This window comes from Sylvia atricapilla, chromosome 7 (genome assembly GCF_009819655.1).
Source record: "Sylvia atricapilla isolate bSylAtr1 chromosome 7, bSylAtr1.pri, whole genome shotgun sequence".
Classification (NCBI taxonomy): Eukaryota; Metazoa; Chordata; class Aves; order Passeriformes; family Sylviidae; genus Sylvia; species Sylvia atricapilla.
In genome coordinates, this window is record NC_089146.1 from 27,228,171 (window position 1) to 27,299,580 (window position 71,410).

The 71,410-nt window shown below is 42.4% G+C and overlaps 2 protein-coding genes across 2 annotated transcripts; one reads left to right on the plus strand and one right to left on the minus strand.

The window, feature by feature from the left end:
• Positions 1-873: 873 nt before the first annotated feature.
• On the minus strand, positions 874-20,240 carry IQCB1 (IQ motif containing B1). The gene is made up of 14 exons (XM_066323066.1): positions 19,948-20,240; positions 19,571-19,800; positions 18,575-18,737; positions 16,769-16,898; positions 14,000-14,093; positions 12,836-12,935; positions 12,280-12,452; positions 9,581-9,693; positions 8,378-8,487; positions 4,147-4,289; positions 3,570-3,718; positions 2,984-3,112; positions 2,450-2,606; positions 874-1,363 (listed from the first exon to the last, which is right to left on the minus strand). Exons 2-14 carry the CDS (start codon positions 19,662-19,664, stop codon positions 1,134-1,136), a joined length of 1,785 nt encoding a protein of 594 aa, XP_066179163.1. The 5' UTR covers positions 19,665-19,800; positions 19,948-20,240; the 3' UTR covers positions 874-1,133.
• Positions 20,241-20,432: 192 nt separating this feature from the next.
• Positions 20,433-33,554, plus strand: EAF2 (ELL associated factor 2). Its single transcript, XM_066323067.1, has 6 exons — positions 20,433-20,608; positions 22,911-23,005; positions 23,682-23,818; positions 24,595-24,740; positions 27,959-28,225; positions 32,720-33,554. Exons 1-6 carry the CDS (start codon positions 20,506-20,508, stop codon positions 32,764-32,766), a joined length of 795 nt encoding a protein of 264 aa, XP_066179164.1. The 5' UTR covers positions 20,433-20,505; the 3' UTR covers positions 32,767-33,554.
• The last annotated feature ends 37,856 nt before the right edge of the window (positions 33,555-71,410 follow it).

A 71,410-nucleotide genomic window follows, 5' to 3' on the forward strand; every position in this document is an offset into this window, starting at 1 on the left:
GCACTGGCTGAGAGTTTATAGGTCAGGATTAAAGGGAGGGCAGGGACTGGTGACATTATAGTAGGGGTCTGCTTCAGACTGCCCAAACAGGAAGATTAAGCTGATAACATCCTCTACAGACAGATAAGAACAGCCGCCCATTCAGAAGTCCTGGTCCTCGTGGCAGACTTCAACAACCCCAATACCTGTTAGAGGGCCAACACAGAGGGGACAGGACAAGCAATCCAGGGAGTTCCCAGAATGCATTGCTGATTACTTCCTTCTCCAAGACATAGAGGAGCCAACAAGGAGAGGTGCAAAGCTGGACCGTGTACTTATCCACAAGGAGGGGGTGGTGGGGAATCCAAAGTCCAGAGGCAGCCTTGGCTGCAGTAACCATGAAATGGTAGAGTTCCAGGGTGGCAAGGAGGGTGCACAGCAAGCTCACTGCCCTGGACTTCAGGAGACCAGACTAGCTTCTTCAGGGACCTGCTTGGTGGAGTACACTGGCATAAAGCCCTGGAGGGCTCAAGAAAGCTGATTAATATGCAAGAATCACCTTCTCCAAGCTCAGGAGCATTGCATCTTAACAAAAAGGATGTCAGGCAAAAAACACCAGGAAGTCTTCATGGATGAAAAAAGATCTCCTGGACAAACTCAAACAAAAGGAAACCTACAGAGGGTGGAAGCAAGGACAGGTAGTTTGGGAGGAATACAGAGAAAGCATTTGACCTTCCTTATGTTTGCATGCTTTTCTATTGGTTTCTTGGTTTGTTCTGGACACATCTGTATTTCAAACCACATCACCTGATAAAATCTTTTGCTATAAAATATCAGGCTTTTACAACGGCCAGATTCTTTATGCATATCAGTGTGAATAAGAAATGAAAAGCCAAAGGATATGAACTTACTTTTAAAGTGATACAAACCACAAAATACCTTCATTTACAATTACAGTATTTACATCCTATTTGCAACAGCACAATCAATAGGATCCAACTGTTGATGTACAGGAAAGGATTCTTACTAAGAAAAATGCACTAAGATAAGGCCTTGGTCTTTTTCAAATGTTTTCCTTCCTTAAAAACAAACACAAGTGAGCGCATAGTGCTAGATATGAGCCTGGTTGAATATGAAGTTCTTCTGCTTGTTACCTAAAAGGATTTCCTTCCTCCAATAAAGAGAGTTTCCAATTCTGTGTTTATGGCACCATCAGGAATTACATCATCCTCCATAAACTCATCTCCAAGCTTCTTCCACCATGGCCAACGAGTGTATTTTAGCATAGTGTTGTGGCTTTGTCTTGCCTTGGTAGCTATAGGGATTGATCGACTCATAAAGGCACCAACATCTTTTTCTGTGATCTCTGCCAAACTTGGAGCATCTGCAAGAACAAGGAGAAGAATTTTCTGTATTTTGCTTGCGGTTTTATGCATATTAAAAACAAAACCAAAACCAACCAAACAAAAAACCCACTACCCTCCCACTTCCCACTGTCCTAGGTCACTCCTTTCCCCATGCTGGCATTGCAATTTTATGACTACAAGATAAATCATAAATCTGACTGGAGAGGCAATCGAAATAAAAGCTAGTCTGAAAAATAAATACATAATGGGATAGAAAGGGGAAAGATGGACTACTTCTTTCAGGTGCAGTGATGGCATCCACCAATATGACTCCTTGTGGAAGTATAACCTCAGAGGATCTCCTGGTCACTACTGTAGATCAGCACTCCTGGTGCAAGATGACATCAGCACAGTGTTCTCACTGCTCTGGTGCAGCAGGACTGGGGTTCCCCTGCTTGGGGGACCCAGCACAGTGTGTGTGTTGCTGATTTGCCTGCTTAGGGAGTGATGAGCTGCAGTGACACAGCATGTGACACACTAAATAATAGCATTCAGTAACTTGCTGAATTCTGCCCAGCTTGGGTGCTCTCTGGTGGCTGCAGTTTGCTACTCTTGCTCTTTCATGCAGCCACTTGTCTGGAGTTAAGATAAGCACAGCAGTGAATTCTGTTTCACTTAAAGCCAGGCCAGAGAAAATGAAAACATGGAATTTGCAGCTCAAAGATTTCCCTCTTTATCTGGAAGGGGTGAGAGTGTTTTAACCATCAGGTTACTTACAACACAAGAAAACAAATCAAAGTGAAACAGATGCGAGTGAATTGGTTGTGTGAGACTCCATTTTAAGAAATTCTAATGCCTATTACAGGGCCATTGCTTTTCTTGTGAACATATCAGAGAGAGGGTTTTAGCAGAAGAATAGATGCTCCTTGAAAAACAGGTGTTTATCCTAAACCTACAGCAGCACTTGGATAATCTCTAACAAAGCCTGGATCTCAAGGCATATGGCAAAGGAAGAAAGATACTTCAGTTTTGAAATAAGGCTTTACCACGGCTCACTCTAATTTTCCCTCTAAATTGGTTTAATCCAAATGCTAATCAAAGCCATGAGCAGAGCAGTCACATACTCATTAGCAGCTCCACATCGGTGTTGACCTGAGCCAGTAAAGCCTCTCTGCGCTGCGCTGCTCTCTGATCCAGCCTGCTCCGCAACAGGAACTGTGCCAGCTTTGCCTGAGCCTGCATATGCAATTCTTTACTCATTTCTTCTGACATTTGGGAAGCCTGGAGGAAAATAAGTTTGTAACCATTAGGAGCTGGTTATTTTAAAATTTCTGGGGGCAGAATAATGCCTAAACAAGGAATGCAAATGCTGTTTGTAATTGTTAACTTCATAATTTTGCTTCCTCTGCAACTCTCTTCATAATTATCCATCATCATGTATATAAATTTTCCAATTACAGTTTGCTTTGACACTTCTTATTAGATTAATGGTTAAAATCCTCAATATCCTAGTGCTTGCTGTCAAACAAGCAGAGTTAATACATACATACCTCAAATGGCTTATCTTGATCATAATTTATGAAGCTGAATATATTTCATCCCCACAGTATTTTATGTTGCATCATTAATGCAAATTATGAAATGACTAAGAAACAGACCGGATGCAATTTGATGTAGTCATCCACCTTCTGCTGCAAAGCTAGTCTCTGCTCATCAGTCAGTCCCTTGGGTTCTTTCCAAGGAGAGGGAGGTCTCCTCCTTCTTCGTTTCTCCAAGAATTTACAAGCCTTTGTAAGGAACATATGAGAATATGACAATCACAGAAAGGAAGTTTGTCTTCCCACTTTGTTTGTAAACAATCAGTGAAAGTGTTTCTGTACTGCATCGGTTAAAGCCTAAATGCAGCTATAATGTTGAAAAGACAACATACAAGGTCAGCATGAACACTAAATAGTAAGTAACAACACTCATAATAAGTTACTGACTCATCTGTACCATGGTGACATTCTAATCCTGGGTTTCAAAGAAGCAGCTTTTATATTTTACTTACAGGACTGTATTAGGCTTTGTAGCCTATACAAGATTTAATCCTTTAAAGTAACTTGTAGCTCTAGACTATCACCTCTGAGTAATTTTTTTAATAAATTATGGCTACATTGACAGTAAGAGAATAAACAGTTTTATGAGGCTTCACAATAGTCTACTCAGTCCTATCTACTGTTAGAACAAAGTATGAATACTTACTGCTCTCTGAATGATGATAGCTGCCTTAAACTCCTTCAGAGATTGTTTTTGCTGATGAAAAATTTTTCTTGCTCTATACCCTTGCCAGAATCTCTGGATAGTTAATGCTGATTTCTCCTCCATTTCCTGCATGTATTTATTCATCTGACCTACAAAGGTAAGAAAAACCCACAGTTATGAGACTGTGGGTTAGGTTCTCTTAACAATTTACATTGTTAATCCTCAAACTAGATAGTACCAAAAAACTTTGGGTGCTCTTAGTTAAAAGCCCCTCTTCCCCCAAGGTCTCCTAGCTGTGGGTCAGGTTTTGCATATCCTAGCTGCAATGGAGCTCCATAACACAAGAAAACTGTCTCTCCATTTCTCCTGCGCCATTTTGAAGGCAGCAGATCTTGATCAGTAGTTACTGAGCCCTGGGGGAATTAGCACATTCTCTTTCAGATAACTGGGTCAGGAGAAGAGACAGTAAGACTACTGTACATATAGACATGCAAGATTGGAAAACAGATTTGGGGAAATTGTTCTTAAGGACACCCAGACACTTTAATCTTCTGCTATATTTTAATATAAATCATACTGGCATGGACAACTTCCAGTAAGGCCAGCTGTCGTTGATGGAAGAGTCTCATGGCCCTCTGTCTCTGAAGTTGCGTTTGCAGTTTTAGAGCTTCATCTTCCTTCTGTTTTGTTAAATGCTGCAGCTCCTGTTCCCGTTTAGCTCTGCGATACACAAATACATTAACAATTACCTTAAGTTCTATATTTCTTTAAACTATCTCTCTTTTTCTTTGTGTTAAAAATTATCTGCTGTGCCAGCAGTTGTTTGCAGAATGACATCAAGCAATGAGAAGTCTCCTGCAAACTATCAAATTACCACACTATCTATAGCCACAAATGGCCCTGAACTACTCTATGAAATCAAAGTTTAAATCTTAGGATAAAGTTCTAAGGACTCTGAAGGGAATGATGCTTCATGTGAGACATTCACAGCCAGAATGAACTGGAACAACAGTTTTGATTCCATCATCTGCTGAAGCAGTAAAGCAACATTAGCCATCTGCTCCAGTATGAATCTTTTCCAGTTCATCCATCAGCGTGCATGGCACCTGTTTCCCACAATACATATAATTATTTTTGTACTGACTTCAAGAGTTGTTCAGAACGTTGGCTGTCAAACCTCACTTCTTAATTTTGTAGAGGTTTTTTTTGTCCACAGACTAGAATTTACGTCCAGCAATTCTGCTATTGCTGCATGGCACATATCTTTAGACTCACAGTACTATTAAGCTATTTGTGTTTCCCACCACTAGTATAAATTGACCTATAATTTTTCCACCAACCATATTTTAGTCTTTAAAACTGGTTTGTGAGAGATTGGGATGGAAACTGTTGTGTAAAAGAGAGGGTCTGGATTTAAAGATCTGACCTCAACAGAGAAAAAAAGCCTCCACCACAATCTGACAGACCATAATCCTTTTACAACTGTAACACAGACTTGAGGTGTGCCCACACACCTACCTACAGAGACAACTCATGATACATGTGATTATATCAGAATGGTTTCAAGGAAACAAAAGGTTTTCAACCCACACATTTCTGCAAATTAGAGCTGTAAATTTTTACAATTTTAATTCAGGCAATTAACATTTAAATCCAAATATTATATTTCTAAGGCAAACGCAATCACAGGATCAAACAAGACTTTTGATCACATTTTCTTGATAAAACTATTAATATTTTGCCCATCAATTTTTATCAGCTTCACTAAGTTGAAAACGACAAAAATGTTTCACGAACTTCTTAGACACACATCTGTGAAACCAAGAGTGTCTGTCAGATATTTAAATGACTCTTTAATACTGATTCTTTCCTATGTAGTCTGCAAAACACATTCATCTTCTGTTTCTCCTAATGATAAGATATATTTGCTTGCACAAGACTATACTCTGACAGGGAATTGCCTCTGAATTAAAGTAAAACATACGCAGAGTAAGATCCAAGTTTCCTTCTGCAGTTCATGGCACAGAGCAGCCTCCCTCTGGTCATCTCTTTAGAAATGTAAAATTGTTTCATTTTTGATGCATTATTAATAAAAATTATTGCCATTTTAAACGTCCTGCAATTAGCTATGTAATAGTGAACTAGCTTCAAGGAGAGACTACAGGCTTTAACATTCATTGAAGAGACATTTCTGAAACCACAGCTTCAAAAGTTTAAAACTTGCAGTTACATCCTCCTCTGCAGCTGCAGGTGAGCAAAGTTTGGAGTTTCAATCTGGGCAGTATTTAACCACACTTGTTCTAAAATACATCTGTGAATATAACCAGAACCTGACTGCAAAAAAATAAGAAGTCCCCTTGAAAGATCTTCTAACATCATGTTTACAGTATTCCACACACTATTTTCCAGTGTAGTGCTTTGACAGAAGAAAGCCAACACTGGCACTGTACAGTTACTGTATTTGCTCAGCATACTGGGACTGAGTGAACCATGAACACACACAACTGTAAGGATATTAATAAGTTTCCATTCCTTTCAATATTAAACAAACACTTTCAAAAGTCCATTTGAATGACTGGAGAACTACTTAAAAGGCACACACTAATGCTTACAATATTGAAAATATGACAAAAGGGAGTCAAGCAGCTTGGTGATTGCTGATAGTCTCACCATCCTTTCCCTACTGCTCTTCCATGTTACATCTTAGCCCATCTTTCAAATTTTCTGGGCTATAAGTTTGGCTTGCAGGCTTGCAAGGTGCCTCATGAGGGAAGGAATATTGGCTTCAAGTATATGATGGAGTAAAAAGGAGTGACAAGGATGCCTGACTGCAGCACGAAACTGCAGTGACCAGTGGCCCTCAACAGACACACTGCTTGCACCTGCAAATCTTTCAGAATTTAAAGATTACATCTTAGATAGTCCAATAGCCTCTTAAAGCCAGACAATAAAGCACAGTTGTTTGCTTTGTATTACTTTGGTCACAATGCAATATGATTTGACAGTGATTTGTAAGATCTACTTTTGACACAGTAATGATCAGTGTGCAAATGAAGTTTGAAAAAACTTCCTGTGGAGTCTGCAGTTGATTTAGATCTCTAAACCTAAGTTAAATTCAAACTAAATTTCTCAAAACAGTTAGCCTAACATGTGCTAACATTACTGCTGCAATCTAATTCAAGTGAGACAAGCATTATTTACATAGCTTCCTTCTTCTCTGCTGCTCCAAGGCAGTGGATACTATTTCTAGGTCACTGAAGTAACTCTACTTCTGAGAGCCAAAGATTAAAAAATTAATGAAGAACAAGGTCTTTCAAGTACTACACTCAGCAAGCACTATGGGCCTTGGTTTCTGCAGCTCTCTGGCATGTGAAAGCTCCACAACAGCTCCAATGGAATTTACAGAGCAATTTTGTGGCACGTAAACTGTGCACCAGTTAACTATCCTACCACCAGTACATCAACTTCTAGTGCTATTTAGTACAATCCCATGCCACACTTGCAGTTTTCCATATGCCACAAATTTTTACAGAAAATATGAAAGCACCACAGAAGTAAGTTTTTTCATGGAGAAGTCTGGCAGCTGGGAAAGGGACAATTGGAGCTTTTGGCACCAGAAGTGGCAGTTTGGCACTGCTGAAAAAACACATTGTTTGGATGTTTTTTCTAAAAAATCTGTAGTGAAAGGCTCACCTTGGCATTACATTACCTTTATATTTGAGAAGTAACAGCTGACTGGAAAAAGGCACCTTCAAGATGAAGGGACACTTGGTCAGCCCAAACTTAGGGACTGGGACATGAGAATAAATTCTCAGGGAAGCTACACCCAGGAAAGACAGGAAGGTGAATGGGAATAGCCAGCATAGATTCATCACAGGCAAATCACATTTGACCAGCTTGATTGCATTCTGTGATGACTGGCTCTGTGGCTGAGGGGAAGGCAGTGGATGTCATTTTCATTGACCTTACCAAGGCTGTCATCACAGTCTCAGCTGGGCAGGGCTGACACTCAGAGAAACTTCCACAAACACAAAAAGTGGTTCAATTAAAACCACATGAAGTTCAAATGGGAAATTGTGTAGCTGGTACTAAATAACCTCATGAACCAGCACAGGCTGGGAACCAATTACCCAGACAGCAACTCCAATGAAAAGAGGGGACAGGCTGGATATGAGGTTGGACAGGCCAGTAGAGAGCCCTTGGAGGAATAAAGGCTACAGCATAGTGGGGAGATTATTTGGCTTTACTTGGCACAACTGGAGCATTAGTCACACTCTACTGGGACCCCCAATGGAAGAGCAGTGCTGACAAACAGAAGGGATAGAGACTGTCCAAACAGAGACAATTAGGCCCATGGAATGTAGATATGTAAGGACATAGATATGTAAGGTAAGGTGTGTTTAGCCTAAAGGAAGGCAAATCTGTCTCTCACTACCTAAAGGACTGTTATAGAGCAGACACAGCCAGACTCACGGGGGTGCTCAGAAAAAGGACAAGAGGCAGTGACAGAGTGCAACAAGGAAATTCCCACTGCTTGTAATGGAAGAATTCTTCACAAGGCAAATCATCCAGCACAAGGAAAGGGATCAAGTGAGATGATAGGATCTCCACTCTTGGAGACCTCTAAAGCTGGATGAGGCCCTCAGCATGAAAATCCCATTCTGAGGCAGGGCCTACTTCAAACAGGACATTAAATTAGATGATCTGAATTTTTCATCCTCCTTTGTGACTTGAGAAAACCCAGCCCAACCCAAACCTTCATACTAGATCCTAACCTTTACTGTTTTTCACAAAGTCATACTGTTTACCTGAAGCTTCTCTGTAAAGTGATCACTGCTTGGGGTAGCTTTTTCAGCCTTTTCCTTGTCTGAAATCCCCGCCACGCTGCCTGGATTATACAAGCTGCTTGATGCTGCTTCTGAAATTAACAAAACAGTTGGTAGAATATTTTCTATGCATATAAAACCATGTTATTACTGCTGCATAATTGGAAAATCTCAACATTTGGCCAAACCCCATCAGTTTTCAAATGCATCACATTGGGGAATTTAAGGTCTTACAAGACAGTCATTATCATGAACTCCATACTTGCCCCAAAAGCAGCTAATCTGATCACCTGTATTGATGCTCTCTGTGGTAAACAAATTAATCTACAGCACAAATATATATATATATATATATAAAAATAATATCAGTATTAGAAATTTGTATTTAAAACACCTTCAGCATTTGATATTTCAAATGGTGATTCAATCAAAATACCTACACTAGAGAGGACAGAAAGACAAGTTTGGAGAAAGAGCAACAGGAAAAATGTTACATTTTCAGTATGATCACAAGTCATTGAAATGCAAACATGAAAAAAAATCAATTCTGTTCTTAAATGGTTTAAAAAAAACAAAACCACAAACTGAATCACAAAACACCCTGTTGTGTTGAAGATGAAAGCAGTTCTCTGCAAACATTACTGATTTTCATTGAAGTATTGTCTCTGAGAAACCTGTATGTAAATTTTTTTAAGATGCTCATGAAACACACATTGTCTCTTTTATTTGGAACACAGTCCAGGTGGTGTTCTTACTGCACATTTTCTGTGTATGACTTAGTTTTATGTAAATGCTGCCTAGAATTCAGAGATCTAAATTTGTAACACTGATGTGAGAAAAGCAGATACGGTTATTTTAATTTTATAGTTAGCAAAAAATTAATTATTTCCCCCCTATGATTATGTTGAAATCTATGATGAATCTGGACAGAAAGTCAATCTCTTAAGTCACAGTCCCATGTCTTAATGACTGAGCAATTTCTTGATACTTAAAAAAACCCACAATAAAATAAATTCAAAAAGGCAATTATAAAAATAATTTACACAGAGAAATAATAACATAGGTTTTGAAAAGTGTCTACAAAGTGATAAAGTAAATCCAGTCTAAACATACACTAATCACATGTAAATAGGATTTCACATCTAAATAGGATTTCACATCTGAAGTCACATTAAACTTCATCACCTGCATTTCTCCTTTTCCACCAGATTGTTCCAAATACAGCAGATCCAAGAGCTGATTGACCTCCCTGTCAAATCCTTTGCCAATCCACTGGTTACTTAAAAGCCCTTTTAATCCTAAGAGAAAGAGAAGAAACTAATTCAATAACATGAATTTTTCTTTTCAAACTTTCAACGAAACAAACTGCGAATCAACAAATCAAATCTGATTGATAATGTGTAAAGGAGCATGAGAGTTGAAGACCATCAGCCATCTTGGAGTGTCATGTATAATCTTTTATCAAACAATAGCTGCTGCTCCAAATATGACAGAGAAGTATTACCCAGTACTTTTGTATGTCCCAGTCAGTATTGTGTTTACATCACTGACAGTCAGATTACCAATGTACTTTCAGTGTCTTATCAGTAAGTCACTGTAAGGTGCTAAAACGAATTCAAAGCACCACACAAGTGGTGTGGGTGTTGTTAACACTCTTTTCATATTATTAAATAAATAAAATTGGTTTATTTTTAACTAGAATTGTTTGATATCCTATCTGCACAGCATAGTTTAACTGAGAGTGCATGTGCATCCAATCCATGAGACAAAAGAGCTTTTTAGGTTTACAGTAGCTAAAAACCATCCTTGTGCTCCTCCCACAACACACAAACACACTCCCTACACGAGAAGACAATAACGTGTTAAAATTTTTGTATCAGACAAATCCCAGAGCCTAAGGGCTCTGCAGGGAGTTGGAGGGAAGAGGAAGGTGGGCAGGAAGTATGTGTGTGTTTGTCTCTTGAAGAACTGCAGATTCAAGTAATTTTTCCACCTTCAAATCATTGTCCATAAGCATATTCATTCACAGGGCAATTCCAACACTCAGATGTACTTTGTTGTTGTTTACAGGATCTGGAGTACACAGAAATGGCACCTCTGTGGCACCATGTGCACCATTTTAGAAAAACAATGACAGTTAAACACTTCAGGAGAGAGACCAGAAGGACTCCAAATGGAGTCAGCGGGTGCCCCAATGCTCCATGAGCCCTGCAAAAGCAGAGAGCCAAGCTACAGAAGAGAGCTCCCTCACAGAAGTGCTGTGGGTCTGACACAACCACTTGCCAGTCTCTGTACAGACTACACAGCCATATGCACCTTTTGCCTACTGACAAGGAGTACCTGCAATGTACCTCACAGATGTGTCAACCCATGCAGGACAAAAGGCCAGGCCCACCAGGAAGCCTGACACAGAGACTGTGCTGGTCCTGGAGATCCCTCACCTCCACCAGGCTGCCTTCACTGACAAAGCTCTCACCAAAGCACCTCACACTGCCAGCAGCTCTGAGCCACTGTGAAGCCAAGGGACTTCAGTGAGATGGCCAGATGGTGGAAATGCTATAATGCTTTCTTTGCTGCTTTTATTCCTCAAAGTCTCTAAAGGATTCCAAAGCCTGAGTTAAAACTAACAGGACTCTAACTTAAAAAAAGGTAGAGGATAAAAGCAATTTTGTTTTTTCTTTTCTTAGTGGAAAGAGGAAACATATACAGGAGAGAGATGAAGAGTTTCTAAATGACTGTGGTATACTGTGATTCTAGAGCAAAATGAAGCATCCTTTGATGGAGATCTGCACCTTTTCAGACAAGCCAGCATTCTACAGCTGCTATGACCAGATCATCATGGCAGCTTCCCAGGAATCCACAATGTGATACCAGCCTTAGGCACATTATACTTAATTCTATACTACAAGGAATCCCTCCTCTCAATTCTGTAGGCAAAAGGGTGGCAAAGCTGTTCATCTGGTACAGAAATTTATCTGGCTGGTACTGTATAATAAGTAGTCAGCACAAGTGCAAAAAATGGGAATTGGACATTTTTGCCTTGCATTCTCTCTTTTAACTGTCCTTGACCTCAAAGGACTGCGGCTGCTCACAAGCAGTTCTGACCAACAATAACATCCAGAACATGAAAGACATGGCAAACGTCATGCCTGTTCCTTAGTCTCCATGGGCATGATAAAGTACAAAGGGGTTCTGGAGCTCCCTGCTAGGCTAGAGACAGAAACATTAAATGGGACACCTTGTTAAAGAATGAATAACACAGAACAAGTTATACACATACTCAGCCTCATCATCTGAAGGCATCAAGACAAAACGATAAACTAATTTCATTGATTCTTGGAAAGAGTTCATTCCAATTATGTGGATATCAAAATAGAGTCAGCTCCAGGATAACTAATCAGCCCTCTATCAGATGACCAGACCTGCAACAGCCACGGTCAGCAGTTCACTCTAAGTAAAACTTTGATGCTCTGGATTAGTGAGCCTTAGCACTGTGGCAGATGTGACACAGGACTCTCTGACTGTAGCAGTACAGGCACCCTGCCAGTGGATCCCTCAATAACCAACCTGCACAGGGAAACAGAAAGAAGTAGAAGCCCATCAGGCTGGAAGTGACAAACAACAGCTTTAAAAGACAAGTTGCCACATGCAGAATCCTCACTACACAGAAGAAAATAAATCTAGGAAACAGAAAGAGGTGCAGTACCTTAACCTGCAATGAAAACGAATAGAAGGAAAATAAAAACCAAACCCACAAAGCAACATGGCACTGCCATCTCCACATAACTGGAGTTATCGAACCACAGTGGGAAACCTCTGTCTTTTCATTTTCACAGGGAATGTAAGAGGAGGCTCAGTGATCAATCCCGTGCATGTTTACAAACCTTTGTAGCGAGCTGTGAATAACTGCACAAGCTGTTTGCAAAATTTTGCCACTAACAGCAGCAGTTTTGTGGCAGCACTTCCTACAGCAGGATTGGTGGTAGACGAAAGCTTATAAACAAGTTCATCCAAAACAGAGTGAAGAGTCTCTTCTTCAACTTGGAGCAAGACAGAACTTTTAAAAGAATAAAGAAAAAAAAGAGGGGTGAGACAGAACAGAAGTGTTAGTTGAAAAAACATGAGCTTTTTAACAGTGACTTATTTTTAGCTCTGTCAGACTACATACAGCAAACCAAGATGCCCAACTAGCTGGACCAGGAATCTGATCCAGACAGTATTACTGTTTCAATCAACCAATTACCACTCCTTCAATTTAAGAAGATTAAAACTCCAGCTTTTTAATGTTTTCAATTTCTACTACAAAGACTGGGGGGAAAAAAACCCAAACAATAAAACAGAACAATGCTTGCATAAGAAAAGATTTTATTTTACCAAGCAGCAATGAACTACCATTTATATTTATTATAAACAAAAAATAATAATATGAAAACAACTAACCTATTGATCCTCAAAATATTGTGTAACACAGACATCATTATAATTGCTGTTTCAACATCATCTGTTATTAACAACTGCAGGAAGCGATCATTTTGTAGTACTGCAAAGAAAACCAAAAAACAAGCAAACAAGAAATCATGCAATCAGAACCAGACTTGAAAATACCATAAACCAAATAAACTTCATCATAAGCCATAGCAAGTAAAACCAGACACTCTTTCTGGAACAAACTCCCTCATTTATAATTCTTACACTGAAACTTACTGAGATAACTAAACTACTTCAACCTCAAAAAACCATGCTGGATCCTGTTTTTTCTGCCTTTGGACATCCCTCAGGCACTGATGTTGCAAGGGAAGGAAAGCTTTAAGCCCCTTTATGTTACAATAGTACCTTTTCCTTACAACAATAGTGGAATTAACACTGGGGCAACAATATCTAAAGAAGTTAAGGATGTCAACCGTGACAATTTGTTACCCCAGATTATTTAATACAAGTTCACTGATGTTATTAAAGCAACTTCTTTTTTATCACAGTGTATCACTGGCAACGTATTCAGTAATTTTTCTGACCATCTGTGGTTTTAGTTACACATCTTATGATTCTTAAGTTTTTTTGTCCAGTACTAGAAACAAAACCAATTCTGCTTTTCAGAATCAGAGTGATTAACATCACTTAAATGATGCTTAAATGAAAACTTACTTTGGTCAGAAATATACAGTGAAATTTGTTAGATATTTGTAAAATTTCCTGTCATGGAAGAAACTTCAGAAATCTGACTCCAGTTCTATCTACTCATGAAGGCTAGCAATGTACTCTGGTCGAATTTCTGCATATTTTAATCACACAAAGGAAAAGATCGATTGTCTCTTATTGGAAAAAAAACCCTGATTTTAAAAATGTATAGACTTATAAAGAGAAATGACAGGATGACACTTCAAATATTTATCTCTGGAAGTCTAGAAGGGGGAACACTTGGGTATTCCCCTTTAGTGGATGTTTATCATTTTAGAGATTGCAGTTGAGCTGGCTACTTAAAGATGCTGATTTACCACCCACTCCAATTTACAAGACTAGGTGCAGATTAGTTTAAGAGTGAATTTTGATACTTGTAGTTGTCATAAATAAATGTTCAGGTGCTCTGTGGGTTGACATTTTCCTTACCACATGCTGCTAGTTGAATATGCCCACCGAACAGCCAGCAGATGGCATCAGTTACTATTCGGAACCAGTGTAAAAAGTCTTGTTTTTCTTTATCCTAAACGGAAGAGAAGTAGGTAAAAATACGTGTATGATCTTCACTAAGGACTTCATCTTGATGTCATGGGGAGGTTTGTATGCCTCAGGAATTTGGAGAACAAATTCCACCAAATTTCCAAATGAGGTTGGTGAAACAGCAGGAACTAGTAAAAAAAAAAAAAAAAAAACAAAACCCTGGCTGGTGAGACCTTTGAGGTCAGAGATTAATCAAGAAGATTTGAACATACTAAAAATATAAAAGCATCCGACTTGGAGAAAAAATCAAAACAAGGAGAGAGAAATCTTGTTTACTCCTTAAAAATATTTGATAGCATAAGAGGGATAAGACAAATAATAGCTCAGCAAATATGCATCACAGATTTAATGCACTAAATGGGAAATATATTACTTTAAATAAGAGGGGGGAAATTAAAAAAGGTACAAAGTGGCCAAGGACACAGTCAAAATGAAAAAGGTTCCTGATAACTGGTATGGTGAAGCTTCAGAAGCACCTCCTAGTTGGAGGTCTGGGAGCAAACACCAAACCAGTATAAAGATGAAATTTGATCTGTTTGCCAAACAGACTACATCATGTGCTTGCCTGTGATAGCACTGGACTGGAAAAAAACATAGAATCAATCATAGAATGGTAGGGTTGGAAAGGACCTAAAGTCCATCTTATTCCAACCCCACTGCCATGGGCTGGGAAACCTTCCAGCAGACCACATTTCTCAGAGCTTCATGGAGCCTGGCCTTGAATGCTTCCACAGATGGAGCATCCACAGCTTCTCTAGACATTCTATCCCAGTATTTTACTACCCTAACAGCACAGAATTTCTTCCCAGTACCTAATTTAGACCTCCATCTTTCAGTGTAAAGCCATCACCACTTATCCTGTCACTACATGCCCTTGTAAAAAGTCCTTCTTCAGCTTTCTTGTAGCCCCTTCAGGTTCTGGGGGGTGACACAAGTTCTCCTCAGAGACTTCTCTTCTTCATGCCGAACAACCCCATCTCTCTCAGCCTTTTTTTACAGCAGAGGTGCTCCAGTGCCCCTCTATGACCAGTAGGAATTCAGGTTTTAACATGTGAATACACATACAGATGCACATTCCAGTCTGTATTCCAAATGTGAGACACAGACTACTATAAATCTGGAATCTGAGTGTGTGGAGCAGCAAAAAGCGTTTTTGACAGTACCACACCATTGACAAATGTTGTTACAAATCACATGGACATATACCCCACATTAACTGAGCCTTAACAAATGAAACCCTGGGAAGCCTATTCCTAGATCCCTGCCGGAGCCCCAGCCCTCAGCCAAGGTTTAACTTTGTATTTGGTCCATACTGACAAGGAAAGATACAAAATAACAGTAATATGTTAAACTGTAATATTATCTGCTCTGTGTTTTGGCAGCTTGTGGGTCTCTGAAAAATATTTCACTACTTCCCTTGACTTCAAAAACTTGTACAAAAAGCAAAATAGAGCAGAATAAACTTCAAATCTCTACGGGAAGAGTGGGATTTCCAAAATTCCCCTCAGCATGCATCAAGTCTGGGTGCCAGTCACCTCTGAGACCACAAAGTTTAAAAGCCAAAGTACTAATTATAATGTAGACTGCATTTACATTCAAAAGAAATCTTTCCCCACAAGCATGACTCAAGTAGCATGTAGGCTGAGACATAATAAGAAAGTACTGGGGAAATTACATATTGTGGATAAGAGTCTCCTGGGATGTCATTTAGGAAGCTTCCTTCTTAAGCACTAAATGCACTTCTCAAGTACTGAACTAACAGAAACTATGTTATTGCACTGATGCTTTCTGAGTATTGTGGTGTCTATCATAATACTTTGCAGGAAAACTTTGGCTAAGTTTTTGACAAGAAGCCAGTGAGCCAAGAAATGAGACAGTAAGGAGAAACAGGGATATTAAAAGAAACTGTCAGAATCCATGAAGTTGGTTATTTAAATTACTCGTGGGTTTTTGTTTGTTGGGGGTATTTTTCCTTCTGATTCTAGAACTCAGAATACTCCAGAAACATGAGGCAATCTTGCTAAGCAAAACCCTTCTTTACTGCAAAAAGAGGTGGGAAATGTGAGAAAGTGTTTAAATCTATAAATTCATGAAGTCTGCCTTTGGCATTCTCTATGTGAAAGTTCAGAAGCACTGAGCATTCTTGGAATTTTTTTGCCAATTATGCAGTAGAAATTGAATAACAAAACAAACTTCAACAAATCTGATTTAAAATCTTAAGACTTCCTAAACTATTTTTTGTAAAGCTGAATAAAATTAGTGAGAATTAATTCATTACAAAGGCTGAACTAATGATATACAAAGTTAAGACACCATGACTGGGATGCTGTCTTTTGTAGGGCTTTTTTCCCCCCTCTTATGCTGCTCTAATTCTTCAATCCTTCCTATAATTGCACTTCATCCCTCTACCTTTAAAACTTGTGAAACTATCTAAACAGGCCTATGGTAACAGAGTGGCTTTGCACAAGTCACAGAACAAATGCTGCACAATGACAGATTTCAGCTTCAGAGCTCAGAGGCATAAGAAAAACTACTGCAATTTCTGGAGAATAAATTTTCATAATACCACATCCCTAGAACAATATCCTACTTATCCAATATGTGTCCTCAGAAAGTTTGCAAGTGTTCTGTGCACTTTTAACTATGAAACTTAAATACCTTGATTGCCCGGATAAATCGTGCTTGCAAGCGTTTTCCCAAAACCAGCAGGGTGTCTATGGCTGAAGGAAGAAACTTCTTGTAAAATTCCTCAGGATCCTCTTTCACCTCTAGCCCTACACAACAATGACTGAAATGGAGTTTAAAAAAAAAAAAAAAAAAAAAAAAAAAGGAAAAAAGGGGAAAAAGGGGAAAAAATCAACCTGAATAGTCAAAGGCCTGTTTGAACAACTTTGAATGAATGTCACGTCATCAGAGAAATGCTTCAGTGGCATGGGACAATTCCCCCTGAACAACAGCTCACTGCTGTGACTGGCTCCAAGGTGGCTGCCTCCAAGGAAGAGCAACCACTTGCAGGTTAGAGACCATTTTACTACTTATTATGGCATTTCTCAGTTAAAAACATATCCAAGGCACTTTCTCCTTTTGCTTCATCGAATCTGTTCAGGCTTGTTCCATGTTCTAGGGAAGGGCTCTGATGGTCAAAAAGAAGGAAAAAAAGACAAAAAAGAAAGGTAGAAAAAAAAACTTGATAAAGGAAGCTCAGTGATGAAGGGGGTGCACATCAGGCAGTGGAAATATGTATAAAAAATATACCACAAAACCTTCAGTGAGTCTATCTACAGCTATTCTCAAACTGAGGAAGGCATGTGGGCTAGAAATCAGCTCCTCAGATCTCAGCTCTCCTATTTTACTCACCGCAACACGTCAGTTGTTTCTGGAAGACTTTTTACAAGAAAATGCATGTCTTACAACTGCTGAGTTGTTTCAGTTCTGCACTCGGTGCTGATACCAGTGCAACAAAAGAGTCTTCCTGACTTCTTATGAATTTTGCTTTCTGATACTTCATCTAGGCTATGTTAGCTTTTTGGGAATGCACACACATAAATCTGTCTACCAAAGCCCCTGGAAAACAAATTCTAGGCATGAAGCTGAGATTTATCTAGCTACAAAAGGACATTTTTACAGCTAAAATAAATTTCAGTATTCTCTGCAACTGAAACAGCTTATAGGGGATGATTTAAGTATCACACTACTCTGGTGATAACTCTTGCATCCCTTACTGAAATTCCTTGCATTAAAAATTCATACTGCAGCTATGGCATAAATAAGAGATGGTCACATAATTACTTCATGCCTTAGAATTTTATTCCCTGGTTAAGCCAAAATTAAGTACAACTTGAGGAAAATTTAAAATGTATTATTTTTCCTGACATTTAAAATTGAGATTGGATCACTGGGGGTTTGAGCTTAAAGTTTTCTTATTTACAGTGCCATTCTCACAATAACACTACATCAAGTTATCTAGTCTGTATGAACTGTCATCTATTATATTTAAAAATGTAAATAGATACTTAGAAAGGGCATATTAAATAAATATTTAAATACAGTGAAGCCCAGCAGTGATTCAATCAGGCTGAAGATCTTTGCAAGAAGAAATCTACAAAACAAAATAACAAATTTTAAATAACTACAATTCAGAATTATACAATTACTGGGTAAGAAATGTTGCACTAGTGAGTACTGTCCAAAAAAAAGGTAATGTCAACACAAACCCTGTTCCCACCACAGAGTTCCCCCAGCTCAATGAAGCACAATGCAAATGAATTAAACAGGACCAATTAGGCTATGCCTGACCCCTCTGCTCTTGACTGCTCCCTGCACTTTAACCCTGGCCTCTCCTGAACAACAAGCCTTGTTCTGGATGGGAGCCAATGTATTACAGCTTGAAAAGAGAAAGAGCAAGATGAAAGGACAGAAAGAGAACTGGAAGAAAACTTCTTAGCTTTTTTTTTTTTCCTTTACCTTAGTATCTCTGCTAGCTGGGCAGCAGTAGCCCAGGCTCCATGCAGCTGAGAGTGGTCTCGCTTAAGCACCAGCAAGCAGTACTGAGTAAGACCATAATCATATATATCTTGCTTGATTTTATTTGATTCTTCACATCCTAAGGAAGGACTACTTAAAATTCCTGTGGGAAGAAAGCAGGAGAGAGACAAAGAGGAACATTAGATTCTCATCTGCAAGGTTTTTTTTTTTCTTTTTCTAAAATGTAAGAGTATATGTACAGAGAACCAGGATCCAGGATTAAAGTAATTGTAAAAGTGCTAACAACAGCATTAAACATTTTGTCAGCAATTTTTGCTGTTACAGCTACAACTCATTTGTAAGATTATATGACAATTGGGAAGCATAGCTAAACCTAGGTTTCCATTTTCTCTCTACATTTTTAGTAGCAAAACATACATTACCTGGGATATGAACCATTTGTATGAATTTCCTAGGCTACATAAAACCACAACCACTGGGAAACATATAGCTTCCTTATAATTACATCCCAATTTAGAACAGGACCTGACTTGTTTCAACCATTCCTATGAGCAGTGCCTGTATAGCAGAAGGAAAGACAGGGAAGTCACACAGGAGCTCATGATCTTGTTTCTATCTTAAGATTTTAAAACTGAATACTAACCACCCTGGCTCTCTCCCCAGAAGATTCTGAGGGTAGCTAGAAAAGAAATTTCTCCCAAAAATCACTGGGAGAAATGATTTGACCAAGTGTAAGATCCCTGCCTGTATCAGCAGGGAAAGGGCCCACATTATCAGGGTGACAGCTGAAAGGCAGACAAAAATTCTGGCTATTTGCTCCTCAGCTCCTCCTCCTTATTTTTGCCAAGTTAATTGCCACTCTCAGGAAAAGCTGCCGTCTCAACCTTCCTTACAAACTTTCAGAAAAACCTTCTGTACTTAAGGAGGCAGACGGAAGAAAGACTGGCCTTTTATTTTAGGAACGGCATTAATTACCCTTTAACTTCAGCAGCAGCAGGGGGATGTCCTGTTCTCTGCTCTCAGTGATCTGAGCAGCCAAGGCCAGGACCTGGGGGTCGGTGGCTGCCATAGGGAACAGGCAGAGGCGCACACCACCATCAATTCCAGCCTCTTTCCTTTTTATGTTAAGGCGCGGGGTCCTCACTCCACTATTTCATCCCAGCTCCTGCACCACCAGCTGGAAGCCACGGGCCGCAGGACTCCCCCTGAGAAAGGAAACAAACATGGAGGGAGCCCCACTCGCGCTCCCTCCTGAGGCCGCGGGCAGCCGGACCGGCTCTGCCGGCAGGGCGCACCTCCGGCCGGGCAGCCTGAGCGCGGCCTCACGGGGCGGGCAGCGGGAGCGGCCTCACCTCACCCAGGGCCGGGGAAAGGACAGAGGGAGCAGTGCCCTCTCCCACCGGCGTCACACCGATGCCCCCGCTGTTCCCGGGATGGGCGGCGCCGGTGCCGCGAAGCCCCCGGCCCTGAGGCCCCCTCGGGACGCTCTGAGGGACCCACACGCACCCCCGGCCCCTCTCACCGCCGCGCGGGGGCTTCCCGACTGCGGGGGGAGGGAGGGGGAGTTGGAACGCCGATCCCGTCGTCTCCAACGCGACGGTTCCCCCGCGCCCCCCTCCCCTCACAGCTGTGTGGTCGCGGCCCCTCTCCGCCAACCAGCGCTCTCCCCTGCGGGAGGAGGGTACATTTGCATATCCGCGTGCGGGCTGGCGCCTCCGACACGCCACTGGCGGGAACCTACAGAGTGACGCGGCCGCTGACCAATCCAGCTCGGGGGATGCGGGCTCTGCCCGTCGCGGCCTATCGGAGCCCGCGTGGGCGGGTCCCGCCGGCCCGGGCGGCGTGAGGGATGCTCGGTGCGGGCGGCGGCGGCGGCCCCGGGGCCCGCCATGGTGTGAGGTGCTGCCGCGATGAACGGAGCGGTCCCGTCGCTCTACGACCCCAAGGCGCGGGTGCTAAAGCTGGGAGAGAGCTTCGAGAAGCAGCCGCGCTGCGCCTTCCACACCGTCCGCTGTGAGTGCGGGGTTGGGGCAGCTCTCAGGGGCTGCGGGGGTCGGGCAGGGGTTCGGCGGCCCCCGGTCCCCGCAGTCTCCTGAAGGGCAGGGAGTGGTTGCGGCCACGCTCGGTGCCTGCCTCTGTCCCGGGATTCTGGGGCGCAGGCTGGGCGCTGAGTGCCGTGGAGTGCCGGTCCGGGATTTCGGGAGCAGTGCAGGTTTCAGTCGGCGCTGGGAGCACGTACGGCCATTGTACCCTAGAGCTGCCCCTCGCTATCCCCTGGGCACTAACTTCGCTTTTTATGCCTTTTCTATAGTGTCTCCCCGCGGTTCTGCCGGAAACCGAGCTAAGCTGAACCTGTGGCTCTGTCTTCTTTCCTTGCGCTCAGTTTTCCCAAGTTCCGTACAATTCAGCAATCAAAGGTTAAAGGCAGGCGGTGTTAATCACGGAGCCAGTACACCCTCCCTGAGTACATAATTACTATCTAGAGAGGTGTGTGCTTAAAGATTCTGAGGGTAGCTAGGAAACAAATGCTCCCAGGATTATAGTCCTTGGTAATTTAGGACTGCAGCTTCTGGTTTTGTTGTCTGGTTATTTATAGACCGATATCCCCCAAGATTCAGTCTCACGTATGTTCTCTGGAGAGTCTCCTGTGTGCTAGATGGGTAATGTGCTCTCTGTGAGCAAAGGGAACGGCACTTAGGCAGATTGTTTCCAACTGTGGAAGCGGAGGAGAGGGGGGAAGAAGCTATAAATGGATTTAAACAAATGCTGAAATTTATCCTAATTTTAAAGAGGACTAACAACTCCGTCTGGTACCTCCTACCCTTAGAGTTTCATGCTGACTCTTGTAATTTGATGATTTATTCTGAAATCTGTTTTGAAATCTCTCTTCCTTTCCAACAAATGAGACATAGAAACTGGCACGTTCATCAGTTCTATCAAATGCACATTCAGAAGAACTATCCTCTGATACCTGACATTTTTTTTTAACAGTCGAGTAATAGGGAAAACAGCTGCTGGTTAGAAGTTTAGATTGGAAGTATCAATATCTTTATTTCCTCAAGTATTTACAGCCCAGTGGCTATATATTAAAGCAAATATTCTCCGATTTGATGAGAAACTTTGGAACTGTTGTATGCTTATTCCTGTAAGACGACATTTAGGGGTTTACCCTGAACAAGGTTAGCAGGGGCTGTCACCTGTGTCTGAGCTGCGGGCACAGCCCTGCCCAGCAGCTCCTGCAGCCTGGTTTTCCTGCCCGGTTGGTGTGCTGGCTGGAGCCGTGCTTCCCCGCTGTGGTCTGCGCCGCCCGGCCCGTGGCTGCGGGCCGACTTCGGGAACTGGGAAGCTCCCCAGCGGTATGAATGCCGCCGCCAGTGAGTGGCAGCGAGGCGAGGAGCGTGTGCCGAGTGTGGCCGCGGAGTGTGCGCCGGCCGAGGGGTCCCTCCGCGCCTCCCCCGGCGTGCGAGGCAGGACACCGGCATCCCGGAGTGCGAGACTGGCCCTGCCTTACCCGGAGCCCCGGGCTCAGCCCCACATATGTTACCGCAGGCCTTGAAGAACGTCTTGATGCACCCCCTGTCTCCCTAAATCGGCTCAGGCAGAGTTTTGGCTGTAGCCTTTCCCGATTTATTTGTGGTGGAAGTAATACTTTGTAGGTAATGGTATGTAACAGAGCTGCCGTGCCGATGCCTGAACTACGTGCACGTTTGCAATGTCTCAGGGGTTTGGAAAGGACCAGAAACCTATATCCTCTTTTGCTCAAAACTTATTTAAACCAGTACTTTAGGTGCTGAAAGAAACAAAATGTAAATCAATGTTAAATTGGGAAGGAATTTCACTTTTAACAAAAATAACTATACTGAAACACTAAGTTTTTGTCAGGTTCTGACCTGCTTATTACAGTAAAGTCAGAACCAGAAAGAGAGATGTGTATTGAGGTTTGATGTTGTTCGTTGCATCTCCCATGTTTGGGATCAACATTTTCAAGAACTCTTTATTGATTCTTCTGAAAATAATTACATGAAAATTTACCTTTTGAAATATAACTCAGCTTGTCCAGCCTTTTTATCCTTTAAAACCTAAAGGTGTTTTTCTAATTTTAACCAAAAGATTTAAACACTTAGCATGAATCCTGAGAAAAGCAGCTTGACTTTGAAGTCTCTTGACTTACAGAGTGATCTGCTCAGGGGAATGGTAGATGATACACTAGCAAGAAAGGCTTTTACTTAATAGCCTCCAACTGCAATTAAGTGGTGCCTGCTTTTATAAGATTCCTGAAAAGCCTGTAAATAATTTAATTTGTTTTTCTATTTAGATGACTTTAAACCTGCATCTATTGATATGTCCTGTGAAGGAGACCTTGAAGTTGGCAAAGGTGAACAGGTGACAATAACACTGCCAAATATTGAGGTGAGTGGATGTGGCTGAAGAGTGGCGGGCTTAAGGGAATGATTTATTTTGTTGTCCTGAGTATATATCCTGACTATGGAAGGGTATAAAGTTTTAGTGCTGTTTCAGGGCTGCCTGGGTGATTTTCAGAGTAGAAAACCAATTGCTCTAAGAATGTAAGATTACAAAAGACCCAAAGGTTAAACAGCTGCACTGTAACTTTAAGTGTATTTGCCACACTGGAAGTATGCTGTAGGATGACCCAGAAGTGTTGCGTACACAGAAAAGCTCCATGTGTATGTTGGCAGTGCAAGTTTCCCTTTGGTATTTATTGCTCTAGTGCAGTTCTAAAGCAGGAAAGACTGGAAAGGGAAAATTTACTGCCTGCCTTGCTTTACTGCCCTGCTGATAGGGGAACTGAAACTCTTTTTGGTGAGAGCAGTCCTAGAGAGAGCCTGCTCTCATTGGGAAATAAGCATTTAATCAGTTTCAAACTAAGCTAAGCAAGTAAAATCCCATTCCAGTCAAACACCAGCTGCTTTGGGACATGGCTACTGTGAATCTAATTTGAATTAACCAATAACATTTTTAATGGCTAGAAATGATCACTTGTAGTGAACTTGTCACCACTGAAGGATTACTGTTTCTGAGAAAAACGACTACAGGAGTAACACTTACTGGACTTCTGATTTAATAGGGCTCAACTCCACCAGTGACTGTGTTCAAGGGCTCAAAGAAGCCTTACCTAAAAGAATGTATCTTAATTATCAACCATGACACTGGAGAATGTCGCCTAGAGAAACTTAGTAGCAACATCACTGTGAAAAAAACCAGGTGGGTGATTTACAGGAGAAACAACTGTGCTTTACTCATTGTGAAAATCAATTTTTTAATGAGTCTAAATTGAGATATATAACTACATATTTATACATACTACTATTTTTAGGAAAACATAATTTTAGAAAGTATCTGGCTTTGTTGGAAGGAGTGAAAAGCCTCCTTTCTCAGCAAACTGACTTCACATCTTTTGAGTCCTGACTTCAGAAGAAATGGGAATTTATTTTTTTGTTAACCAAAACATGTTATGTTATTGACATAAATAGTAACTTTTTTTCTGGTGAGTTTAGAAGGAAGAAAAAACCATCTGTTTGGCTAGTAGCTTGCCTACTGCCTTCTGACTTATAAATGAGGGAATTAAAAAAACCCAAAGTTTTGTGACAGGTCTCAGTAATTTTAATGGCTTCTTTTTCTCATACCAAGTTTTTAATATTTTTTTGGCTGCTGAGTATCCATATAAGTAACTCCCAGCAGAATTATTATTAATTGACCCTGGGTAGCAAGGTACAAAAATCAAATGACAAAGTGTTATAAAGTTATTAGCACTGTATTAAAAAAATTATAAATATATATATAATATTAATAGTATAGTAATAATATATTATGTGTATTAGTATAATAACTTACCAGCATAATGACTTACCTAAGAATCTAATGATGCTATTTAGAAAGGCATGAGAAATAATTCCATGCTACCATATCTCCTGTGTTCTTACCTTTCTTCCTTGCATCTGGCCTTCTAGTAATTAAAAATCTTTTTGTTTTACACACAGAGCTGAAGGAAGTAGTAAAGTCCAGTCTCGCATTGAGCAGCAACAGCAGCAAATGCGAAATGCAACAAAGGTTCCAAACAACGTCAAAACCTCTCCATCAAAAGAAAAAACATTTCCATCTTCACCTATGGATGATATTGAACGGGGTAAGCTGCAGTTACACACAAGTTTCAGAAACTTTGGTGTTAACAAGCAATTAATTTTTAAGAGGTTTTTGTGTGTGTAGGTTGTTTTTGTTTTGTGTTATTTGAGTTTCACTCTAGAAGCTGATTATGTAAACAACTTTACACTGATGTGGAAATGACCACTGGCTCAAGTGGTTAAAAAAGCAGTACTTGTAGCTTGCTGCTGTAAAAATCCAGATGAACCATTAGGCTTAATAATGCCAAGGGTCCTGCTGCTGTCTCCTTGACCCTGTCTTCCACTGCTACTTTAATCAAGTGTATGGTTGGTTGTATTGTGGTACTGGAACTAAGTCACTTCCACTTTGACATTGCTCCTTTTATTTTCTGTGCACTCAGCAAATATGTTGCAGTCCTTTACAACCCAGCATACACTTTAAATTACCAGATAGAGCCTTGTGGAAGATGAGGTTCCAATGAAAAAGACAGCTAAAAGCTTGCATAAATCAACCCTTGAGCATTGCTAGGTTCTGTTTCCTTGAGAGACTCTGGTTTGGTGTGACACTCATATTTCACTTAATAGGAGGCCTTATTTCCTTTGGGAGGACAAGGAAGATGGCAGGTGGTAATTACTTGCCACAGAAATGCTGACAGGTGGCAGTTTCATTGACTGGAACTGACATCTGTTTCCTAAGTTGTTCTGAATTCCTTTAAACAGATTTTTTTAGATGTATCATTATGAAGATGGTTTTTGTTTCCATTTTGGTCTTAAGCTCTGACCAGCTATCTATATTGCAGAACAGTACTAGAATTCATCTAAGGTTGCAAAGAGGAAGGACAACTTGAGCACAGGAAATAAAATTGTGCCTTTTCTAGGTGGTCTGTTCTTGTGGGGGGAGTGGTGCTATCAAACACTGAAAGTCTCCAAAGTGACTACCAAGGTACTACACTCTTATGTAGTGCCAGTCCAATTTTGAGTACTATTTAAAATCCTGAAAATTTGAAAAGGATGGTAGAGATATTATCAAGTCATCTAGTCCATCCTTCTCTCCTAAAGTCAGATTTCTGATGTAACTTTAACCTGTTCTTAGACACGGGCAGATCCTTGTAGTTGCTGGCAAGACATTCCAGGGCTTTGCTTTCCTTCCTGTTCAGGTTCTCCTGTATAGTCTGACAGCAAGCCTGTTACTAGTTTCATATTTATTGTGCAAGGACAGAGCAGATGACTGTGCTGCTTTTGAGCAGTCCTTCACAGACTCAAACTCTTCTGTCTTTCCCATTCTTTATGCAAAATGGCACCAGTTGGTTCAATCTTTCCTTAGAAGTTTCCTTTCTAGATCACTCAATTTCCTTTAGGTTTCTTGCAATGAATCCAAAAACTTCCTAAAATATAGTCCCTAAATGCACTTACTGAGGTTTTAGCAGTGCTGATGTGAGCAAGAAGGCTGCCTTACAGGCACTATTCATCTTTATACGCAAAGAACAAATAGTATCCTGTCTGTAGTATCACAAGACCAAACAGTGTCAAGTCATTTCCTCACAGCACCGTGTGGTAGAAGAGTTTGTAGGGATCCACTGTAACTCTCAGACTCTTCAGAAGGGTTGCCTGCTTAATCATTCTTCATCCCATGGTTGTGTAACGGACTATTCCTGCTTAAATATGCTGCCTGGAACTTGTTACTAACTTTGTTTTCTGGAGTTCAGAGGAACCTCATTCTGCCATTATCCTCTAGTATACGTACAGCTCTTCCTTCACCAGTTAAAATGACTTAATTTAAATTCTGTCTGATTAAATTACATCAAAATTCAAGGTGGAGATCTTCTTTCTCAGCTTTCGGTATTGACCATTCACCTAACTTTTTTCTTTTATCAGACATTGCTTAGAAGGAAGTGGAATTGAATGCTTAGGCTTTGAGTGGTGTCTTTCAGTTAAGTGTCTTTCAGCTCCAGATGTGCGGTGGATCATGTTCTCTTATACATGTCCTTAGTAAAAGAAGGATTATTCCAATTCTTATTTTCTTTCTGCTCCCCTTCTTTCTTTTTCTTATGTTTGAGTGGTCCAGTCTTTCATTGTTCTTTCTTTCCTTTCCTTTTCTAGCATTGGGTTAATTTGTCCCTGTAGCCATAGCTGCATTATTTTAGGTGCTGTTTTTCCTGAACACCATTTTCTTTTAGACTGGCCTTTGATAAAGATGGCCTTTCCTTTAGACTGGGCTTTGATAACTTAGAGTCTGTTTTATGGAAGTCTGTGTTGAAGATTAATCTTTTTTTTTCCTTCTACAGTCTTCTCTTAAGCTTTGCACTGTCTTGCATCTTGGTGACTTTCACCTGCAACCTGTTCTGTATTGGGTAAATTTGAAGAGAGATGAGCTACTCTCCTGCTTGCTTTATTATGTCTGCTATATCAAAGCTGTTCCTGAAGCATTCTAATAGCTTGTAAGACCATCTTAACAAATGTCTAGGTAATTACAATCTTGTAATGAACTTCTGCAGTCTATATAACTCAAGTCCTCCATCCACCATGATTCAGAGGTCTTTTTCAGACTTCTCTCAGTACTCGTGTTTTGCACAACTATTATATGTCTCCTTCTGCAAAGATTAACTTCCTCTGTATGTTGGACTTATGTCAGAAATGAATACTGTGCAGGATTATTTGCACCTCCAAATCTATAACAAAACAAGGATTTGGAAAAATCCTCCTAGTATAAACTTTGGATGGTTCTTTTGGATATTCTTCATGCTTAACTTGATTTTGAGCAAAATTTCACATGGTCCAAACTTGTAGTCCTGAGCTGTTGGGAGGCATTTTGGGTGCAGCACGCAGTCATCTTGCAGTGGCTGATCTGTGTATTTTAACTGCAGTTTTTAGTCAGTGAAAGCCATATTTGGGATGCTAAGGAAAACACAGAACACTTTCTGCTAGTTGCAGAAACTAAAGGCTATGTGGGGTGCATTACCCCGTGGAATATGGGGTTAAGCATTTGTGTTCACAGTCACCCTTGTTCTAACACTTGGCTTGAAAGGGAGAAAGTGCTCAAGCTGTGAGAATAGAAAACCACATGACAGGCTGGATACTCACTTGTGGCCTTTTCTTTGTTCTGGAGAGCTTTGGTGGGTTTGGTCTGGGGTTTTTTAAAGTTCCTGTAGTGTGTGCCTCATGTCTGTTGATTTTTTTTTTTCCCTCTTCCTTATATTTCAATTATGATGAATGTAAACTGAGAAACAAATCATGTTGTTTGCAGAGCTAAAAGCAGAAGCCAGTATCATGGACCAGCTGAGTAGCTCTGACAGTTCATCTGACTCTAAAAGTTCTTCATCCTCTTCATCAAGTAGTGAAAATAGTTCTAGTGATTCTGAAGATGAGGAAATGAAGCCCTCTCTTCCTATGTCGATGCCATATTTGCAGCCTCAGCCCACTGTGTCTGCCATACCACAACAGGCTGTTCCTGACAAAGATGCCAGTCATAACAGATCCCAAGAGAGCAGTGGTCATATGATGAATACACTACGTAAGTACAAAGGCTGTTCTTTTCTTAGTGCACAATTCCAGACATCAAGATTCTGAAAGGAAACCATATTGTTTTTAAGTATGTCTCTGTTATAATTAAAATTGTGGGAAGTATTGCTAGGGTTTGATTGTTCAGCAGCAGGCTGAATTAGACACTGGGCTAGAAGATTCGTGGTTCACAGAGAAATTAAAGCTGAAGGGGTTGAAAATATTTCTGAAGCTGTTCTGGCTTCATCCCACTTCTATACATCGGGACTGGAGAACAGTAATTTTGCATTGAAAATACTTGAACTAGCAGGGCACTCCCTAAACATATGCTTATAATTTCTTGAATAGAACTATGGGAAGGATACTATGGTTGCAATACTCTGAGTTAGAGAAAAGATGGTGAGTTCTTAGCCGTGTCAGTTACAATTACTCATGGCAGTGTTCCACTGCCAACATGGCAAGACTGTCCTTTCCATATAAGAAGGAGCTGATTTGCTTTCAGGTGATATTATCTTATTCCACACATTCAGGCAACTAAAAATGTAATTTGAAGAGTAGCTGTGACGTTTAGGAGCAGTTGCTGCACAGTCTGGAATTGAATGCTCAGTGCATTCAAAAAAGGGAAAATTTGGAAAACTCTCACAATAAAAAAAAAATCCCACTAGGTAGAGAAACTTAAGTTCGCTCCCTAAATAACAGGAATAGTCAGACATATAAATGAGTATTCAGCTATGACAGCCCTTCCAAAATGATTGCATTTTTAATGAGCTGTTTAGCTGCCAAGAAGCTGCCAAGCTTCTCTTGGTTTGAAGAGATTTCCATCAGCCTTGGTTTGCAGCCTAAGATCATGATGGTTTATCATTTATATGTAAACTTGTTATACTGAAATTCTAGACTCTGGCAGATCTACTTTTATTTCAGCTTAGTGGATAACATGGATGAGAGTTCTTTTTCTTTTTTATCTTTTTTTAAGCTAGTGTTGAAATACTTAAATAACCTGCATTGATATTTAATTATGTACTGCATTAACAGATAAGATCAGACTCAAAAGTCCTGTGACTTCATGTGCAGAGAACTAAATGCTGCTTTCATTTTACTGTCACTGCAGAGAACAATGTCTTCATGTTTACAATTTGCGTAACTTCAGAGTGCCGCTTATTTCAACTCTTACTGATAAATGCAATTTCCTGTTCTCCACACTTTAAATAAAACTGTTATGAAAATGTGATTAAGCCTTATCCCCAGTGACAGAATCTCAGATGGTAAAGCATCCAGTGAAAAATGTAAGTACAGGTGGCCAAGTCCACCAATTCCAGCATAGGGAGAAAGTGCTGCTTAAACCATGACAACACCAAGACTGTTTCAGGGGAAGTGGGTGTTGATGTTGCTTGAGAACCATGCTGACAGGTGGAACCTCTGCCTGTAATCTTGGGCCTCTGAGCTTGCCCAGCTCTTGAGATTATTGCCATTTACTTCTATTATGGCTACAGATGTGTTACTGCCTAAAACAATTCCATCCCCAACTTCCAGTGCAGTTAACACAAGACACCTGCACTAGTTAAAGATCAAACCAGCTACTTCCAAGGAGACTGCTCTTCTCTAGCTCTGTTGCTGAGGGAGTTTGGCAAGAGAGTGAAACCTGGAGAAACAAAAGGGATAGATAACTCATTGTTCTACTTTGAATGGCAAGAGTTCTCAGTCAGATTTTGTGCAGTCATTTCTCCCTTCTCAAATAAGGTTTTGCAAAAATAAAATATTGAATCAACAAATGTCAGCACAAGCTGCTTGCTTGTCTAATCTTGCTTTGAGGTGTGTGTGCTTATGTCTGTGACTAGTTTAGTGCACCTCTGTAGAATCAGGGCCATCCCGGGTAATTAGTGAAGTTTCTCTTTGACTGTTCTGTGTGCAGGGAGAAGGTTGGGGGAAGCTTGGAGAGCAGAGTTTTTTATCTTGCAGGTAGAAATTATACAGCTGTGATTTTGTAGAATTCGGATAATGGAGGAGGTGGTGTCTAGAGCATGGTAACTAAATGCTTCTGTCAGATAGATATCTACCTTTTCAGGAATCTGGGGCTCAAGACTGCCCCTCACTCCCAAAATACTGCTGCTTCTCCTTTCTGCCTTGAGAAGTTGATTATATAGGCTCACAACTTGCCTTAAAACAAAGTCTGTAAATGGTGGCACTAATGAATCTGTTCTTCATGAATATTTGATCATATGTTGTTTTATGTCTACTTTTTGTTTAAACAAGGCTTATGTTAAACAAAGTAACTTTCCAAAGAAAACCCAGCCTAGATGGGCTATTCTGTGGCCTTGTGCTAGGTACTTTGTATTCAGCACAACTTCGCTTCCTTTGATGCTTGGTGCTGGTGCAAACATAGCTGTTTTACTTTGACAAGTAATTTGCTTTGACAAATTTTTTACTTTGACAAGTAATAATACAAGGTTGGTGTGACCACTAAGATCTGTGAAACAGTGATCACTCCTATGAGTTTCCCTGTCCCCTGTAACTAGCAAGAATTCAGTTGAATATATTACATGTTCTGATTTAAAAACATAGGAAATGTAATTTGCAGCGCAATCTATTTCCCCAGTTAATATTGCTAATAAGCAACTGGCACCATGGAAACAATTTACAGTTCTCCATCACCTCATTGCTGCCTTGTAAGTACAATAGTCCAGATGTTTCTTCAGGGTCCTCATTAAATGAGCTTTCTGTCTTTGCACTAAATCCATCTGAAAGCCACCAGCTCTAGATTGAGCTATTTTGCCCTCTCTCTGAAGGTGTTTTTTTTGGAGATAGGGTTGCAAAAATGAGGCAGAAAGTTTAGCCTGAAGTAACTCCTAACATATTAATTCTGACTGGAACTTTGAGTTCTCGCTTTTCCCATCTGCTGGTTTTCACAAGCATTGGTATTTTTGGCTAGTGTTATAGGGTTTGTGTAATTTCTATTAACTGTGTTGAAATAACTTTTGAAGGCTGAAGAAATATTCTTTGGAAGGTTATCTTCTTGTTCACACTCCCTGTTCTCCCATAAAGTAGATAGTGCATAACAGGGCAGGGATTTCTAAGAATTCACTGGAATTCTCCTTTGAGTGGTAAATGTGTGAGTGTAATTTACCAATACCATTCTCTGTCTTGAAAGATCTTTTAGGGTATTACATTGTTCTCAATAATTATTGACAAATAACTTGATTTTGTTCTTTCTAAATTGCTTTTTAAATTTATCTTAAAATAATATGGCTGTAAATATTTTCTCTATACAGAGGACTGGACACAAAAAATTGTCTACAGTAATACTTGAAAGATTGCTGGGAACAACCATCTTCACTATCCTTTTCTTATATAAAGTGTTTTTGTTGTTGCAGAGAAGCATGTGCCACTTTCTAAGCTTTATTGATGACACAGTGGAAGACAAAGGAAGGCTAAATGCAGCCATGTTAAAGACTCCAGTGTTCTGGCAGAAATTATCTGCCTGAGAATAAAAGATCCAATCTGAATGTCTTGTGGGGTTTACCCACTTGAGGTTACTTTTTCACCCATCTGCAAAAGGCATCTATGAAGGGTGCTGCAGCTGAGGAAAGGGCATGTGAAAATACTGTGTTGACTCAGTTTTCTCAGTTTCAGTGATTCTTCTTTTGTTTTTCAGCCATTTCTGCACAGCCTGAGATTATTGGTTTTTTCTTTTGTAATGGTTGTTTGGCAAGGGAGGTGTGAGTAAAAGCATACCAGTTGGAACAGACTTCTAAATTGCTAGATAGGTTGTAGATTGTGTAGAGCATGCTGGTGTATTTTTTGTTAGTTATCTGTCATACTGGGAAGATTCCCTTCCTTCCACCCCCTGAGCTTATGGACATCCACACCAAGCACAGTGTAGTCTTTTTACTTCCTCATTTTGAAATATATATAGAGAGAGAGCCACCAAATTAAAGTGCTGTGTAAAATTGCTTTTGATGTTTTGTTTGCTGACTTGTTCCAAAACCAGTTTGAAATAGTAGGTCACTGATACATCTTTAAGTGGTATGTCAAAGAGCTGCTCTTCTTGATTGAGACACCACTTTGTTTTGAAGCACAGCTGAGCAGCATTCAGATGTGTTTCCAATAAAACCCAACAACTTGTTTTTCATAAAACTGCATTCACCAGCAGTTTTTCCACTTGTGAAGCATGAAAATGTGGGTGGCAGAGATAGCTAGGTGTTGTCTTTCATGATCTGGTGATATTAAGTAAATGCCCTTGTGCAAATATGCTAATAGTTCCTTGCCAAGATTTTAAAATTGTAGAAAAGTGATCTCTCTAAGGTTCTGTCACTGGGAATTTGGTTCTATACCTACTTATTCTTTTATCATAGAGTAGGTTGGGTTAGAAGAGACTTGAAAGATCATCAAGTCCAGCCCCCCTACCTGTTTGCTATTAGATTTTGTAAGCCTTAATTGGGAAAGGGAATATCTTGAAAGAAGAAAATTATTTCCTTGAAAATGACTAATATATTGACTCTTTCTCTTCCAGGAAATGACTTGCAGCTGAGTGAATCTGGAAGCGACAGTGATGACTGAACAAGTTTTTTGCCTTAAATGTATCACCTTTTTTGCTAAATATGTCTTAGCATCTGTTTTGCACTAAGATTAGATTACCAGAGACTGGAATGAATGTCTTCAATTTTGATAATAGACATCCTAATTTTCTACTGACACATCATGTCTATAGTACAGCAGCATTGATCCTGTCAGTGCTATGGTTATGTGTTTATCTTTCAAATTACTGTATTTACAGTAAAATTGTGTATGATCTGATTTTGATTATTTTTGCCTCAGCCACCTGTTTTACTTGAAACTGATTTGTAACAGCTAGTTACTTTATATAAATAGCTATGGAATGGAGAAATTTCTGATATTTATGGAGGCAAGTTTCCTTCCTATCATTTAAATGCTGATCTCACAACTTTGACTTGGAGGGAGTGAAAGGGAGAACAACTAAATGAGGGCTGCTGTGTCAGCTACACTTTTTGTTCAGTTCACAGTTCATACCTTTAAGGAAACTGCTGAATAATGTGGTCCACTAGTGCAGTTACAGTTTACAATTGTTCAACACATTGCTGAATTCTTAATTTCATTGTATAATGGGACTTTATATTTCTGAGCCTCAAGATTCCTAAGGGAACTTGTCTATTCTCTGCCTGTTTTATGTAACTTAAATAAGGCGGTCTTTTTACAACCTTTTTGTATCTAAATTTAGGTAACTGCAGAGACAGCAATTAATTTCCTTCATTTAATTCTGTAATGGAAATCAGAAAATTTCTTTGTAGAAGTATAAAAGTAATTTAATAAAGCAAATGTTTATCATTTTCATGCATCAGATTCTGTTTTTACTGGTGAAGAATTCGACTTTCTGCCTGAAGTAGTCATGCCAGTGAAGGGGTCAGGCAAAGAAATAGTATTTAATAAGGATTCTCTACCCGGCCTACAAGACTGAAATGTTTCTTGCTTTTGTTAAACTGAGGTGACCTTTAGTAAGAGTTTGCCAAAAGTTTATGGTGGTGCAACTGGATGTTTATTACAGATTACATCCAAATGCCAGTGGGAAGTAATACTATATTAGACAAGAAAAGGTCTTAATTTTTCTGCATTTGAAGTTATACTTCAAGACCTGAAGAACTGAGGATCAGACTCCAAATTTCATCCTGCTATATTTACTACTTAAGAGTTTTGTAACAGTAGCAAATGTCTGTAGGGTGAGTTCTGACAAGATAAATCTGCTCAGTCTTGCACAGAAGTCTCCTTTTCTGGATTGCAGCGATTGGGTCACAGCTCTGTGTCTAAACTGAGAGGACTGAATCCCATACGTCAGCCTGAATGGGCAGACATGGAACAAACTGCACACTCAGTAAATGTATACAATAGATGGTACTAGAGGAGCTTATTCTCTGAACTCTGCTCTATTAGCCCACTGAAATATGGGAAATTAAATGAAATATGAGAAATGCTGCTTTCCAATGCTTCCATACCTTGTGCTCTGCACCAGGTCACAGCTCATTAATCTTCTGGCTTTCTAAAGTTGATATCATAAGAAGCCAAATGTTCTTGTGTTTGTACTCAAAGGAAAAAACTCAAGTTAATAGCCATGGGCAAGCAGGTGTTAAAAAAGGGTTAATGCACAACCTTGAGAAAGGGTGTAATAACCTATGCTATGTAATAACCCCCGTAAGACATTGGAAACTCTTGAGGAAAAGCAGATTGAGGTCTCTTGTAGATCCTAGCTGTTGGTAGGGGAACTCTAGGAGAGTACCTGGCTCCTGGTGGCTGATAAAGTCAGCTAAGGCAGTGTGAGGAGGTGAGATGTTGCTCCTTCGCACTAAGGAGCAGTCCTGTGTGCTAAATAAAAGGCTCTATGATAATGCAGTGTCCTGACCTGAAATGTCTTCTCTTTGCCTTCCCTCTATCCCCAGTGGTTCATTTGCATCAAATGATCCTTTGGATCATGCCAAATTCTAATTCCAACCAAAATGCTTCTGTTTTTCCTGGATAACTGGGCTTTCAGGGTGTACAGAGTGAGCAGATGTGTGGAAGCACTGATTGGGCCACAACTTAAATCATGCAGAGCATGTGTATTCATGGATTATGATCACTCCTTCAGTGATAAAACTGTTGAGTGCAGTCTGTATGTAACTGTGCTCACATGTATACAGGTGCTTAAATATAGCTCAGGGAGTAAAGCAGATTTCCAAGTTCCTTGGTCTCAGGACTGTAACTAAGCCTGTGCTATCTTTAGGATTTGATCTTTGGGTTGAAAGCTTTCTAGGAAGGGAAGAATGTTATTGAAGCTTTTGTATAGTACGTAGTACAGAGTTATTAGTGGCCAGTCCAGCATTTTGTGAAATGCACAATTGGGACAATTCAGGAAAGCTTCCCTTTAAGTAACATGACCAGAGATAAGATTCTCTAACAGTTCTTGGAGAGATAAGGGGGAAAAGATAACATGTAAATGCATTAAAGAATAAAGCTCTGCATGCCATTTCCAGCCCAAACATATGTGATTGGCTCCCCCCTTATCCTTGTCCCTGTCAAACATCAGCAGGTGAGCTAAGGAGCTTGTTCAGCCTCTTCTCATGCAGAGGACTTGGCAAGGGTCTCATTTCTGACTTGCAGGGGGCATTTCCTCCCCTAAGGCTGGGGTGGTGTGCACCCCAGCAGTGCTGAGCCTCCATATCTCCTACTGCAGGTTGTTCCCAAATGGCACAAGTGAGAAGGGACTGCATTGAGATTTTAAAGCTATTCTCTTTTTTTGGACCCTGATTTGAAAATTCTATTCTTCTCCCTTAAAATTAGTTTTATTAATGTGATATCAATTCAACTAGAAAGTAATAAAGTCAGTAATAGCTGTAAGTTCCACCGTTCTTATGACCTCTGAGTACCTCTTTCAAAATGACTTAAATATATCTGGCTCTATTTTATTTCTTTCAGTTATTCTGTCTTTACATCCAGAGATTTAAAGCATTTGTGTGTGTATCTCTAAGCAGCAGATACATTTGAATAATATTTTGAGACATTATATATTTTTTCTGTGACATAATGAAGCTATTGTGTATGTTTTGGATTTGAGGAGCAGCTGCTTATCACTTACATTGATAAATCAAAAATACCTTCCCAATGCAGCTGAAAACTTGAGAATTTTTTGTCTTCATTGCTAGGCACCACTGCAGCCACAGTTCACCTGCCCCTTCTCTCTGCATGGCACCTGGCACAAGCACAGTTTGTCTGGTAACTACCTCAAGGTTGCAGTATTCAACCCCCATTAATTCCTGGAATAGGGATTATGTGTGTTTACCAGGTATACCTACCTTGACTGGCAGCTTCCAATTTTTTTAAGAACTCTGTCCTACTCCTGTTTTCCATGAACCTTGCCCTAGGGCACGTGGAGAGGCTGGGGTCATTTCTTCAGGGTAGCTCTGGCACCACTGTATTCCATGATAAACACTGGGATTGCCATATACTTGGGGTTTTCTGAAGCAGGGTATAATAATTTTTCAGATTAAAGGACTTTACTAAGTCACTTCTGTGCTAACAGACAGAGCATTACCTTAAGAACAGAACCACAGTATTTTTAAGAAGAATTATTTGTTGGGTCTTTCTTGACTGATTTCTGGGGAACCAAAAAAGAAAACAGAACATCTCAGATAATTTGATTTGGTACTCAAGACACTGATCCACAAAAATCATATGATTTCTGCCCAACACTTTTTATTTTCTTTAGAATTTCTATAGGAAGGTTTCTGAGCACAGCCAAGCAGATAGTTGAATCCTCCTTAAACAGAAGAGGATGCTTAAACTGGACAGAAATGAAGATGCTCAGAGGAAGAAAGAGAAGATAACTTGGGTCACGATGGTTGCTCAGCTGAATGCTTGCAGTACACATGAATTCCTTCTCTCTTCACTTTTTGAGGTCATTCAGCCAGCCACATAAGGTGCTGAGGACAGTCCTGATACATGTGGATTTCAGACCAGCTTTTTGAAGACATGTACAAAGAAAAATGAGGAAAAAAAGTTTTGAATACTGTTAAAATATATATTCCTGTTGCTTTGACGAATGTAGGGGAAATGCAATAAGAAGGTGAAGATGTGCTGAAATGAGGAGAAAAATGTGAGAAATGATAATGTCTTTCACAGTTTAGACCTCAAATATGATATAAGTAGTCATCCTCATCTGAGGGAGGATAGAAAGGCTTCTGTGTCTCAGCTATTACTCTGCCCAATTCAATGAAACTAGAGTAATGGCTTTTCCTGGTTGTTAACTGCTTAGCAGTAGCATTCCAAGACAACAGCTCCTTGCTTACCAGATATATGCACAGGAGTGGGCTGAAGTAATGGAAGTCTCTAAAGCATCTGTTATTGTGGGATTCCATTATGAGAATCAGCAAGTGGGTTTATTTCCCACTTGCAGATTCTCATAATGGAGAAAAGCTCCTGAAGGGCAGACTCAGAGCTCAAGGCTTGTGTTGGCATGGAGAACTACTCAGCTCCAAAGCAGAAATCCCAACTTCATACAGGGTTGGTGTAAAACCAATGCCACATCTGCTGGGAACAGCAAGGGCTCGGGCTCTAGTTGTTTCTGCGGTTTTCTGAATCCATAGAAGAAATGAGTATGTTCTCAGATTTTCCTTCTCTCAAAAGCAAATCTCTCTGCTGTGGTGAGGAAGGAATGGAGGTTAGAGGCAAAGATGAAGGAGCCTTTCATTCAACAGAGAAGGCTTTGTTGATGTACAACACATACCTGGTGAATTAGCTGCTGAGACCTCTCTTGACTCGCTTTGAACAGGGGCCCTTGTTACAGAACCTGTTCTCCATCTCTCATCTCCCATGTGCTGAGCAGCTTGGCTTGTTCTCCTAAGTGCTTACGCATGACAGAGGATTACGTGCTCCGTCTAAGAGATGAGGCCTCCTTCATGCTGTTATTTAAAGTTTAAAGAAAAGTGGAGTGTCTTAAAAAGGTAATTAAAGAAGACCCAACAGCAACCTAAACTCTTCTTTAATATCTTTAGTTTCACTTCCACATGCTGTGTATCTTGTTCTACCAGTTTCAGTGCTCTTGCAAAACAGTTGCACAATGGCTTCCTTTTAGCAACCAGCAGAATTAAACTTGAGCTCACCTAATTGGATACACCTTTTCTCAGATGTGCTGGATTTCCAATAAACTCTGCAGACCCCCTTTTTCCTTGTGCCTTTTCATTGCTACAACTTTTGGAATAAATACTCATGGACATCCTCATATAGAGCTTCCAGAGAGACATGAGAGCTGGTTGCAGCATGAAAATACCAACTCATCCATTATCCAATTAAATTTTTTTACACCTGACTCTCTGCACATTTGCAATTTATGAAAAGATTTAGGTTTTTACCAGAGTTTTGATCCAAGTGTTTATAGCAGTATTAAAAAATCTACCAATGTGAAGTGTTCCTAAAACTAAGGCTGTTTTAAAGGCCAGTGTCTGACTGAGATTCCTCCTTCAAATAAAAACATGTTTGTGTCAGTTCACTTCAATGAGGGCACAGCAAACTATTTTGGAATTATCTGTCCTTCAGAAATTCTGTTGGAAATGTTTATGTACCTTATGATCCTCTCCCACCACAGTGTGGAATAACTTCCATGCTGCATGATGACCAGGGCTTTTGGGTTTTTTCTGGTGTCTTTTTTTTTTTTTTTTTTTTTTTTTTTTTTTTAACATGTGTGGAAGTTGACATTTAGCTAACATAGCTGCTTTTTTTAGAAATGCTGGTCATCAAAAATGTTTGCCAAAATGTGACCTGAATGCAGGTGGGGAAAACTCCATGCAGATTACCAGCTACACTTGTGTTACTCCCTTATTTGAGCTCTTTCTCCCCTTAAAAGGCAGACTTTTCCTAGCAGCCTTTGCCAACATGGTGTTTGTCAAGGACAGTGATGATCAGTGGCTGTGGTTATGTTTAACTGAGGATGCAAGACCGTTAAGCTATTTAAGAAGTTCTTTCCACAATGACTACATTTTAGAAAGTACCACCTGGAAGGAGTGCAACTGAGCTTAGTGGGGACTTTTTATCCCCATTAATTTGTAAAACAAACTGACTACTAAAAGATTAGAACTCATCCCTGCCTTTGTACTTTCCATTTGACTCCCTCCTGGTGATGAAACAACAGCTACTCACAGGTGAATAACTGAGGGCCCCAAGAGAGAAACTTGTTAAAATTTTAATAATGTGTTGCCCATATTTATAATTCTGTAGAGCTGAGCTGAGTGAGCCAAAGAATCTACCAGGTTACATCAGAGCCTTTCATCCAAATTGCCTCCACTGTGGCAAGAGTACATGCTCATGCTGCACAAATCTCCCTAAACTCAACAAAAATATGTGTGAGATTGTCTGTCCTGTACAGAACAATTGCTAAAACTTTTTAACTTCAACAGGTAACTTCAGCTGTGCTTCAGTGGGAGCAGCTCTGTGATGGGAGGCTGACAAACAGCCAGTGTCCATGGGATGTGTGTGAAGGCAATCATGGATTAATCTGATGCTTCTTGGGACTTTGAGAGCAACACCCAGGCAGGTGCATTTGTTGCTGGCAGTGCTGAGGCTACAAACTGCTCCCTGCTGTGCGGTAGCTGTGCATCCCCTGGGTCTTATCAGCAGCTTACACCACAAAGAGACCTCCTGCCTGACAGAGATGCTCAGCTGCAAGAGGCTGCCTCACAGCTGTGTTTTCTTCACCTTGTGCTTCTTTGACAAGAAGGATGGGCTGTACAGATGTTAATTCGTTTTCCAAGCTAAATGAAAACTGTAATTTCAAGCTTGCTTGCCTTGGCACTTCTCGCAGCTTTCCAGTTTACAGGGACAGTGGTAGGGTGCTCATCAGGGAGGGAAATAGTTTGGTCATCCCACAATAAGGTGAGGTGACTGTTCCAGGTAATGCAGTGGCTCAGCAGTAGGGATCCTCACTGCTGGACTCTGCTCAGGTGACAAAGCCACACAATTTAACCCCCAATCAGCCTGTGCTACTACAGTGTTCCCAGACTGCCACATGCCCAGTTCCAGTGAAATCAGACCACCTGGCCTCACAAGTTTCCTTTCCACCATGCTTTCCACTTCCTCACTTCTCATGCGAGAGTTATTTATGCCTTGAATCTCTCACTCTACTCTTCATGTAGCTATTCTATATTGTTCAAGTTGATGCAAGAGTATTTTACATCATTACTATGTCTCTTCTTACAAAGGAATGAGGCCCAGCCTTCCTAAAAAGGTGCCAGTTTCGAAGCATAAAGACTGTTTTAGAAGGGAGACAAGCCTTGGGAAACACACTAGGCAGCCCTTTTCCATCTGGGTCTGAGTTAGTCACACATCCAAGCTCACAGTCCTGTCAGGACATAACCCATCCAGCTGCATGGTCTCCCAGCCTCCAGCACTACTGTCCATGAGGAAAGAAAAATCATAAAGCGTAAATGTTTGAGTCACAAACAAAGGGTGGGTGAGTAGGATTAGGTGAGGCTGTGCTGACTAACCCACCCCAGCAACAGGCAAGTATTGCTCCCAATTTGTCCTGAAGGACATGGATCTGGCTGTGTTAAAGTCAAGGTGTTGAAAGGTCTTAACTCTGATCCTGGGCCACCCTACCAAAATGATATCCCAGGCCTGGATGTGTCTGGATTTGGACAAAGACATCACAAAATCCGTGGTAAAAAGCAAACAAGGAATATATCATTGTTGCTGTTGCATGACAGTCAAATCCCTTGAGGCAGGAACAATTTATGTGTGGCCCAAAATGACTCATTAGGAGCTGTTTCAAACAATTGGTGTCTTCATATTGAAAAGGCAAGTCCTGATGAAACTGGCAAGGACACAATTTCAGATTACTTTATACTCTGCTTTGTAAAGCTGTATGCAGGGTTAATGACAGTTTAGTACTAATTGTGTATCTCTGGCAATTTGCAGAGAGACATTTGTCTGACTAAAACCTTGTTCCTGCTTTTAACATTTCTAGTTCTTGAACAACAAAACAACTGGAAATTAGAACACTGCTTTCTCAAATGACTTTATCTAGGCTTTCAGGGTATGATACAATTAAGTATTTAATTGTGAGGCCCTGTATGGACAGTGTAAAATTCATGCATCCCCAACCACGGTGCAACCTCCCCCAGACTAGAGTGTGATGGCTGTTTGCTAGTGACCAGCAGTGCCAAAATAACTCCTTGGAACAGCAGGCTGACAGGGACTGGGAAGAAATGAGATGGTCAGGGCACCTTTAGCAGTAAAGCAGCTTACCTGTTCAGTCACGCTAACAAACAGATGCAGAAATACAAAACTGTGGCTTCTTATCACCAGCAACACGTGTGAGCGAGGTCTGAGACCTGGCTGCTTTGAATTTCCAGGAATTAGCTGGTAATGCATTAGCTCTGTAAAGATAAACTCCTGTGTTGGCAAGGGCTGCTGTTAACTCTCCTTTGTGTGTGTGTGCTGAGATACAGATAACTGAAGAAAGAGCACTTGGTGCTGTAGATTCTGGTCTCAGCTTCAGCAAGATAAAGACAACTCTTATGCCGCATTGTTCAATGAAGGCCACTTGTTCAGTGCAAGGAAGAAATGGTTGATAAATTTCATTTTTCATTTACAATGGCTTTAAATGCCCTTTAAATTCTGACCATTATTTAAATTATTTGTAAAATTCCAACTGACTTCCATCTGATTAAAATGACAACTTGAATTTACAAATATCCAAGCGGCTTTCTTCAGGGCAGGGAAAAGTAATTTCCAGGAGGATTCAATAAATGCACAATGACGTCCGCTTAATTTGTTCTCTGCTTATTTTTAATGACTGGTGTGGTTTGGTCTTTCTGCACTTCCCTCTTCTGATTACCAGCAGGACCATTCATCTCTATGCACTAGCATGGCTGGGCTGTCAGTGGGAAGAGAGCAAAGGCCCTGGGAGCATCTCTTCTCCTGGAGATTTTAGTGCCCAAACACAGGTTGAGCTAGAGCTACTCCTCAGATTTTTTTTTATTATTATTATTAGCAAACAGAGGATGCCCCAGTGGTAAATGTGCTTGTATTTCATGTGCCCATAGGTTTCCAAAAGCCTAAACTTGGCATGCTGAATAGTTCAACCAATTTGACCAGACTGACCCCCAACTTTGGTTTTGGTACCCTCTCTGGACAAACCTTTGCTTAAGCCTTAGTTCCTCCAGATACAGTTTTCCAGAAGCTTGTCTTTTACCAAAGAGCTATAGTCAAATACTGGTATCACCTTCTTTAAAACTGGTGTTTCAGCACATGGCACTGGGGGAGCAATTTGTGGCATTGTGTGCAAGACAAGAGATGGTGCTGTGTTTGGGAATAGTTTGACTCTCTGGACTTGGGGCTTGCAAGAAAATCTGAAGCTATTTTCTTCGGGGCCTCTTGCCACAATTTTCTCAAATCTGCTATTTTTACATGCTGCATGCTTTTCTTTTTTGTGCAGCTACACTTTGCCAAGGAAGGCAGGCCATTTTTCCACAGCCTCAGACTGACAGTGGACAGAACCTCTGGGGCTTGGGATGGGAAGCAGCCCCATGAGAGCTGGTAGTGGTATTGATCAGAACCCAGAGAGCTCAGAGGGCTTCACAGTTCATCCACGGAGCATCCCAGAGCAAGACCTTTTACTAATGGATTTCTTAATGATTTCCTGTGGGCCAGCAGATCCTCCAACCAAGACTTTGCGAATTGGGCACCTAGAAGAGGACTGCTAGCAATGACAGAAAAAAGAAAGACAAATAAGAGTGGAGGTTTTTGGAACATGCTTTCCCTGGGAGAACTCTGGCAACAGTTGTACACTCAGATGGGAGCTGCATGTGCCCGTGTGTGGTGGGCTCCATTCCCTGCCAGGTCACAATGAGCCATGATGTAAGCTTTGCTACCCTGCTTCTCCCAAATTCCTACTCAAGGACCTTCCTCTGCCTTGCTCTTCCAGTGGGGATAACAAGCCTTGGCAAGCAGGGCCAGGTGCCAGACTCAGGAGTTGCCCAAAGTCTTGTTGTATTTAAAGAATGCCATTTTTTGGATCTCCAACTCCCTTTTTAAAAGCATTCTTGATGTTTCAGTCCATCTTGTGATGTTGTTTGACACTGCTGAGAAATCAGACCTTGCTGTTGATTTACACATGTATGTCTACATATGGGAGAGATGGGAGTAAATCCTGAAGGGAACATGAGATTGCCTTTCCAACAGAAGCCTTGAAAGAAAAACATCTTCAAAAGAAACAGACACGTAATACCCTCTAACTTTAGCCTTTAGAGAAAGAGGCTCCCAGAGGACCTTTTTGCTCTCTGCAAACAACCTGACAGGAGGTTGTAACCAGGTGAAGGTTAGTTACTTCTCTCAAGTAAGAAGTGACAGGATGAGAGGAAACGGCCTAGTGTTGTGCCAGGGGAGGTTTAGGTTGGATACTGGAGACAAGTTCTTCACTGAAAGGGTGGTCAGGCATTGGAACAGGCTGCTCAGGAAAGTGGTGAAACCACTGTCCCTGGAAGTGTTCCAGAGGCACGTGGATGTGGCATTTTGGGACGTGATTCAGCGGTGCCAGTTTAACAGCTGGACCCAGTGACCCTAGAAGCCTTTTCCAACCTTAATGGTTCCATGATTTTACTCTGCATTTTTGTTGCTTGTAAGAGGAAAATTTCTTCTGCAATTCCCAAGATCTGCTGCAAGCACCTCATCCCACAGTCACCCTCACAGAACTCCTGACACAGCCTGAGAGCACCAGGTTGGCATTGAAGCTGTTTTGCAATGGCTCGGCATTTAAAGCCGTTTAAAGATTTGAAGGTAGTGACGACTGATGAGAGCAGCAGGGAAAGCGCTGAGAGCCGGCCCAGAGCAGAGATATACACCCTCCCGGCCGCAGCTCCTGGCACCCGCGGGGGCCCTGGGCTGCTCCCTGCTGGTGCTCCAGAGCTCCTTCAGCAGCAAATGTCCGCCTCTCCTCAGGCCTGTGTTAAACTGCGGCAGGCTGCCTGACAAAACCTGATGTTTCTCTGCCGAGGTGACCCCCTTCCCTCCCGATCCCGAGCCCCGTGTTCCCGTGGCAGGAGAGCGCAGCTCTGGCGGTTTCTGCCCAGGGCACAGGCCGCGTTTCCCCGGGAGCCGCAGCCCCGCGCCCCGCGGGTGCCGTGCCGAGGCGGCCATGGCCGAGGGCCCGGCGCCACCTCCTGGGCACGGCTGAGGGGGCACAGCCGGCCGGGAAACTCCCGCGCCGCGGCTGCCGGGGCACATCCGAGGGCAGTCGGTGGTCGAGGAATAATAACCAGATTCCCTCAGCCTGGGAGCCCCGGCGGCCTGCCAGCAGCTTGGAGGAGAGGCGGGCACTCAGGAAAGCCCTCAGTGATGTTCTGTGTTTTGTATCTCTGCTCCCTTCTCCTTCCTCACTTGGTAACGTGAGCTTTTGTCCCTTCCAGACTGGCGCTTCTCAACCCGCTCGGCTCGGGGCAGAGAGCCCAGCGTGGGCCCGGGTGCTTTGCCGGCTACGGGAGAAGGCGTGAGGGCCGAGTGCCGGCCCTGGCGTGGGAGGGCTGTGTGCCATGCAGGCCTCGGGAGCCCTTGGGCTTGTTCTGCCCAGCAGAATGCTAACCATGAGGACACAGGAAAGACGTACCAATCTCACTGGTGTCGGGAAGCCACGGGAAGGACGCTTTTCCCGGGGGAAGGTGGAGGGATGTGCTGTGCCCGTCAGACGCGTTCTGAGGGCTGGGTGAGTACCCGGCCCCGAGCGGGGGCCGGAGCCGGCAGCGCTGTCCTGTAAGGACTTGAGTAGTAAGGGTCAGGAGCGATAAAATATCTGGAAGACACGTATAACATCATCTTAAAAGCCCGGCTTATCCATCAAATGTGGATGCCACTGAAGTTACGAAGAGGCATGGGGCACTGCATCCTTGTTCCCTCGGTTTAGTGAGGCTCAGCCTCAAGAGGTTTTCATGGTTGTTATCTGATGGATCAGAAGGAAATCTCATCGGTACATCCTTGCCCTGATAACTGCTGCTCTGCATAGAAGGAGATGGTCCTCAATGAGCGAGGCAACCAAGTCACCAGTGAGAAATGGGAGATTGACACCACTGAATTGCATTTCTTGGCTAATATACACTGACAAAGAAAGTCTGGCCTAGATAAGCTTTGGGTATGCTACTGTGGGAGTGCATAGTGAATATCTTGGAGTCGCTGCCTCTGTGCCTTTGGAAGGGACTGGCACTTCCCATCCCACTCCTCTGCAGTCTTCCCGGGCTGCAAGCCCTCTGCTCCAATGTCTGTCTCTCACTAGGTGTGGAGATGACATCTTGCACAATGCAGTTGTTGTATCTGGTGCTTTTAGGCACCAGAGAGCGTTTCTGCTGATGACTATTCCTCACAGGAGCCTCTGTGATGGTGCTTCTGTTGAAAAACAGGAAACTGTAGAAATAAATCTCTTCCTCTCTAGGGTGTTTTGTGGTTCAAGCAGAGTTGCAGTGCAAGGGACCACTTTTGCCTTGCCATTGGCTTGGTGTGACTGTAGGCAAGTAATTTCTTTGCTCTGGAGTAACTTCATGTCTGAAAGTCTGAGAAGCCTGTTTCTGACTTGAAAAATTTGGTGTGCTACTTGTGTAGCAGTAAAGTTAAATGAGTGTTTTGTTCTTGTTGTCTTTTATTATTTGTCACATCAAAGAAGAAAGTGGTGGAAGTGATTAGCATAGGGGGAAATGCCTTTTGAGGAATATGAATTCACAGAAAAATACCGTTTTAGCAGAATAAAATTATTTGTGAGTCAGGGTTGAATTCAGTGAATTGTTTTGGGCAAAAAATGAAGACAGAGAACTTTTTCAAGGAAGGGTTTTTCTGACAGCTTCAGAATAAAATGTGACACATTTCATGGAAAGTGATGTTTGTTTAAATCACTACAATTTCTAGGAAGGAAAATGGGACCTGTAGTGTGGCCTGGAGGAAGGAGGGGCTCAGAGTTTACTGAAAAAGCCTGAAAAAAAATCCCTTGAACTGTGAGGTCAGACTAATTTATGGGTTATGATAATTTCCCCAGCCATCATTTGAAGCTCCATGTCCTCATCCTGATAAACCTGGACTGATGAGAGGACTCCCTGACACTTTCCTTAGCTTAGAGTTACAGTTTGCTGCTGCTCCCACCTGCAGGAAGAATTTGGCTTGCACCTCAGTAAAGAGCACAGTGGAGTGATACCAATTTCCAAAGAACAATTTGAAACTGATGATTGTAACCTGCAGATGGGCTTTAGGTTATGGAGCGAGCCCCCAGAAGGGGCTGCCTTCCTTTCCTCATTGAGAAGGAAGTGCTCAGCATCATCCTCTGCATACCTCTGACACAGCTTTGTGTAGCTCCAGGACACTGGGAGGGAGCCCTGCTTGCTGAGATGAACAATACCAAACTCAAGCTGTTTTCAGTTGTGTTGTGTCTCTGCTGTGTTCTAATCTGTTTGAACTGCAGATAGATTGTCTCATGGGAAAAAGCTCCTAAGAGACAAACCCTGTCTATCTGTTAGTTTGGTAATGAGCCTTAAAGCCCTGGAGAACAAGGGAGAAACTGCTGCAGCTGTGCCCCAAGATTTGGTGGTTACTTTGAGGTCTTTATGTTGGGAACCACTGGTTTTGTGGGTTTGGTGGGATTTTTTGGGTTTTGTTTTTTGTTTGTTTGTTTTGCTTTGGTTTGGTTGTTGTTGTTGTTGCTCTTGTTGGGTTTTGGGGTGGGTTTTTTTGGTTGGTTTTTTGGGGGGGGTTGGAGGTGGTTTTTTTTTTTTGGGGGTTTTTTTTTTTTTTTTTTTTTTTTCGCCTTGAAACTGAGGGACAGGACTTAGTGACTGTAGGTGTTTATGTTTGAATGTGCTGATGAGGAAATGGAGGGGTCCTTCTGTAAGGACTTGACTAGTAAGGGTCAGGAGCGATAAAATATCTGGAAGACACGTATAATATCATCTTAAAAGCCCGGCTTATCCATCAAATGTGGATGCCACTGAAGAAACATTCTCTCGTAGGAGCTGGCTGGCATCCTGTGTGTCCCTGATGCAGCGGTGACTCGGGCTGAGCTCTGCAGGCAGGACAGCCCGTGAGTGTCACCGCTGCTGCGGCGGGCAGACGCGGAGCACACGCCAGTCCCCGGGCTGGCCAGGCAGTGGCACTGAAAGCAAAGCTAAAGCGCAGCCGTCAGCCCGGGCCGGGTGTGCGCTGGCACACGGGAGGTGAGGGGTGGGATATGGAGGGAACGTCAGCTGCGGTGTGCAGAGCACAGGGAACGCTCTCCGTCCCTTGCCATTTGTCAGTTTGCTCTGTTCGCCCAAGTGCTCACAGTGTGCTTCTGCACTCCCGGCTGGCTTCCTGGGGCTGTAATTCACCGGGGCTGTCAGCAGAGGAAAGCGAGGGTCTTGATTGCTTGCTCAGTTTGCCCTGCAGAATGACAGAGACTTTAGCTTTCCCTTCTGCAAGAGGTGTATTTTCAGCCTTCTTTTTATTCTGCCACATGCGTCCCATGAATGAGATGCTGACTTGGCTCTTGAGTGTATCTGCAGAGTGCCTGGGTGCAAAGAGAAGCTGGAGGCAGAAGTGTTGTTAAAAGCACGTGAAAAGAAGGGAGTGTCTGCATGGCAAAGGTTCTCACTGTAGCTAGTCACAAAGGCAAAGATTTCCTATTGATTTTCTAAATTGCAGAGTAGGCACAATGCAACAAATGGTTTTGAGCTGTTGTACTTGAAATGGCTGAAAATATTTTGATGAAATAATTTCGTTCAGAAAATACTTCTCAAAAGAGGGGTGGTTTTGATTAAACTCTGCTTGGATCAAGGAGATACAGAAAAATGATTGCATGCTCTATTGCAGTGCAGATCATGGGAGTTAACAGGACAGTAGGAGCTGAGAGAGAATGCTGAATGTGAGTTTGGATGAATGTATCCCAGCTTTGTGTACCAGGCTGGGGTTTTTGGGTCAAGTTTTTATTGATTCTTCCTACTGAAACAGTTCCACGTTGTGGAAGAGAAATATTCACTAGCCCTGAGGAAGCTGGGTTCAAATCACTGTTTGGTTGAAGCTGTGATGTTTGTGCAGTGTGAAGAAGCTCCAGCAGCAGAGATCATGGCATGCCCAGTAGCCTGCTTGGAGGATATCTGCTGAAAAGTCAACCCTGGACTTGAAGATTCTCACCCTCTCCCAGTTGACAGCCCTTCACTACTAGGGTACACATGCATTTCTTTCAGAAAGGATTTGAGAGTAATTTTTTTTTTTATTTTAAAATGGGATTTTTCAAAGTTGCAAAAATCTCTGTTGGGTCGGTAACCCATTTTCGGCCTAATACTTGTTTCAGTAGAACAGCCACGGGAGTGAAATGCAGGATTTACTGTGCAGTGGGTTCATATTCGTGCAGTATCTAATGGAATAGGACAATTAAACTTCAACTCAATCGGTGTCTCTAGTTTCCAGATAAATTCTAAATTGGGAACATTGCCTAGAAGGCCTGCTAGAATTCTTTGAAAATACATGAACATAAGTTTCCTTTCAAACTGTATTAGGTATTATTGGTGAAATAACCAGGTGAGCACAGAGCAAGCTGAACCCCTGACCTCCGCAAATTAAAAAGTCTCTCTGGGTGAATCTGAATTAAAATAACCCCACTGGATGGGCAGGCTCCCTTTCTGCTTTGGCTTTGCAGATCAAACACTGTGAAAACAAACAATCTCTCCAACCTTGTGCCCTGTTTCTGAGCACCATCTGCCTTGTTCTTCTACAGTATCTCTCACTCTGGTACTACAGCTATCTCCCTCCCATGTGTAGGGACAGAAAGGATGGTGGCTAGTGCAGATGTACTGTGGGTTGCCAGCTGACTCCAGTGGTAGATCACTTAGTGCCCCAGACTGAATGCATGTGCAGTGTTGTTCAGGTTGTTCTTACTGCAATGTGGGATTACCATCTGCTCGCCCACGTTTGGTTGCTTTTAAGTGCTGTTCTTTCCTCAAGGTGTCTTTAAGGAATGCAGTTACTGCAACTTGACTTCCTCTGGTTTTCCAGCCTCTGAACAAGAAATTGATTTTACCTGGTGTGTTTGGCCTGTAAATGAGCAGAGGAATCACGGGGGCTTCAGTTAGCAGTGGTCTGCACTCTGCTTCTACCCCTTCTGCACCAGTGAGGGACTGTGGTGTGCAAACAGACCTCAAAGAAGCCTCTTCTTTGGCCTGTGGCTTTGTGTAAGCAGCATGTAGAGACTCCCTGAGACTGGAAGGGATGGAACCAAAGAGGCTCAGTCTGTCCTAAAATACAAATCAAAGCTGCTTGGGATGCAGAATGCAATTTTTCTTTCACTGCTAGCTCCACGCCTCTTGCCAGGTGGGAAGGTTCAGACAAAAATCTCAGCTCCTGGCAGTCCCAGCCTGGCTGTCTGTGCCTTACATCAGCATTCCCCTCACCTAACCGGTATATTGCTTTCCTGCTCTGCTGTCTGTCTCTGATTGATGCTGTCACTTGTGTATTGAGACAACTAGAGCTTATAAATCCTTCCAAATACCCTGTTATTAAAAAGGGATCTCACCTTCAGCTTCAGGGTGGTGAGAAGGGCTCATTATGCTTCTGTTTGTTAGCTGTGCTTGTGCAGGCATTGTCTCTTGGGGCCGGAGATAGCGCTAGGGTGTGTGGTGTAACGCAGTCAGCGAGTAGCTGCGTGTGTCAGAAGGCACCTCCAGGGCAGGCAGAGGTTTCAAAGGCAGCAGCCTGCAGAAATTGAGATGTTTGTGCCTGCACTGTCAGGGCTGGCTGTGTGGAGACAGGCATTTGTGATTTCCAAGTGACTGCTCACTCCAGAGCAGTTCAGAGTGATGGCACTAGCCAAGGACCATTTGTTGTTCGTTTCCTGCGGTTGAAGATGGGTGTAAAATCAGACACCCAACTTAGCAAGTGCTGAGTCTGCCTCACAGAGCCTGTTTGCAGGGGCAGAAACAGCCAGGATGAGCAAGGCAAGTGCTGTTATGAACCATTAAGAAGCTCCTTGTCCTGTGCCCTCCTGTGTTCTAAGGGCTCTGCTTCCTTAGGGGAGGGCAGGTGTGGACCAGCCATACATCAAACCTCACTTACAGGCTGGAATACAAAGATACTGATGAGAAGAATCATCCATGTACAGATTTAGCAGTGTTGACCATATACTTCACGTCACCTCCAAAAAAATCCATAAAGCTGAGGCAAATGTCTATCTCTGCCCAGGTGGATTGAATTTTCCCGCATTCTGAAGGTTTCTTCCCCATTTTTTATTATTTTGCCTCAGGCAGAAGAGTCTGTCTTAGGGCTAGTGCAATAGCTGCCATAACTTTGTCAGGTTGACACATCAGTATGGTGCCAATCATGGTTATAGAGACCCTGGGACCACTTCATCACAGCAGCTTCACTCCAAGGCTCTTTTTAATCTTTCCTAATAAAATTTAAATGACAGTAGCTGTTCCAGTCATGAACCAAGAAAAACCTCTTGTATTATTTCCTCCTTTTTTTTCCCCCTAGTGTTGGGTTCTCTGTTTTATAGTGAGTAATTTATATGAGAGCTAACATCTTCCAGAGATGGCTATGTGAGTCTGAAACAAGTGGCACTTCTTTTCCTTCTCAGCAGATAGGATTTTTCCAGAATGAGGTGGAAGATTGTATAGTTGGGCCTTTGTTGTCTTCATCATAATTCAGGCTAAGGTTCCTGAGGCTTATGGATGGTTTTGGCCAGGAGCTGTTATTGAGCTTGGATAGATATTTGCTGCAGATTTTTCTAATCAGCCATGAGAGATCTGACCCACTGGTGATGCTGGGGCACCTGTTAGTCACACATGAAATGAGGTGAGTGAATTCTCCTCATGTGCTTCCACTTTTCTCCTCTCCCAAGTGGAAGATTCTCCTCTCTCAAGAAGAAGTTTAACAAAACTGCACAACCTTTTCTTTTTAAGCATGAGTGCAATTATATGGCCTGCCCCACTGGGAAATGGGCCTGGCACTTGGAAGGAGAGGTAGAGTGGTTTTTAGCAGATTTTTGGATCCTGCAGGCTGCACAGTTCACAGACTTGGACCAGCCCCTGAGAAAAAAAAAAAATTTGGCACTGAAGTCAAGCCACAGAAGACAGTCTCAGCCTTCCTAAAGTGCAAGGGGTCAGGGAGTTGTTTGGAAATCCTGTGGCTTGAACCTCTCTTTGAGTTGTTTCTAGTACTGAACACAGTGGGATTTGAGCAATAATTTGGATAATGCCCATGTCTTTTGCTTATTTTTCATTTAACCTGCTGGTGGCCTATGTCTTGTATTGCTTTTTGGATCCATTGAGAGTAACTGCTCATGACTGCATTAGTGGGAATGGATGTTTATGACTGATCCCTTGGTGGTTGCAAAACCCATCATGCTTCATCAAAACATAACACTCAGTGTGGTTCAAGTAAGAGGTTTTTTTTCTGGTCTGTTCCTCAATCTGTTTCTAGCAGAAAGCTGGAGAATGACAAGAATCACTGAAGCTCTCAGAGTCTTGGTGGGAAGGAGGAAGAATGCTGGTGTGTGGGGGGTGTGTCAGTCTGGTGGGGTGGATGCTGCCCCAGTCCAAACACCCCATGAGCAATGAGCTCATGTGCTGGGGTTGTGTCCTCTGGGAGGGGAAGTGCAGGATTGCTGGGCCAGATTCCAAGCATTGCTGTGTTCCCTCCATGTCATTCGTAGGTCATGAAGCTGGAGGGAAGGTAGGACACTCTGCTGGTAAAGTGAAATCCAAGTGCTGTGGCAAAGAGGTGGGAGATGGAGACTGATGTCATTACTCATTTCCCTTAACCTCTTATCCAGTGAATTTTCACTGGTCTAGTAGGAAAGACATGTTCCAGGTCCTGCACCAGCACAGACCTCCTCTTGGACTTCAAGAGTTTTTCTTCCTTTCTTTTAGCAATTGGCCTAGTTTCACATGTAAAGAAAATGTCATTGAATTTAATCAAGGTATCTTCCATCTCCTTTCTGTGTGCACATCAGGGAAGCTGATATCTGGGGCCTTATTAATACTGCAGTGATGAAATGTCACTGACTGTGTGGCACAAGCAGGCCTTTATTTACATGAATGTAATAGAGATCAGACGGGGATCTGCAGACTTCAGTGTCAAAGGCCTGCAGAGTTGGATTACAATTTCCTCCCTGGTGACGGAAATGAATTCCTGGGGGGAAATGAGTTGTTTGGTCTCATCTAAATTCTTTCTGAAGTAGTGTTGCCTTCAGAAACTCTAACTGGCAGCCAGTGCCTCTCTTCTTGGCAGTCTCAGCAGGAAAAACAAGGAATTAGTGATCTTGGAACAACTTTTTTTGGCATTTCTCAGCCATCCATGTTATCTCATTTAGCTACAAGAGGGATTGCTACCAGGAACATCTGTGGTGTCTGGATGGAGGATGAGAGAGCATTTAGGAGACACACTGTGATCCCAACCTCTGTCACTTTCTGGAGTCAATCCCCAGCTGACTGTCTTTGAAGGAGATGAAATCTTTTGTTTATGTTTCCTATTTTTAATCAATATCCACGTCCTTCCATCAGCTTATACCTTTCTGCATGACTGTTTGGCCCATACCCACTGGCATCATTGTCCTCTTGCCAGCACTCCTCGCTTGAGATCTGACCCTTTAGCAACACTGCGTGTTCTGGGAGACTTGACCTTCAAAGGCTTCTGGCCAAACTGCATCTGTCTCAAGAGCTTGGATGTTACAAGGCATCATCAGCTCTTCCTCTCCTAAGTTTCTTCCAGCTGGCTCATTCAGAAAATGCTGTCTAGACTGGTATTCTGAAAACTTTGCTGTTTTCAGTACTGAGTACTTCTCAAATTTTAGAAGTGGTGAGGGAAAGTGAACCAAGCTCATATGTTTAAGGGATCCTAACGTGAAGGTAGGTATCCTGATCCTTTGGCTTGTAGAAGTTGTTTTTGTAGTAAGATGGGAGTCCTGGCTGCTAATTTTGCGGGAGACGACGGTTCAGACCATGTACGTGGGTGCCTGGTGGCAGGACAGGCCTTGGCTGCTTGTTCCCTTGTATGTCAGTTGTTCTCACCTATTTCTTATTATTTCTTTTCTGGTGTTCTTGGGTACTTTTTATCATCACTTCCTTCTGTAAGATTTTTTTTGTTTTGTTTTAAATTACAGCAGAAACTAAGAAATTATGGGAAAGTTGGCCTAATTTCTATTTTCCCTCTTTCAGATATGTTTCTCCTATGGCATTTGTACCTGTCCTGTTCTAAACTGAAAATACTTCCTAAGGGTTGTCTTTCCAGGGACCACCTTGTTCCCGCTGAGGCAGAACCAAAGTCACACAAGTCCTATGGATTTCTGGCAGCAGTCTGAGTAGTTCAGGGGCTGTTTGCAGGGTAGATGGGGATGACCTTGCTTCTCATTTTCAAGAGACCAGATCCTTTTGAGCTCAGTCTAACCCATATAAAGATTTTACAAGATGCCTAGAGTTTGCTACAGACTAAAGTCATGCAGAGACACTTTCTTGAGTCTATTGCTTTTGGTGGATCTCTAAAGGACATCATAAATGGTCAGTTTTTGAGCCTAACAGACCCCTAGGGGGTAACTGAAGCTCAAAGAGATACAATAACTCAGGCAACACCTTTTAAACCCTTTCCTTTTTCTCTTACATTTTAAATCCTGTACCCCTGTGCCTTTTTTACCATGTGCAGTTTCTAGCAGAGAGTGCACAGAATTCTGTTTATAGGGGACTTGGGTGTGAATTATTACCTGGGAAGCTTGCAGTCAAGGTAGTGGGTTATAATACTAATTAAGGCAAATGTCACAGCAAGAGCATGCTGACGTTGTCAGAATTAATGGCCCAGAGCATTACTACTTAGCACACCTTTTTGAAGTTAATGGAATTGTATTAATTGGGATCTTGGAGGGACTGAGGGACACAGAGTACATCACTCCTCAGCAGCACCTCTGTTATTACATTAGAGCTGGAATAGCATCCAAGTTCCTCCTGCCTTTTGGGCCCCTTTTGCACAACCATTTCACAAGTGGGTGGCTCTGACAAGGCCCTGGGGAAGGTTGTTTGGTTCTAGGGTAAGAGGTGAAAAAGTCTGTTCCTGCTGTGGTTGCAGAGAATCACTCTGCCTCCAGAAACCAGTGCTGAGGACTGCCAAAATGCCTCTGGCACAATACTGAAGGGACAAGGAAATGTGTTCAAAAATACCCTGTACCCTTGTCCCTGAGTCTGATTCTGCAAATTCATCGCCCTTCCACAATGTTTGTTCCAATGAGCACAGCTCAGGATAGTGGTGCAAGACCCAGTGTCAGAGTGCTAAAACAAAAGTGTTTGTCAGCAATTCTGAGTTCTTTTGGATATTAGCCAGCTGTGGTAGCACTGAGGCCAGCGCAAGGCATGGTTAGACCTGATGCCAGTGAAATTCTAGTTTTGAAATAGAAAACAGCAAATTATGGAGGGCATTTGCTTTCTTTGGGGGGAAAAAAAAAAAAAAACAAACCGTGCCTGAGGAGCTGATACTTATAGAAAACCAAAACTCAAAACTTTTAATGCAGTCCTGTGAGCAGATGAAGAGAAAAAAGAAAAAGGTTTTCTACTGAGGGTTTTGATTCTAAAGAAGAATGTTCTCATTTTCATCCAAGTTTTCCACATGGGGGAAATAATTTTTAAGCATCTCTCATATAAAGTAATTAAGCATAGATGAGAAATGGATGATTTCAGAAGAAAAGGAACACATGCTATCTTTAGATAATGGTATTAAATCCATTGTGCACTGGAATGGAAGTTTTTATGATACTGTAGATTTTCTGTGCCATTTTATCCTTCTTGAATTTAGATTTTAAAGAAATTACTTAGCTATGATAAAACTTTTTTCTGTATTAACAGGAATACAATTATTAATTGTCCTTTGCAATGTTACTAGTATGTAGGTTTGAGGTTACTATTGACTACATTTGTAAGGTTTCACATTCTCTCCTGGGTTAGCATAGGGGAAACATATTTTCTAGAAACAGTCATGATTCTATGTCAACTCAGTCACCCACTGCATAGAAGTAGAAACAACAGTGTGATTGAGCCAGTGCTGCCCAGATTGGAAGATCCCTCTCAGCTCCAGCCTTGGAGGCTTGACTGCAGTATCTACCCAGAGCTCATCCCATAAGGTCCTGGTCAGCTGAGCAGGAGCTGGAATATGTGAGCCCTAAATCTGTTGCAGGCTTCCTGTATGATGTTGGACACCTCAGCCTTACTGCTGGGTTTGCTGTGCAGCCTGTAACTGGCTGCAATTGAGGGTAGGGTTTGCCAACAAAAGCCCTTCTGCTTAGGGCAGTTTCTCTCAGGGCTCCTTACCCTGACCCGAGGCTGCAGAGCTGCTTTGCTCCCAAGCAAGCGTGAAGCGCTCCTGGCTGTTTAAATCTGTCGCAGTTCTGTTTGAACTGAAAGATTCCTCTGTTCCTCAGCGGAGTGTGTTGTAAAACAGTGACATTTGTTAAATGGAGAACACGTAGGGCAAGGACTCCATCAGCTCCGAGGAGACAGTGAGTAATGATCTCTTAATATCTGAGAGCTTTAAAGCTACTATAATATTCTTCAAAGTCAGGGTAGTGTGGTGGGACCCTGCACAGCTGTCCTGTGTTCAGGGGCAGGTCGCCGCTGAGCACGCAGCCAGACACTGCTCTTCAGCATCATCTCTGCAGAGGGAAGCATTAGTTGCTGTGCAATGTGCATCACAGCCCAGACAGATTTATTATTTACTTGTGAACGTTCCTGTAGCACCCATCACTCAGCTGGTTACCTGCGCCTGCCAGACAGCGCTTTGTACTTGGAGTAGTGTCTGCTCTGCCCTCTTCCCAACACAAATCGTGCTAAGTCTCAATGCATTTGGGAAGGAGACAAAAGTTGCCCAGCTGTCACCACAAAATGACGAATTGAGGGGAAGGTCATGTCTGTGATTGAATAGGAACTTGTGATATAGTTGGACGTGGGTCTTGATGTTTTGCGTCCCTCAGACTTGTGATGCCAGTGATCTCTGGTGCCATGGCTTCGTCTTACCCCTTGGGTAAGGTCCTGGCTCTGCAGAGCTCATAAGAAAAGATAAGGCAATAACTTCATTTAGGCTGACTGCCTCTTTCCCTCTTGTGTTGATCGCTTGAGCTGTCCTGGACACATGCAGAACCTGTGAAGGCTCCCTTTCAGCCACTGTGACCTCTGCTGCCATGCACAGCACAAGCTGAACTGATCCTCCTCTGTCACATGAAGATGCACATTTATGCTATTTGAAACTTGGCCAAATAACAACTAAGTGGTAATGAGCTGTGTGGTTTTGGCTTCAGAGTCTCTGGGACAGAGGGGTGGAAGTAGAGAGACGATTTATATCCTGAAGCCTGTTATTTACAAGCAGTCACACTCCTCATCTTTCTGTAGACAAATGGAAGGAGTTGTAAATTTGCCATATACAGTCCCTTGAGCTAATACTTATGGGAAATATAATTTAAAACATTCTTTTGTCCTGGAGAACTGAGCCTGAACTGCACTGCCATGGAAATAGGTACAAAACCCAGGAACAGGTGGATGCAGTGGATACCATCCTTAGTATAAAGAATTTGCTATCCATATATACACAACGGAAGAAGCAGGAGGGAAATTAGGTCTCCTGAGTGGCAATTCACCTTATTAATCACTGTAACAGATGACTAGTTCAGGACTAATTAAGGGCTAACTGTGGGTCAGAAGAAATGAAGCAACTACCAAACGGGCATGACAGCACTGGGCATTAATTCCTTAACAGATCACATAAACCTGGAAGTGTACTCCTTACTTTCAGTAAGCATGGGACTACTCACTTTTTACAGTTAACCTGAAGAACAGTTATGGCTTGTTTCTAAGGAAAAATCTTGTGTATATGTCTGTGGGAATACAAACATTATGTGAGATAAGTACAGAATGTGTGTGTCAGGATCAGGCCTTAGAATTTTTGCACTTCTTCCTTTCTGGACACTTTTATGAAGACAGTTATTCTGTAGAACTCACCCCACACAGAAGCATTTGTTACAGCAGGGGTAGTGAGTTTTGTTTGCAAATAGTCTGGTGTTTTAATATCATCACTTCCCCATGCCTGTGCTTACCACCCACATCAGGAGTTTGAGGAAGAGGTGAAATACAGCTATTTTGTGTACTTTGTCTGTTTTCCTTGCAAATCCTCTTTCCATCTGAAATGGGGAATTTTGAGGCTAATGTAAAGTCAGTAGATCCAGTTAAATGGATTGGATTCCCTTTTAATTCTAGTAATTATACTGGCTTGACTGGAGTTGTTACTGATTTCTAAGGAATTGCCATTTGTGCCATGGACTTCTGTGAAGGAAGAAGCCAAGCCTCTGTAATACTTTACGATAGTTTCTCCTCTTCCACCTTCACAGTCCTGTTCCTTGGTGTGAGTGGAAAGAACCAAGTCCAGTGAATGCCTAGTGTCTGCTCTGGCTCATGGGCAGAGCTAATGACAGGTCCTCAGAGTCCCAGCTAAAGGCTATGGCATGAGCCTTCTGGCTGTTCTGCTTAAGGATTCCACTCATATCTGAAGCACATGATTTTTTCCTACTTGAATATTATAATGAAGTATGGGGAGAAGACTTTTCCTATTTGTCTGGGACTACATCAAAGTAATGTTACAAGTGGATTGCCAAATTCCTTTGTGCTCTGGATCTGCCATTCTTCTGGTGTGTACATGGATCAGCCATGCCTTGGAGCTCTGCAGGGCAGGATGAAATGGGGCTTCACAGGGTAGCTGCAAGAGACTCATAGTCCTGGGGATGTCAGGGCTCTGCTGGCCTGCTGGTTTCCCTGGTCCTGCTTGGGTATCTCAGTGCTGTGCTAATATACTGTGTTCCTTTGCTAGCACTGTTAGCTTCCTGATGCTTTCTGGCTGTTATCTCCATTTCCCGCACAGCTGTTAGGTGCATTTTCTCTTTTAACTGGGTGTTTCATGTATCTGGCAATGGGAAATGCCCTATATTTTCCAGCACCACTTTTGTGGCTATCTGCCCTTATTTATTTCTCTCCCTCCTAGATATGTTGTTTCTGTCATGACATTGGGTCCTCTCTCACTGCGAAGAGGCAGAAAGAAAAAATCACTTCATAAATTCTCCCATTTCATCACCTGCTGACTCCAGTTCACCCCTAACATTTTTACTGGAGTAATCATCTTGTTCTTGTTCTCTCTGTCTGGGATAGGCTTGTCCACAGTGCATTATGCTTCCTGGGAGCCTCTCTGTAAATCTGGTACTCAATATCTCTTTCTGGTTCCTTAATAATCCTCCTAACTCACTTTGCCTTGTTTTTATAGGTCTTCTAGTCCCCTTGCAAGTAGTTCATATCTTTAATACAATTCTCTTTATTGCTTGTACTTCATTTTACCTTCTGGCCTAAAAGCATTGGCCTCTAAATGCCTTGGGTTCTGCTCCTAGTCTAGACTCCTGTAGTTAGCACTGAGCTCACAAAAGGTGAAACAGTAATTTTGCAGAGCTGCTCACGAACCCGTGCATGTGAGAGAGATCCAGGGGCAGAGCCTGGATTTCTCCACTCCCCAAACTCTCTGCCCTCCAAACTGTCTGCCCTGGATGCTCCAAGGGCCCTGCTGTTTCTTTCCTTTTCTGTGGTCTATTGTTATTTCAGGTACTAACTTTGACTCTTATTAGACCTGTTTGGCATTTCCCACAGTGGAGCTTGGCCTGCAGGTGTCTCCTGCTTGCAGATAAGAAAGATGCTCCTCTGGTATTACTAGGAGGGCTGTTATGTCTCATTTTTAGGCTTATATCTGCAGAAAGTCCAGTGCCAGGTCAGTGGATGAAGAGGGGTGGATTTGACTAGGTGCTCTAAGGCATGTGGAAATTAACATTTGTCTCTCTACATGAACCGTTTTCAGAATATAGGTGTCTAAGTTAGGAAAAAAAAAAAAATTTAAGGGTATTCCAGTGTTGCACTAAAGCTGGGAAGAACTCAGGAAATTAGTGACTGATGGAAATGGATACTAGAATGTTCTGTAGAGCAGGGTCTCTCAAAGTAAGCATAATCCTCACGTTAGTTTGTTCTGCTTCTTGGGTCCCTTTTATATTTGATGTTGCTGATTATGTGTGCAATCCTTCAGATGGACTTGGGACTGCTAACAGAAAGGGAACATCTCTACAGGCAACATGTTAACAACGTGAAAATAAAAATCCTTTGTCCTTCACATTGCCAAGATAAAACAAAGTGCTCTTCATGTCCCTGACCTGTCACCCAAATTCCCATCTTGCTTTTTTTGTCTGTGGCAGTTACAATGATAAGTGACCCAGCAGGATGACTTTCCACTGAAGGAGGGGCCTGATAGCTGAAATTCTGTGAGGTTGTTCAGAGCAGCAGAGATCCTGAGGGACAATTACATCTTTTCCTCAATGGCAAAAAAGCTTTGTCAGTATGACTTCATCTTCCTGGTGTGCAAAAGCTACAGATGTGCTTTTAAGTCCCTATAGGAGCTGGCATCTGCATAGCATGTCCTGTGCATAGTATTGCTCTGCTTTGGCACTGGAACTTTGAAACATAAAAGCTTGCATTAATGTGAGGGAGACCACAACCAAATAACACATAAAGGCCGTACAGTGGAGTATGTATGACTATGGCATAACCAAGAGGCAGTGAGGCTCTAGAGAGGAGAATGCTGCTGAGATCTCCAGGTTTTTTTTGTTTACAGAACCAAAGTATGCCAGGAAACATGTTTGCCTTTTTCCCTGGGTACCATTGCAAAAATTAATGGATATAGGTAAGAACACAGTGTGTCAAATAAAGTATTAGAGACACTGTTTCCTAAGAAGATACAAACAAAATTAATTTCAGTTGTCTGAGAAGTAAATGATGCCCCAAGGCTACAGGGATGCATTTTGGATGGTTAGAATATGAAATGCATGCTCCTTTCTCAGAGAGAGGGTACATGTGTGATTTTCTATTCTTTATTATTAATGTGTATGCTTTCTTTGCCTTACTGGAAGAGACAAAAACAGAAATGAGGAGTGTGCTGAGTAGTTCCCCATGCCTGTATTTGTGCAGGACTTGGCACGAAGCCTCCTGAATCTTCAGGGCCAGAGGTTCTTTCCTCTCCCTGCAAGTCATCTAATGATAGGCTGAGAAGACTTCATCTCTTCCCAACGAAAGGGTTGGAGATGGGCTGATAAATTGCCTGCCAGAAGAGTTGGTCTCCCTTCAGTGATTAGAAGAACTATCTCAGTGAGAGTGGGTCTCATTTGTTTAGATTACAGTTGTAATTTTTTGTTAGCTACAGGTATATGAGAGGTGTCCCACACCTGTGGTCACACTTGCAGAGATACGTAGTGGGAGTTACCTGACTGCCTCTATGCTTAATGACTCTGGGTATTCTTTTATTCTGTAGTAAACAACAGAGTACTGAAGGAAAAAAGTACTTTCCAGCTTGAGCAGTTGAGGAATTAAGTGATAAGATAAAATCCCATCATTCCGATTTTCCTGTTAGTTTCCATCTCCTGATATCAAGCACATTCTGACATCAGTCATGAGAACAACTGCCTGTGGAGTTCATGCTGCACTATGTCTTGGAGCAGGGCATACCACCATTTCTTTGTTTTGAGGATTCATAGCAATCTTGCACCTGAGGTGCAGTCTAGGGGTAAAAGCAAGACAAGTATCACAAGGAGATGATCCTTTTGAAGGGATTATTTTTTTTTCTTTCTTTATCTTTTTTTCCTCCAGTTTAAAGAGAAGCTAGATTTCCCTAGTGAGGATAAATGGGGAAAGTATTGGGCCAAAGTGGGTAGATGCAGTTTCTGTGGAACACATGGAGAAGGAAAGCATATGTAGAAATCACATCTCCTGACAAGACTGCTCAGGCAAGACATTAGTCACAGGCTGGGAGTCAAATGGCTTCCTGAGTAACACCAGGAAACTGCAGTTTTCATCAAATGATGCATTGCAATATGATAGTTTGGGGCAAATTGCTTAATGCATATGCATTTCAGTTTAACTCACTGTGAAATAAGGACAACACAGTGTTCACTCATCCCAAAAAGTAAATACGTAGGGTAATAAGTTTGCCAGATATTCGTGTCATGGAATGATTCATCAGAGTGTACTTGCACTGAAGCTTATGCACTGCTGCTTGATCTTGACAAACACATCATTTCATATGGAGGTATCTGGAAGCATCTACTTAATCATCCTGGATTGGAGAGGTTTCGCCAGTGTCCTGAGTGGGTGGTTCCATCCTGTTCATGAAGAGTACTCCTGCCCTCTGATACATGACAATGAAATTTCTGTACTTGAACACTCCAAGTACTATATCTACGTTTTTGATGTGTGCCCTTGTGCCCATATACGGAGAAAACAAAAGAGGCTCCATTCTCTTACCCCTTATGCAGAACGTTATTAAAATGTGAAGTCCACAGTTAAAGCTGTAAAGCCAGTTTCATAACTCATGTAGTAATGTTCCCTCTATTTAATAAGGCTATTCGTTGATCTGCAGCAGCAGATTATACTTTTTGAGCATTTCAGTAATACTTCCACTTGGCTTCCAGTTTATGAAGCAAATTAGTATTTCCCTGGGCTCCTAGTGCTGACTGCACACAACTTCTGGTGTTGGGGATTTAGTCAGCATAGAGGCTTGAACAAAGTTAATGCTGTTTTAAGCACAATATGGGAGCGTTTGCTTTTAGATATTTCCCTTTTGCCCAGCTACCTCCCATGCCATTGGAGCATACCCAATTCTAGCAAACAAATCCAAAAGGAATGGATTAATCCAAGTGAGATACGTAGGCAGCCAACATCAGGAACACCCAACCTAAAGAGGACATGGTGTTAGATTTCTAAAGCTGGCTTGACCTGGTCACTATCTCTTCAAAAGCACGAAAGGACTTGGTGTCTCCCCTGGATGATGGGGAGAATTCAGAGGAATCAGTTGCCTTTAAGAAAACTGTTTCAAAAGAATCCATTGAACAAGAACTGGTGGTATTTTTGTTTAGTCCTAAATGATTTGAAGACTTTTTTTATGATCCTAAAGCTGTTTTGGTTTTCTTTTTAGGTCAGCTCATGTAATGAGAGATATTGCTCCCATATACAAACCTCTCATCTGTGGTCTCAGACCTTAGTCCTCTGTGGATAGCAAAAGTTCCCTGACCCCATGCATTTGCTATTATGATTGTTGAAAATCTGCCAGCACACTGTAGGTGATTCAATGAGACAAAAATATCCTGCTTGTAATAGCCCTTTCCATAAATAGATCCTTCTTCAGCTAAAGGCCCACTCTAGCCTGCATTATTTCAAAATATTTCAGAATATGTTTTTTCTAGGATATTTCAGAACATTTTTGAGTCACTTCCTTTAGGTGGCAGCAGGAGTACAAGAATATTCAGCCCTCACGGTCCCCTGCGCTGCTGCGATGACATGGCTTTGTGCTGTAGAATGTACACCAAATTTTACCACCCTTTCATAGCCTAACACACGTGAAAGTTTATTTTCATTATTGCAGCAACTTGCTGATGAGCTGAAAACACGAGTCAAGACCCCGACACCTCTCTGGGCAGTCCTTTGGGTCTCTGTTAAGTCTGGATGCTTAACAATAATGGAAATTATTGCTTAGGAGACATATCTGGGCTTGGTATTGCCTACACATAACATTGTGATGGAGTGTGAAAGGCAAGGAGATGGGGAGGAGAAAGCTCAAGGTTATGTTGCATGTTCACCTGTTTTAGGAGTTGAGGCAAAATTGTCAATATGCTAAACACAATTGCAGGAGAGCTGCTAAATTGCAGAATTCTCTATTTCTGGGATAGCCCTACTTTTTGCTTATCTGGTGGTAGGCCAAAAGATATTTCTCTATACCACCCCTCATTTTCAGATTCTTTTCCTTCGTATTTGCTTCAGAAGGAAATTCCCAGCTGATGTGCCCATCACATTTCCTGGGAAATGCTTTGAAGTTTATGGTCTGTTTGTGAAACAAGGAAACCTGCAACATCATTTTGCTTTGAATACCAGTATGCTATGGGATCTCTTGTGAAGAGGAACTGGGATTTGGAACTGTCGACTGTGAACTCCATAGAATGCCATTCAAGCATTTCCATCCAGCTGGAAATGAGCCAGTAACACTCAGCAATGAGGGGGACCTGTCTCAGGCCAGTCTGGCCTTGGGCTCGTAGGAAGTGAGGCAGAGGCTGAGCTTTGGCTGTTGTCTCTCCCACACCTGAAGTGATGATGTGGGATCCAGCTGGACGTCCATGGCTGGGGGCTCACGCCTTTGCTTGTATGCTGCCAAATAAGAGCCTGCTCTGGTTCAGACCCCTGTAGCTTCTGGATGTGTTGGCCTCAGACCTAATTTCTCAGTGCTGCTGCAGAGGAAAAATGATATTTCTCCTGTAAGTTGGTCCCCTCCCTTCTCATGAGGGCCTTGAAGTGGCCTCACCTTTCTGAGGAGCAAGCAGATACGCCTGTTGCAGTGACTTGTGGAAGCTGTTGGTATAGTTCCCAGTATCCTGATGTTCTCTGTCACGCTCAAACCTCCTTCCATTCATCTGTCAATGAACAACTGCTGTTGCCTCACACCCTCCTGGAGCCTGGCCATTTATCTGGCTTTTATAGTGAGTAAATAATATGCTCAGTTATATGTCTGGAAAGAGTGTTCTGTACAAATTCCTGGGGCAATCAATATACAGAGTCATTTTATGTTAGAAATAGCTTGTTCCAAATGGCCATATATATCTTTATTATACTGTAAATTCTCACACTGTCACTGGAAGCCACATATGCCTTATTGCACAGCTTTAGTTGCAGAGTAAGCTCCTTCCCTCCTTCCATTTCCAAGCTTCTTTCTCTTTCCTCCCATCTACCGGAATCAAGGCTTAGGAATTGACTGTACTCTCCAACGCACCCCAAAATCTCCTTCTCTTTCTAATGCAAATGTCCTGTTAGGGTATTTTTCTCCCATTGAAGGCCCCACTGAAGCTCTCTTCCAAAAAAACCCAGATCAGTCTTTGAATGTCTATGTCCTATAGCCTTACTATTTTGGTCATGTTTCTTCTGTCAAAACTAATTCTATGGCAAAAAGCCTTGGGAGCTCCAAGGTGGCATTGAGCCCTACTCTCCGAGGTGCTGTACACAGAGCACAATATGGCTTTGGCTATCTTGAACCAACAAATCTATCAGAGGGAATCTGCATCCTCTAGTTATGGTCTCTCCATATCTGGGAACTACCCTGAAAGGCTTGTGAAAGATAAAAATGTGGGACCTGGGCAGTCAGATATAGTGAGGACAGTTCCAGCCACATCATGGAATATGAAATGCATTTGCACTATGGGCAGGGATTGGGAGATTGGTGGTTACTGCCCCTCAGCACTTGGGGGGGCTACTTGACAAACATGTCTATTAGCTAGAAAATATCTGACAGTGGTATAAGAGGGGATTTTGGTAACTGTGAATCTCTGTAAGGAAGATGTAAAAAAATCATGTGAGAGGCAGAATGTGGTGATACAGATAGAGAATGAGTGTCTTCACAGACAGGCACAGATGCTGTTCCCCTAGAAGCACTCTCATTCTCCTTCCTGTGATGGGGAAATGAAAGTTATTTGCAGGGTTAAAGTTATGGGCATTGGAGACAGCAAAATAAACAATAATGGCTTGGAGAGAAGACAGGAAGATGAAGCATGGCTGTGCCCTGGGGACAGTCACTGCTTGCACAGCATGTCTTGCTGCTGTACACCATCTCAGAGTGAGTCCCACCTTCAGAATTTGAATTACTTTAGGGGAGATATTTCTTTTTTACTGTTTTTAGCCCTGTTGTGCCCAGAGAGTGAGCAGGGCTTGTCCTGCTCTGGCACAGCTGTAGCAAAGCTCTGGTTAAATGAGAGCCAGAAACTGCCATAAAAGAGAGGGATGATACTCATGGGGCTGAGAAACATGGGTTGTAGTTTACTGTGGGTCTCAACTAAGCTCAGAAGAAAGAAGTTTCTTTGCAAGTCCAGCAGATTTGAGCAAGTTCTGAGCAGGCACTAAAATGTCTTGCTGGGAAACAGTTTTTGTTTTTCAGAATGAGTGTGGATATCAGGTGCATCCACTTTGCAGGGCTGGGCCTGAGTGTAGGGGCTGAAACGTGGCCCACAGGTCTGGGTCTGAGAAGTTTCTTCTCACCCAGTAAGAAGTCCTCTTGGAATAAGGGTATTTCTGTATGCCAGGAGCTGGTGCTGTGCTTAGCACAGAGGCACCACATCTTCAGCTGTGGAGACAGTAGTTGTGACTGAGTCATGACCTTGGACTGCTGCTCTCAGGGAAGATGTGCTGCCAGCTCCATGGCCTGACAGAGAGGAGACTAGTGAAACTCCTCAGGATGGTAATGTGACGTGTTTGGGAAAGCTATTTGTAAAGCCTCAGCCCCTGGGACAAGGTCCGTATCTCTGTGAGCATCACCTCCCTAACCTGGACAAGGCTCCCACCACAGCTCCCTGAAGGCCAGCACTGCTTGTGTGGGGAGGCAGAGCTTTGCTGGAAAAGCCAGTGTAGTCCTGCAACATGATGTCACAGCTGGAGGCAACAGGCACATCCTTTGCCAGTGTAAATCACCGTGACCTAATTGATTTCAGGGCTAGACTTGGTATTGAAGATATTGCAAAAGTTCTTCCAAGGAGCCTTTAGAGAAATGTTTTCCCCTTGGTCTTCTGTTCACTTGCCTGTGATAATACATCTGCAGTTGCTATCACTGTAGAGCTTGCTCAGAAGAAGAAGAAAGAAAAAGAAAGAGGAAGAGAGGCTGCTGTTCATCTTATTGACCGCTTATTCACTTCTTTAAAAGTAATTAGGAGTTTAATCAGAGTTTCTATGGATTTTTGGGGGAATCTGTAATTAAAATCTGCACAGTCAACTTGCATTATATACTTAACCTTCTTCCAGAGCTGCTCAAATATCTTTAATATTCTCACGTCCACTAATGGAAACTGTCAAGTACCTCAACATAAAAATGAGCAGCAAATTCCCTGCAACAGGCTGCCAAACTGCAGCCCCCAACAGTTTTTTTGTTTTGAGGGGAAGGTCTGCTCTGTGATAACAGCCCATGCTGTAGGTTAACAGGTCTGATCGACTCCAAGCTGAATTTTCTCTAATGAATAGAGATGTTTCTTTTCATCAGCAAAGAGTGCAGTGTATGAAGAGGGGGAAGGGAAGCAGAAGAAAAAAAAGCTGTCTGACTGTGTAGGGATGGAGCCAGTCTCTTGATAAGCTTTCAATTAAGAGCAGATTAAAATTAAGTTTATCTTCTCCTGAAAATGGCAATGACGTTAATATAATAATACAATGTAATAACTTAATAACCCAGTTGGAAGTGACTCATCCACATTGGAAAAATCACATTTTTGCTGCCTAGTTCTGGGAAGGTTAAGCGTGTCCATCCCTCATTCCTGCAGGTGTGCAGGCACCCATGGGGAGAGAGAAAGCTGGTCAGTAATTCACAGCCTGGCTGCTTCTCCTTCTGGGAGGTTTGGTATGACTGACAAGGGAGATTTATGATGCAGCAGCGTGTGATGGGTCCATTTGTAAAAACAAGTGTTGAGGCTCAGCAGAGTCCTCCACTGCTTGGTCCTCACTGCTTATGCAACCCCATTGCTCCACCAGGGACAGGACAAAGACGTCCTGTCTGAGGTTTGAGGTGTAGCAGCTGGTGTCTGGCATGGCTAGGAAAAGATCCAGAATCAAACACCCCCAGCTGACTGTTCCTTACTTTTCAGTCCAGCCCGTCACACGTATTAAGGACTATGAAATCTGCTGGCCATAGTGGGGGTTTATTCCTTCTGTTCAGGTAAAGGAAATAAATTTCTTCTGCCACAGGAGACTGTGTGTGTAAGCTGCCTTGTGCAGTGTTTGCTGCTCTGAGCTCAGATGCTGACCCCTGAAATTAACCCAGATTTTCACCTGAGAAGAGCCTGGCTGAGCCTGGTGTCATGGGAGAGTGCAGGTGCTCATTCTGCTCAGGCTGGATGATCTCAGATGTGCCATTTGGCTGCAGGGACAAAGTTGGTAAATCCATTCCCGCAATCAGGAGATCTGATTTGGCTGAGGATAGTTTGCTCCTCTCATTTCATGGGATGGTCACCACTAGCCTATAACTTGGGTGTTGGACAAAGGACTTGTGCCTGGGCCCTGTGAGGTGTTTTACGGAGGAGGGTATAAAACACTTCTACTCTGTTGTCACGAAGATTGTTGTTGTTGTCTTGGTCCAGAGCCTGAGCTTTACCCATGAGAAGTGATGAGATTAAATTAGTTGTCTTACTAGAGTACTCAAGACCTCTAAATAATAAAGTGTAATGGTATCGTTATTTTCAGCTGGCAACGTCTAAGCACTTGAATTAGTTATTGTGATTTTGTGTGCTGGCCACTCTGCTATGTGCTGGAGATTTCCTGCACTTCAGCATGTCCGTGGCTTGCTTGTGGTCTTTGGTTTATTTAGCTGAGAACAGTGAATTAAAGCAGCTTCCTAGTCAGACAAACACTTACCTGTGTCTAAATACAAAACCCTTCAGGGCAGTATTTACTCATTCCTGACCTCTAATGTGGGTTTAACCATTTACCTTTTGAGTTGAGTGGGTCATTGTGATTGACTGCAGGATGGGTCTGCTCAGTCCAGTTCAGGTGTAGGGCAGATAAGTTCAGTGGTAAAGAAAGTGAAAAACAACAGAAAGCAACTGAAGTAACAAGGAAATGCCAGGAGAAAAAGGAAATGCCTGGAGAAGGAAGACCAGATTTCTTTCCCTTGGCATTATGGCCTGAGATTTTTTCACCAATGAAATGGAGTGTGTAGAGGTCTTTGGTATTAAAACTCTAACTTTAATCCAGAAATGCCTCTAATGCACTAAAAAGTCATTCCATGGAGAGTGACAGCCCAACAGTAATGTGGCCATGACTCATCCAGTTCTTTGTGGTCTTCCTTTTCCCACTTGTGACCATGCATCTGAGGATGTTAGAATGGGAAAAAAAAGCTTTGCAGCCTGTCCAGTACTGCTTGAATGTTCTTCTTCCTCGATTATTTGAGGATAATGAAGGTAGCATTTTCTTCTTTGGATTTATGCTGCTTTAGAATGTTAAGCTGTGGGCTGCTTTTGGGTACTTCTGTGTCCCATCAGCCATGTCCCATGTCCAGTAGGACAACTGCATAAATTTTTTAACACTGCCTAGGGAAAACTAAAAATATGGAATATTTTGCTATACAAGTCTAATTTTATTGTAGTAATGATGTAGGCTATTTTCTTGTGCTTTGACCTGTATTATTTTTGCCTGAATTTGAAGCAGTTATTTTTTAATAGTTTTTCATTGACTGACACAGGAGGCTACTTGTAAAATTATAATAGAGAAATTCAAATGTCACACTTTATAGAAAAATAAGACATTCATGCTGAATATCATAAATAGGGAAATTTATCCTTTGACAGGAAGAACAAGCTCAGCTGATTGTGGATGTCTCTGATGATGCTTTTTAGCTTTGTACCCTTTCAACAGCATAGTCAGGACTGGACCTCCTACTTCTATGTGTGAAAGCTCCTTGTCTTTATTCCTGAGCAGCCAAGGCTACCCAACATTGATAACTGTATTCAGTATTCAGTAAATGGTGTTTATTGTTGTTGGAAAAAAGTAATTCCCCTTCTGGCAGTGAAGAAGGTGTGACTTGTAAATAGAGGTCTGGGAGCAGTGCTGTGCCTGCAGATACAGCAAGGGTTTGACAAAAAGGCAGCAGAGCTGGATTAGGTACATGTTGGTGCACGGAGCAGAACAACCCTGTCAAAATGCAGACTCCGCTTGCTGGAGCCACTGCCCTGGATGAGACCCTGCAGAAAGGAGTTACTGTGCAAAGTGAATCAAGTGCCAGATTTCCAAGCCATGCTTATTAAGAGGGAATTCCCCAAATTATATGGGATGGGAAAAGCATGCTACCTAAAGCTTTGATATAATTTCAAATGTGAAATGTATTTAAGAAAAATGTTGTAGACTGGCTGTGTCTTAGAGACTGAGATGCCCACTAAGGCTTGTTGCACAGGTCACAGCTCTTTTCCTTTGAAAATTGCTTGTACACAGAGATCAGTGTTCTTCGCAAGCATCACCACTCACCTGGCACGCTTTTGTAGGTTTTTGGCTCTCAGGAGATTTTATCCTGCTCTGATCTCCCATCTGGAGTTCTCTTCGTCATTAATTTCCTCTGGAATAGAAGCACATAAGCTGCAAGGTCAGAAGCTGGAAGAGCTGGAGGAGCATTTAGGATTGTGGCATTTGCCCTGTTACTTAATTTTTCCCTGAGCATCTTTGCCTGCAGTGGGAGGCAGGCTGTTGATCAAAGTGGACAACATTTATCCTGGTAATGCTGGTTGGGGTTTTATTTTTTTTTATTCTTGTTTTTATAACCCACCACTTTGCTACCTGCTGTCTGTGCTGAGAAGTTGATTGAGGACATACCTTGGTCTCTTCCCTAGTTTGAGCCTGGCAGCATCTACAGGCGGGACGTGGAGAGGGCCATGAGCGTTTCAGGTATTGGTCCTTGACTGCCAGTTTATGCAGCAACCCCACTGGAGAAGCCTCCCTTTCTTAAACATAGCATTCTCACAATAACTGCAGATACTGTGGGTTGTTCCTTGTAGCATTTATCTCCCTGATGTGTGCAGCCAGCTCCCTGCCCGGAGCCTGGCAGGCCCACTGCTTAGTTGGGATATAGATGTTTAGTCTGTTTTAATCTGATCCTCACAAATCAGTCCCAGGAGCCATTTCTGCTGCCTTCCTCCCAATGTCGTGCAGTTTGTCAATACCCTGCCTGCTGCTGGGGATTTAAAAATGTATATGTGTATTTTAAACCAAGCAATCTCTGCACTGTACTCTTGGAGAACAGAAACTGAAGGCTGTGTACAGAGGGGTGAAGCTGGAAAAGGGAGGAAGATCCACCAGGATGCTTGCTGTGTCTGACTGACCCCATTGAGGACCAGCTCAGAGCCCATGCCTTGTTTGGAGCCTGTCACCTCAGTCATTGGGGAGCTGCTGGAACAGGCTGGGAACAGGCTGTGCTAGTGCCAATGGCGCTACACAAAAAGGCATTCACAAATAACGAAGCTCTGAAACACCCTGAAAATAAGTGTCAGCAGCTTGAATTGGGGTCAGCTGTGCTGTGGTGAGAAGCAGGCCGGGCTGGGGAGCAGGGAAAAGATGTCCCCTTCTTCTGCCTGCCTGGGAGAGGCAGCATCCAAGGTAATGGGGAACACACCTGTTCCTGCTGACTGTCCCTGGGAAAGCCAGGCACTGACAGGGTCCTTAACCCTGCTGCAGATCAGGGTCTGGTCATGCTGGTATTCTTCAGACCTCATGTAGATGTCTGAAAAAAGCATCCTCTAAGCATGTGGAGAGCTTGGTTTCCTGAGGCTGTGGCAGGCAAACAGATGCTGCCCACAGACCAGCAGTTCCTATGGCCTCCTGTCTATCTGCAATACCCTGACCAGCCCTGGACAAGTTGCCACCTTATCTGCCTCAGTTTCCCCTTTTTATATCAGGATAATAACACCATAGGGAGGGAGGAGGTGATAAGGGGTTTTGTGTCATTATAGGTGTCGCTGCTGAGGGGCTGCTGCTGCCAGCGAGAGAAAGAAGGTGATTTGAGACTAAGGCAGAAGGATATTTGCTTTGCCATTAAACTAGTGGCTGTCTCTGGGCATGTGACAACATCCCTTGGTGATGTTCCCTTACAACAGGAAGAAGGATCCACACAAGGTCCAAACAGCACCAGAGGTCTTTTACCTCTGTTCCAGCCAGTCTGTGGTCCCCGTTTGAACCTGTCATGTCTCTGGCTAAAGCACATTCCTCAAGTCAAGTCCTAAGGACCCACCACAGCAGGCTATGTAAAAGACTGGCTTTCCACAGGCTAGACTTGCTGCATGAGTCAACTTTGAGAAAAGAAGATAGGATTTTAAAAGCTGAACTGAGTGGGAGCAAAGCCTGCTCCTGTCTCCCAGGTATTGAATAGCATCTCAGCTGCTAAAGGACTTTGCTAGCAAAATTGCTCTGAAGTGCTGTGTGTAGGGTTGAGCCACCAGTGCTATCTGCTATAAGACATGAGGTGCAGACCTGAGAACATATGGGATGCAGTGTTGCTGTTCCCCACACTGGAGTGGTTAGTAAGTGTGCAGATACCAGCTGGACAAGTGTTCAGGATTCTTACAAGTGCCATCACCAAATGCAGTCTCCTGAAACCCTGGGGCTGCTTGGCAGCAAATTAAAGAGAGCAGATGCCCGTATGTTATTTCACTGGTCAAAGTGGGGAGAACAAATTAAAGTGCCTATTTTAGCACACTGAGACAGCTGTGCTCTTCTCAAGCCAGTTCCTGAGGAGTCACCTATTCATGCTTGATGGAAGGAAAAGCATCTGGTATAGCAACAGCCATTTAGCCAGAACTGGAGAAGCTGGCAAAGGCTTCCTGCTGTGGAAATCTTTGGATGACACCTTGGCAAAGACCAAGGCACAGATGGGAGCCCCCGAATACTTCCCCCTAAGCAGTGTCAGGTGCCTTTCATGGGATTGTCAAGTGCCAGGTGAGAGGGGGCTGTGACCTACACAATGGGACATTTTAGGGCTCAGCTGCAGTGGGTGTCAGGTGCTGAGTAGGATTTGCTCCCTGTTGATTATGATTCTGAGTTACCATCATCAGAGTTAACTTGGCTGCAGGAACAATCTTCAA

What these genes read in the sequence shown, in the direction of transcription:
- IQCB1 (XM_066323066.1), bottom strand. Translation starts at nt 19,664, where the DNA reads ATGGCAGCCACCGACCCCCAGGTCCTGGCCTTGGCTGCTCAGATCACT. An exon ending in ACTTTACAGAGAAGCTTCAG is followed by an intron (nt 4,290 to 8,377) that starts GTAAACAGTATG and finishes TGTGTATCGCAG; the next exon opens with AGCTAAACGGGAACAGGAGC. An exon ending in ACTACATCAAATTGCATCCG is followed by an intron (nt 2,607 to 2,983) that starts GTCTGTTTCTTA and finishes ATTTTCCTCCAG; the next exon opens with GCTTCCCAAATGTCAGAAGA.
- EAF2 (XM_066323067.1), top strand. Translation starts at nt 20,506, where the DNA reads ATGAACGGAGCGGTCCCGTCGCTCTACGACCCCAAGGCGCGGGTGCTA. An exon ending in TATGGATGATATTGAACGGG is followed by an intron (nt 24,741 to 27,958) that starts GTAAGCTGCAGT and finishes TGTTGTTTGCAG; the next exon opens with AGCTAAAAGCAGAAGCCAGT. An exon ending in TCATATGATGAATACACTAC is followed by an intron (nt 28,226 to 32,719) that starts GTAAGTACAAAG and finishes TTTCTCTTCCAG; the next exon opens with GAAATGACTTGCAGCTGAGT.